Source organism: Heterocephalus glaber, unplaced genomic scaffold (genome assembly GCF_053883595.1).
Source record: "Heterocephalus glaber isolate CG9 unplaced genomic scaffold, H.glaber_assembly_v1.0 deba00001550, whole genome shotgun sequence".
In the NCBI taxonomy this organism is placed as follows: Eukaryota; Metazoa; Chordata; class Mammalia; order Rodentia; family Bathyergidae; genus Heterocephalus; species Heterocephalus glaber.
In genome coordinates, this window is record NW_028258343.1 from 23,509,142 (window position 1) to 23,581,230 (window position 72,089).

The 72,089-nt window shown below is 43.4% G+C and overlaps 1 long non-coding RNA gene across 1 annotated transcript; it reads right to left on the reverse strand.

Annotated features, from left to right (window-relative positions):
* Positions 1–22,270: 22,270 nt before the first annotated feature.
* LOC147824279 (uncharacterized) lies at positions 22,271–26,488 on the reverse strand. Its single transcript, XR_015442597.1, has 4 exons — positions 25,315–26,488; positions 23,780–23,887; positions 23,402–23,600; positions 22,271–22,894 (listed from the first exon to the last, which is right to left on the reverse strand). It is a non-coding gene; the product is annotated as an uncharacterized LOC147824279 (long non-coding RNA).
* Positions 26,489–72,089: the final 45,601 nt, after the last annotated feature.

The following is a 72,089-nucleotide window of genomic DNA, read 5'->3' on the forward strand; positions in this document are numbered from 1 at the left end:
GCAGGACACAGAAAGGCTGAAAGTGGCATCCACGGCGGGGAGAGAGGCCCTTCCATTCCTCCCCTAGATGTCCTAGTTAGTGTTCTAAGTATCTGACAAACAAGCCCCCAAGGATGTGGTAGACACAGACCAGGTGCAACCCACACCCACAAGCCACTTTGAAAACTCTATTATTGTTGCAGAATGGGGACATAGCGACAGAATGGGAAGAGTATAGATTTGCTGGTGACTCCAACATTTTCAACTTCAAGCTCTGTGACCTTGGAAAAGTTGTATGATCTCCCTCGGGCTCAATTGCAGTTCAGGTGAAACAGTGATAAATATTTATCTTCCAAGGTTACTGGAAGAATTGGAAATATTTGTGGCACTATGCCTGTCTCACAATAGGCATAACATAGGCAGCTAGTATTTTTTAACACACCTGTTCCCATTAACTATTGCAGCATAGCAACCTTCATCAACTCAAAACTGAGTAGCTCTAAATCCCTCATTATTTCTCATGAATTTTGTGGCCAGGATTTTGCAAGCAGCTGGGATGAGTGGTGCTGGTTGGCATCTCCCAGGAGGTTTTGATTTGCTGGTCTTGGAGGTCACGGCTCAAATGCTTCCTCGTTGATGTGGCTTGTGCCTGGGTTTGAAGATTTGAACAGCTAGGAATCTGCAGTGAGGCCACGAAAGCAAAGCAGACTGCACAGGTCTTGGGCAAGAAACGATGCTGCAGGTGACTCCCCGCTGCTGTTCCCTCGGGTCCCACTGCCCCAGGCTGTTTCAGGGCACCAACTGAGCACAGTAGAGACACCAGTGCCAGCCACCCCTGAAGATCGAAATGCAAAACGCCCACAGGAAGACTCAGTGAACGCCCCCTCCTCAGCTGGTTGAAACATTCTCAGTTCCATGCCGTGGTCTGAAGCACTCCCTGTCTAATCTTCCCTTCTTCTCTCACCAGCACCAGGTCATCAGCATGGTCTGAAGTCTACCTGCCTAGTGTTTCTCGGACCAAGCCCCTTAACTCCACAGCCATTTTCTCTAGTAAATATCTTGCAGGTCCAATCCAGTCTTGACCTCTGTGTCAAAGAGGACACAAACTAACACAGCCAGTGCTAGAGAAAGAGGTGGTTGCCCTGTTAGGGGTGGGCTCATTACTGCCATCTGGGAAGGACCATCCCCTCTAAAGCAGTAGGAATGACATAAGTGACTCCTCACTTGCAAGTGAGGCAGAGGAGACTGCCCAGCCATGTGACCCAGACTTTAGACAGACACAGGCAAGACACGGCTCCAGGACACAGGAGCTGTCTCATCCTGGCCAACTTTGTTGACACACTGCAGCAACAAGGGAGGCCAAAAGCAGGAATAAGGGCTAAGATGTGTAATGGGTGCCAGGAAATGGGAAGGAAATGTTCACATGGGAGGGGAACTGGGAAGGAGGGAGGGACAAGAAAAAAGTGAAAATAGAAAGAAAATAGGAACAGAGCTTCTGTACGTGGCGGGAGGGGTGGGAAAAAGAGGCAGGAGGTGTCGTGCAGGGTGCAAATTCCCTGTGAGGAGGGTCAGCATTGTGGATGCCTGAGATGTACCAATAAAGGCTTTGCTATTAAAAAAAGAAAGAAACGGGAATAAAAAAGACAATTACAACAAGTAAAGCCTAAGTGTCAGCAACAGGGAGGCTCTTTGGGGAAGCATGGGATGCAGACTTCCGGCTGAGGCCCTGGGAAAGGTCAGCCTCATGGCCACAGCAACGTGCAGTGTGGCACATCAGTGGGTGCAGCTGTCAAAAGCCTCTCCCATTGCAAGCCCCAAGTCCCCTTCACTCAAAAATCCGTAGTGATAACTCTGAGAACCATCTGTCTCACTGTGGAGACACAAGAACTAACTGGAAAATTTGCCTGAAAATGTGGCCATGGTAGATACTTCCATTTAAAAAGAGAGAACGGGGTCAGCGATTTAGCTCAGTGGTTCCGGCACCTGCCTCAGAAGCGCAGGGTCCAGAATTCAATCCCCAGTACCAAACAAATAAAATAAGAAGAGAGAACTGAAGTCACAGAACAGGTGCTGGTTGTGAGTCTAGAGTTTTGTCTCAGCGTATTTATTACTAACCTGTAACTGTTTCACAGATGCCTGCAGAAGATGTGAGGCTCCGGGCAGAAGCAACCAAAGGCACAGAAGGGGGAGCCACCAGCAGACCTGTCTGCTCCCCTGGGCTCCGAGGGCCGTGTGTGTGATGCACCCAGGCAGGCATGACACGGGGCGGGGGGTCTGCACCACAGTGAGAAACTGAGCGGGGGATGCTTCTCCATGCAGGAAGACATGAGCCAGCCTGTTCCTCACCCGGGAGAGACCTTTCCTCACCTTTACAGTTGGCCACTGCGAAGACAGCCCGAGGAGTGGCCCACAGAAACAGACGTCGTCCTTCACGCTTGCCATAGGCCCCAAGATGTGGGGTCCAGAAGCCGACCAGGCTGTGAGCCCCACACAGCTCCCTGGAGTCCAGCAGGTGCCCATCCTGCTCTCTACTCTCTGCAGTTCTCTCTGCCTGAGCTCAGCCTCTCAGCCCCGGGAACTGTCCACTCCCCATGTCCTCTGTCACTGTCATACATAACCAAGGACCCACGTTTGCAACCCAAGACCCCTCAGCCTGCTTTCTGCAGATGAAAGTCTGGAGAAATGATGCAAAGGTCAATTTGCACTTTGTATTTTCTCTCTCTCTCATTTTGTCCCCTATCAGAGGGCCTCACATGGGTCCTCCCTATAAATCCTAAACTTCAAAAGGTTTGTGGCTTTTCTATAAATCCTACTGGGCTTCATCACATTAGACACAATCCTCAGCCACAAACTTCTGCATGAACATCTACACTTTGGGCTCTGGTTACTGTGGGACAACACCATTAAGAGGCTTAGAAGCGTGCTGTGTAACTAAAAAGATCCAGCTGGGTATAGTGGTGCAGGCCTGTAATCCCAGCACTGGAGAAGCTGAGGCGGGAGGGTCGAAAGGGGTTCAAGGCCAGTCTGAACCACATCGTGAGAGCCTGTCTCAAATAAACAAATGAAAAGATGCAGAGAACTTTTTATCGGTCTTAAATTTTTCTAATCTTGAAGGTTCTTGTAACTCTGCTGGGATTTCATCTCAGTGTTTTTGACTTTTTAACTTTGGAAACTGTCCTGAACTCTACATTTGCTGTAACTTCCATTTTAAAGGGGAATAATTTGCACTTTAGTACATCTCTTCCACTCTCATTGAGTGGTATTTTCACATTGTGCCAGGAAATAACCTCGGTTATACACTAGTTCTTATATTTTTCTTTTTCCTCATCCTAATGAAGGCAATAGCTCTGCTACACTTCCCCTCACTGCATAGCCAGGGTCTTCTCTGCCCTTCAGCAATGTTTTTGTCGCTTTCTGTCAACTCCCTGACAGCTTCCTTGCCTGCCTTCTGCTAAAAGCCTCCCAGCCCTTCCAACTCTGACGGTCTGCTCAGGGCCACCCAGGGCCTGGCGATGGATCCCAGGTCTGTTGCCTTATGTTTCCGTTTTTGTCTCAGAGGATCCCTACTTCTAGACAGTAACTTCTGCCCCAGTTGAACTGCAACATAAAAAGGCTCTAAAACTTAACCAGCAAAGTTATTTTCTTGACTGCCATGCCTTTCATTGGTCAGGAATTTGGACAGGGCTCTGCTGGAGGTTTCTGGCTTCGGTTCTCCTCTGTAAGGGCGAGGCCAGGGCACTGTCCACCGTGTAGCCGGGCGGAGACGCAGAGCCCAGCGTGATGCACCCACAGCCATGGCCCTGCATGCGCTCTCCCTGGCGAAAACCACAGTTTAGCCTCGCCTGCCCAGAATGTGCTCGGAACACTCCCCGTTAAGCTCTGGTTGGGAAAATCATCAAACCCGGAGCCCGTCTTGTGCTAAGGTGCTGAATATCCGATGTGGTGTCTGGACGCCGACTGGTGACCGACCGCGAGCCAGCCAGGGGAAGAGCGGGGCGCAGTCCCGCCAGTTTCTGGGGGCTGAGTGCATCCTAAGGCACTGTCATAAGGTCGGAAAGCTGAGCCCAGCCTCGGCAAGCGGGGGCAGCGCTGTGAAAGGAGATGGGCGAGAACTGGATCCCATCCCCGCGGGGGAGGCCAGGCCCGCGGCCGGCGAGGGTGGTGGCCAGCGAGAGCGGCGGTCAGCGAGGTCCTGGCTCCCTGTGCGGAGTCAGGCGTTGCTCTGCCTGGCACCCAAGGGCCCAAAGTGCCGCGCCCGCTTCCTCGCCCAGCCAGGACTCGGGCAGCCTGGGGGCTCCGCAGCTAACGCTCCAGTAAGTAGGACCAGAGCTGCACGGGCTTTCAAAATGCAGCCTCCGGACCCGTTGTCTCTTCTGCTGCATCCTTCTCCTCAACCGCAGGCACCGCGGAAACTCTGAGATTCCGGGGGACAGAGCGAGCGGACCCCAAGGAAGGCCAGGGTCTCAGAAATAAATGCCCGCAGGGTGAGACGCGCTCTTGAAAGCACCTTTGGGAAACACTTTGGCAAAGCGCCTGGCTTGCAGGGCCTTATTTGCTGGGCCAACAAGTTTAACAGTTTTTAAATGTAGACTAATTTTAAATTTCAGTGTTAAGATTGGCCAAGAAGTATAGATATGTAATTTACTCAAATAATGGTTGAGTTATCAAACCTGAAATAAAACTACTTAAAATAAGCTCATGTAAGGTTATTGCTATTATAATAGAACATTTATTCACTTGGATACTTAGAAGAAAAGTGGCAGAATTACAGCTAGTGGAGAGGCAGTTTTACATATTACAAAGCCAGTTTTGTCTCTGCGGAAGCTTGGCAAGATTCTGTTTGGGGTGTGACTATCACATCCCATCCGTCACCGCGGGAAACATTAGCTGCTGCTATTGTTATAAGTGAGGAGCAATAAGACATTGCAGTAGTAATCTGCTCTTCCTCCTCAGTGGCGACCTCGCTAAGGTTCAATGTGATTTTTATTCATCTCTTTTGCCATCCTTCGCACCATTTCTTTTACTGAGAGAGGCTGCTCCGGTCTGTGCCATGTTCCTCAGCTCCGCCGTTCACCCTTACCCACTTCATGTTTCCAACAGATGGTTTCACTTCCTTCTTTATTCTTCACCAGTTAACAGACGGCACCAGCATCAACCAGTTACCCAAGGGAGACACTCGGAATCTTCCTCAACATCTCCACCTCCTTACTACAACCTCTTACACCTGACACCAGACGTCCCCAAGCCTCGTGCAGGCACAGTGTGTGACACTGGAGTAGCCTCCTGGCTGGGCTGAACAGCAGAGCCCCGCCCTGGCTGTGGGTCACACCAACCAACAAGCTTGTAGACTGGACAGAAAAAAATAGAGAAAGGAAGGAAACCTCTTGCTCATGCCTGTATGCCCTGGGATGTTGCTTCTCTGTCGTGCTGCCCTGCCCTGGAGCCAGACAGCTGTGGACTGAAACCTCTACAAACTGAGCTAAAATGGACCTCCTTTACCTTGTGTGTGTCAGCTGTTTTGTCCCAGCAATGAGAAAGTGACTAACACACAATCTGTTTGCCAACCTTACACACTGTACATCTAAAATGCTTCTTCAGTCCGCATGTCCCAAGCTCAGTGCTTCATCTCCTTGCCCTGGTGTCATCTACCTGGGAAATGCTCTTCAATCCTAGGTGTTGCTTCCCTGAGTTTGTTCCAATGAAGGGGTCCATGAAGAAAATTTCCCTTTAGTTAAGAACAGTAGAATTTAAAAGCCCCTTTCTTCATCTCAGAGGTCCTACCCTGTGAGATTCATCCATCTAACTGAGAACAAATGACCCACAAGACCAAATCATCCTGAAGGCTGAAGACTGTGGTTAGTGTGGGGAAGAGGGACAAGACTTGAAACCACCCTTTTACATCTGTTACACCTACTTTTAAAATATTCCTCTAAGTGTAGCAGAAAGCACAGAGAAACTAAATATGATAGAGCTTATGAAACTGAACACCATGGCAGTCATACGTCTACAATTTTTCCCACTACGACCTACTTCTACCATTTTTATAAATACATTCTAATGAATTTTATATACAAATGCATAGCACTCAGTTTTCCCATTTTAATACGGCACCACAATCTTTGCTAATGTTTGTGTTCATGTATGCAAAGGTGATCTCTGGTAATAAATACAGTTAATAAATATAACTTATAATATCACCATGCTGTTTCATGAATCAACAGCCTCAGAGCGATTTTTTAGAGAGCATTCTGGCTGGGCATGGGGTCCATGCCTATAATCCCAAGTACTTTGAAGGCTGGGGCAGGAAGATCACAACTTCAAACCCAGCCATGGTAAGTTACCAGTTGACCAAGACCCAGCTCAGAATAAAAAGGGGTTGGGCTGCAGCTCAGAGTGAGGTCTCTGCATCTAACAGCAGAAGGAATAGAATTCCAACCCCTCGGGTTTAACCCAACCAACCCTTGAGCTTTCAAAGCAGAATTTTTACAATTTGTTCCTATCAGGCTAATTTATTACTCTTTTTCTCTTAGTAATTTTTTAGAGGATGTACTCAACCACAATGTACCTTTCACCATTTCCCAAACACTTGATAAAATGTTTTCATGGCTTCATATTTTCTTACACGGAAGTCTCACCTTATCTGCTGTTTCACTCTCCATGGTTTCAGTTACCTGCAGTGAACTGTGCTCCAAAAGTATTAAGTGGAAAATTCCATAGATGAACACTTCCTAAGGTTTAAATGGCACATTATTCTGAGCAGTGGCAGGAATCTCACCCCAACCCACTCTGCCCTCCCAGGGTGGGAGCCATCCCCTCTCTCTGGCAGCCTACACTGCACACATGGTCACTCCAGTAGCACTCTGTATCCACCTCAGTTCTCAGCTGTACTGCTCAGGCTCATGGGGCTTGTACAATGGGGTCTGAAGCTAACTGCAGTTTCAGGCAATCACTTAAATGTATTCACCTAAATATGCAGAACACTGCACTATTCTGTCTTCCTAAAATCTATCTACTTTACCCCAGTGATTGACATGATCTTACTTACCTACTAGATCTAGCTATAGTATGAAGCCTTTGTTGATGAGCAGGATATAGTTCATTAACTTTACCCTTCTAAGGGTGCTAGATGTTTTCATCATCTACCAGCACAACCTTTAAACCTAGGTCACACAGAATACTAAACACAATGCCCAGAGACAGTCCCTGAGAAATTCTGAACCTAAACTCAAAACCTTCTAGGTCTAGGGAACCTGCTTAAAATATCACCACGTTTTGGGAACTAGTACCTACCCAGCGCATGTTCTCTGGGACCACCCAGCGAAACAGGTTGAGCAACTGCTCAGGGAAGAGGCTGTTAGTGCCCCTACCCATGCTTTGGCAGAAAAAAAAGGAGAGATTTCTGAGACTAGGAGTGAATATACTGATTTACCTGAATAAAGCACAGCACCTTTGAAACAAAACTAAAAAAGAAAAATTAATTTTTACACATATAAAATAATATGTAATGTGCAAAGTATAATACCTAACTAAAATTATATTTACATTTAATTTACATATAAACATACTATAAATACAAATTATCATGCAAAATATATAGAGCTATCCTCAAACTTATCATTTTAATAGCTCTCATTTGGTCATTGAAGCTACTGAAACACAGTATGAATCAGCAATGTGCTCAACATCAAACATGGAATAACTGATAGAACTAGGATTGAAATCGGGCCCTCTGACACCACGTTTTTCATGTTGTCTTCATCACATTGTGCTGTCACCAATGTACAGTACATGGCCATGAACTGGGCAGTAAAACTGGACAGATGTGAATTCATTTTCAAAAGTAGTCAAAGTGTGACAGTGACTGCAGGCACTCCGTGTAATGCAAGACACAGCTTGGGCATCACAGAACAAGGTGATTTAAGCAAGAGACTGACCCCTGAGCAGGAAATGAGTGAGACCAGAAAACCGGTTTCTCCAGCCCCTCATCCGAACCAAGTAAGATTCACCAGTGGGCACCAAGTGGGAAACAGACAGATGCTTTTCAAAAGGAGAAGCAATCACTGGAGCAAATGGCTTATAACCTCTGTGGAGGTTTCCTCAGATATACGGGATACTGGAATTTTTAAGAAAAAGTGATTTAGCCCCACACTGCCCTACAAATTTGATCCAAAAAAAGGCTTGGAATGCAACTCCTGTCAGAGGAAAACATTACATACTAATGTCACATAAAAGACAATAAATAAAGTTTAAGGCAGTACAAAAGCTGACATTGTTCTGCAAAATATGGCTGGATTCAGTGCTATTCTAGTTAGGGTGGTTTTGTGGCTGCACAATTTGAGCAGATGAGATAATAACAATCTCAGAGGGATCAAAAAAAAAGGGAGAAGAGAAAAGGGCCGAGACACAATATGTATACATACCAATTCAACTCGCTGAATGTATTTATGTATCACAAACACATACTAATACAGTTTTAATTGATTTTTTAAAAATTCCTTAGGCATATCAAATACCCAAGGAATTGACCCTACATCAACTGCAGAAGGAAGGAAAGAAACATCCTTTTTTTTTTTGCGTATACATTGTTTAACACTCAACCAAGCATTGTTAAACAATAAAGATATCATGACAAGTGTCATGTGGCAGGATGTAATTGCAGTGTAAACTTGGACGATGTTTAATGCTAGAGTTAATAAAGCATTTTTACACACACTAATAAAACAAAAGAAAGAAGGAAGGAAGGAAAGGGAGAGGGAAGGAAAACAGAGGGAGAGACAGAAAGAGAGACAGGCACACATGAGAAACAGAGAGACAGGGAGAATACTCTGACCTTTTAGTTTAACCCAACCTTAAAGCCAGGATAATAATAATTAAACTGTCAATGCACGTACACAACTACTTGATGAACTAAATAATAAAATGTAGAGTGAAGCAAAAGACAACTCACAGATGATTTAGAAAGCATTAGTGTTACAAGGTTAAATATAGCAAACAAATTACATGAAAAAATAAAAAGAAGAGAAAGCTTTAATGAATGTCAAAATGCTAGAGTCCTCCCACTCTGTATGAACAGAAAGCGCGGAGATCCTCGTACAAGGCGCTACAATGAAGACCAAGATCTCTGCTTGACAACGGCTAGAAGCCACCTGAAAGCCAAGAATTTACTTTCTAGATATTTACAATATTTACTTTCTAGAGTTTTTCTATGAGGAAGATGTCAGTGTCGATTCTATTCCTTGGCATACCTGCTCTAAATATTTTGCACATCAAGAAATCGTTTTAATCTCGTGTAAATAGCCTCAGTTGAAGACCTTGGTGTACATCTCCCCGAGCCAGACTCCGGGAAGGACAGGGGGCAGCCAGGTCACACCAGAAGGGTCAGTCCTGCCCGAGCTCAGAGCTCCGCTCTCTGAGAGGCTGTTCACGGCTGCTCACGTTCGGTTTCGTGACAGAGAGCCGGAGAAGGAGTCTGCAACTGCACGCTTCCAGCCACCCCGGGACTGCAGGGCAGGGGCCGCAGGGCTGTCATGGACGCGCAGGTCCCCGATGTGAGAAGCCACAGTGCTTGCATCCAGTCTGTGGACACCGATTCGGGACTGCTTCTAGTGCCTGATACAATGTAAACACTTTCCACTTAGTTGTTACTCTGTTACTATTGTTAATCTATCTAGTGTTTAGAGAAGAATGACGAGAGGACGCTTGAAAATGTTCAGATTTTAAAAAATTTCTTAGAAGCATTGCTGGCCTGTGGTTGAATGTGGAGACGCTGAACGTGTGGATACCCAAGGCCCGCGTGTGCACGGTAGTATCTCAATGTCACTTAGCGTGTGGCTGAAGGGATCATCTGTCCTCCCACACCCGTTGTCATCTGCTGGCACATTCCATTATCTTTGTGGTCAGATCACGGTGTGAAAATGGTGTGGGACAAGGAGCCAGACGCCAGCTGTCCGGCTCCCAGGAGTCTCCTGGCGGTGCCGCCAGCTCAGAGAGAGACGCCTTCCGCCTCGTTCCCGTGCCGGATGGCACTCACCACTGCCCTGGAACCCTGGCGGAAGTCTCCTAATCAAGGCTTCCTGCGGCCGCAGCACGGACTTCCTGCACCATGCAGCTCGCTGACAGTCCTGTTCCCCGGGTCACCTCTCTGGTGGCTGCTGTGACAGCATGGGGAACCACGTGACAAGGAAGGCCAGTGCTCTGGTCAGTGGAGAGATGGGCTCCAGGGTGCAACGCCTGGCTCAGAGCAGGGCTCCCGTGCCCACTGCGCTCTCTGCCATGCTAGCCTGTCCCTACCACCTGCAAGCTTTTCTTTTTTCATTTTGTTTACTTCCTGAAGGAGGGGAAATTGTATGTCTCATAGAGTTAGCCCAACAGTGAATTTTCTAAAATCCACCTGGAATGCTTAGCATCTTGCCTGAAATAAGTGCTTGATAAAGGTTCATTATTTTTATTAGTATCATTCACAGAAGACTCCAGCTCTCAAAACATACTTAGCCTAAAATTCATCATGATCAGCAAGTATTAACTGTCTACCAGTTATTAAGCACTTTATCAGAGTCAGGGCCTTCTTAGCCGTTTATGTGGGAAACAGATAAAAACTTGCCCTTAGAGTTTCCTCTGGTCTGGTACTGGTTCTGCCTAAGATCATCCTTGAAAACAAAACTCACCAATAGAAGATTTTAAAGAACTTCAGCTGATCCATCACTACTCATGGAGATAAGCTGCGTATTTTCCTGGTTTGAAAGAGGAAATATTTGTGCTTAAAATAACACCTCAAACGGTCCATACATCCTTTCTTCCCTTCTTGCTGATTTTCCTGTGCATGATTCTATGGCACAAAACACTTAAATACCCTCCCGGGACGCAAGAAGTGACCCAAGCTGTAGCATTTCATGTTTGCTGCTTTTCCTGCATTGATATCCGAGTTTTCTGTTTGAAGAAATAATTTACAGGTGTTTAATATTAACATGCTTTTGACAGGTCTCCTACTGTAAGGGTTTCATGGGTTACTGAGCTACAGTTGTTTTCGTTGTCTTTCTCTTTTTGTACAGATAAGTGCACGTCGACACCTGACATCAACAGTCATAATTACTCATCAGTCACTTGACACAGAATGCATCCAGCTGTAATACAGCTCGTCATCCAGTTGTACTTTGGTAGAAATCAGCTGGTCTGATTTGGTCTTTTACTGTCTCTTGTTTCATTATATTATCCGGGTGAATACATTCACTTCTCTGACCAAAGAAAAATAGATTCAGCCACTCACTCCTATTGTCATTGGTTAGTTCTTATTTTTGACAATTACATGGAGAAAGAACACACATACGCCAGAAAGATCATAAAGATGGACAGAAATACAATGAAAACTCAAAATGAGAAGCAAGGCAGCAAGTTCTACAGGAATTCCCAGGATGGCAAGACCTCAAATCATGCCTGAAGGTAACAGTCTGACAACGAGAGGTCTTACGAAACCTCTACTGGCCTTGCTGGAGGAGCGAGCTGGTCAAGAGTCGCAGGCACCTCCCTGAATTAGTTTGACTCAAAAGGAAAACTGTGGAAATGTTCCTGGCATTCGAAGCCCTAGCAGATGGCACACCTATCTATATGCACATTAATGTGAGCAGATATATGCTCGCAGGAAATCAGCCTTGTGAAGTGATGTACTTATAGGAGGCCTTCCAATGTTGTAATGCTCACTTAGACTCATTTCTTTGATAAATAAAACATGGGCTTCTATACTTTTTAAGAAACAGCAACATCTTTTCCTTAAAACTAAAGGTAATGACCTAGAAAGCTTTCAGACTCAAAAATATATCAATTGATGATACAAAATAATAACAAGGAGCATGAAGGAGAAGATGTCTACAACTGTGCTGAGGCCCTCCTTAGCAACACTTGCACAATCATCTGTCTGGAATATTAATTTTCCTCCTCAAATGTTTCTCTAGACCTAGCTCTCTATTCTACCATTCCTCCTCTGATTGTCCACAAATCAGAATCTCCTTCTCCAAAAAGCAGCTTGATGTTTACGCTCGTGTCTTTTCCTGTCCTTTGAGGAGCCGGATCTGCTTACAGACTTCTCACCTAAGGAGCATTCGGGTGTAACTTGGGAGGAATTGAGAATGGGTGCAACGGACCTGGTCTAATCCGACGTGACATAGGCCAGGTGGTTTGTTACAGGCAGATCCCCTCTGCTGTGAGCTCTCGCCCACTACAGGGAGTTTACAGTAAATGATTACATGAATGGGGGAGATGTAAAAACCAGAAGACAGCCACCACAGTGCCGACTTTCTCTTCCCAAAAGGAATATTTTGTATCCCTCCAACCAGGTGGCTCCGAGGGAAGTTACTCGCACACAAATGACAAAACAGTCCTGGTATAGGAGATGGAGTTAACTGGCCCCATCTGGAGAGCTGATGGAGGACAAGAAGCCAAGCTTTGCAGTGTCAGCCATGGGAGCCCAACGGTCTTGAATCCTCTAACTCAGAGGTCAGATGTTTTCTACCGCAAATGCTGACCCACAGGCTCCCAAATGTGTCTGTTAAATGATACAAGAGATTAGAAAGGTAAAGATGGCACAGTCACAGGCCTAGCTTCTCTGCCTGTCACTTGCTGAGACTTGGATGGGTAAGTCCATCCCTGGAATCCGTCGTAGGCAGGCACATGGATAGTTTATTTAGCCCAAGAGCAAATGATGGAAACGTAGGGGCAGGATCCTGAGCAACGAGACAGCTACAGGCTGGGCTGAGCTGGAGCTCCTCGGAGTGGGCATGGGCCAAGCACAGCCTGCAGGAGCCGGGCTGGAAAGACAGCAAGCTCGGGAAGGAGGAAAAGTGGGAAAGGCCCATAGCAACTTCCTAGCTAGAGCATTGGCGCTGCCCTTCACAAACGTGTCCACACATCATGAGTCTAAAATCATGGTAAGGAGGATGAAGATGGTGTCCAAAACTGCCAAGATCCGAATCGGTCTAATTGTTTTAGGGTATAAAACACGGACATTAGTAAAGTGCATTGCTGTTTATTTCGTAATAGATACTTTTATTGTTCCCGCTGTACAGATGAGGAAACCAGTTCTTCAACAGTTTTGTTGCTTTGCCAGAACCACTCAAACAAGAGAGTACAAATGAAACCCAACTCTTCGGAGAGAAAACAAGCAGCTCTTCTGGCTGCGAAACTCACGGGTGCACAGTAAGCTCCTCGTGCCCACGAAAGGAATCTTCTCAATGCAGTCTGGTTTTCTCAAGTTAGAGAGAAGACAGCAGCACCCAGTATCACAGCCTGAGCCTGAGTTTGTTGGTTCTGCAGCCTCACTGTTCAGAATATGCAATGCAGTGAAAGGCACGGCACGATGCCAGGAGACTTCCGGGCCATTCGGCAGCTCAAGCTTTGTCGGATCTCCTGAGTCAGAATCTGTGTTTTAACATGATTCCCGGTGGATTCGGTCAACATTAAGCACCAGCCTACCGCCATCACGGTGCCCCATCTTTGGCCTATTTCTGATTCCCAAGCCTGCGTTTGCCAATGTTTCAGAGACTTGAAGTCAGAGTTGAGTGGGCCAGAGTTCCCGTGCACAGACACGGGAAGACTCGCTCTGTCCCCTGCAGACACCATTGTTGTTGGTCTCTCTAGAGGGAGACCTGAGACCCTGGAAAGCACCGACTTTTAAAGAAAGAAAAGGAGACAGCCTGGGGTACGAACAGCAGCTTACTTCCTCTGGCACTATTCGACCATCACAAAGGGAAGAAGCAAGGCTCTTATACAGGTAGGAACGCAGCTTGGTTATTCTGGCTATCTTCTTTTCTGATTTTAACCTCTGGTGACAAATGACTTTAAGTGACTCATAAAAGCTACAGGCAAATTCACAAGTCCCCTGTTTCTGTTCACCAATCCCGTACATCAAAGAGCACCCCACGGCCCTCTTCTTATCAGATAGTATCAAGAGAGCAGGGAGACTTCAGCCAAAATCAAGCCCACCGGCCCACCACAAACATCACAGATGTGCATAGTGAGTCGTATCTCTCTCACCACCCATAGAGTCACTGGGTCGCGGTTCTCTGAGCCCAGGAAACGGTAAATAAGAAAACTAGGAAAACCTGTTTTTCTCCCATGAAACTTTCACAAGGTCTCTTAAAGTTTTCTGGCATTCTTTTAACAGACTTGTAGAATTTCCCAGAAACGACTTAATTTTCTCAGTTAACAAACTTCTTGTGATCAATTCTTACAACTAGATAGCTGAATTCTACCATTTCCCACAATGGTAATAACTCATTCTCTCCAGGACTGATAGGAGAATGGACAGTAGCTGTGTGATGAACACAGAACTATTAATGCTCTTAGTTCTGGTTCCCCGCTAACTACCACCCTCACTTGCTCACCTGATCTCAGCCCTCAGCTGCATCTTTCTCCAGTCCTGATTCTAGCTCTCACCTCCTGATGCTTCCTGCCTCCTTCCCCATCTTCAAGTGGAATTCCTGCATGGCTCAGTGTGGCCCAGCATTCCCTTCATCGGCAGCTGCATCCCAAGGCAGGGTGGATGCCACAGGTGTGAAAATGCTGGGTGTAGGAGCCTGCACCAGCTTGTTTGCACATATTTGCATTCATTTGCATGCCTGCAGGTGGAGCCTAGCCCGCAGGTTGGCCAAGGACCTTGACTTGCCCTTTGTCTTCCACTGGTCGTTGTGCGGAGGTTTGATTCTTGTCACCTCCCTGAAGGCATGTGACCCAGTGAGTTTTTATACTTCAACCCCTTTAGCTTCTCTTCCTATTTGCTGGTAAGGAATACAGGGGCATGGAGCTCAGCCTCTTGCCTGACAGCAGACAGGGTCTCTGCCCACACAGCACTTGCCCCCGTGGTCAGTGGTATCTGATCCTCTGCTGCCCTCTAAGGACTTCTGCTCACTCTGCCCACTGGCCTGGCTCCATGGCTACTCACACCACCAAGAATCCTTGCTCCCACCATCCAGAGCAGTGCATGGAGCGCACCAGGTCCCACAGCAGAGCCATGAACCTACAGGATGCCTTTGAAGCATCAAATGTCCTCCCATCCTCAAAGTTCCCCTTCCCATACCGCTAACCTGCCTTCTTAGAAACCCACTGAGTGGGCAGCGGGAACTGCACTGGGACAGGAAGGGGCTCACAGGGCTCACAATGTTACACCAACAAAACTCGAGCTGGCGCTGGCTTGACTGAGGACACAAGGCTGAGAAGGGGTGTGAGTGTCTGGCTCAGCTTGTTAGATAATAAATCACTACCAGCAGGCATGGGAGGAGGAGGCAGTGAGGAGACAGAACCCTGGAATTCGGGTTAGGTCTGGGTCACTAGGGACCACACTGGAAGTGTAAGCTTTTCTCTAAGAATACCGAGGATCAGTGCCTGGGTTTAGGTAAGTGTCCTGCAACAAGGTCACACCGGGGAAAGGTCGCAGGAGAGAACTGCAGTGACCAGGTGAGGGAGAGGCCTGTGCTGGGAAGGCAGAAGTGAGAACAGAGAGGCCTGTGGAGCTGGAGTGGCTGGCTCGAGGCTGACAGGTGCAGGAGGAGGTGACGTCCAGAGGACCCGGCTTCTGCTCCAGTGGCCGGCACGTGCCGGGGCAGACTCAGCCGAGGTCAGGATCTCAGCACAAAAATAGAAACCATACAAGGAGAACCATAAACTAAGCTTGGTCAAAATTTAAAATCTCAGTTCTAAGAAAACCACTGCTAAGAAAACCAAAAGGCAAGCCACAGACTGATAGAAAATAGTCACAATGTGTACATCTCAAAAGTGACTCGCTTCCAAGATACATAGCGAACTTTTACAATTCAATGAGACAAACAAGTCAGTGAGAAAACAGATGAATATTTGAACAGATACTTCCTAAAAGGACACATATTTACATATCTGCATACACCAGAGAATGTGCTTAGTATCTCAAATACAAAGTGGTGCAGATTAAAGCCACACTTCGATGACATTGCACAGCCACTAAACAGCAAATCTTAAAAGCTGATGATGATATGGACTTGGAGTGAGTGGAAACGCACACATTTCTCAGGAAATATAAAATGGTACAGCCTCTTCAGAAAACAGGCTTACAGCTTTTTATAAATTAATATAAATATGTCCAACAATTTGCCTGCTAGGTATCCCTTCCCCAAAAATAAGATGTATGCCCACACAAAGAGCTGTAAGCAATGTTCAAAACGACTTTATTCAGAATGACCAAACAGCTCAAGTGGCCTAAGTGAACTGTGGCATATTTATACAGTGAAATCCTACTCACCACTGGAAACAGAATGAATTACTAAGCATCTAAAAGGCACCTGGCTAAGCAGCAGTGGCTGCACAGTGTATGATTTCCCAAAGTGTGAAACTCTTACAATGACCCTCCGCTGGTGAGTTACTGGAAACGGATGAGTGGGTGCCCAGCAGAACTGACAAAGAAGGAGGGATAGAAGGGAACCCTGCGGGCATGGGATGTCTGTCTTGATTGCAGTGATGCTGACACAGTGGTTTAGTTTTGTTAAACCCCATCCATGTTCTCCTAGAGTGTTTTATCAAACAAACAAACCGATGCTGGATAATCCAAAAAGTCATAATCAACAACACATGAAGTCACCAGGCCGGAGACCTCTGGCTTCCTAACCTCGCTGGGCAGAAAAGCTTTTTAATTGAATTCTATAGCTATGCACGAGGACATGTTCTCCACAGTGTCAGGAACAATGAAAATCAACTCTCCAATGTTTTTGTTTAAATTCGTGTGCGATTCAGACCACTGATGTCCCTCTACCTAAAAGAATTGATTCATTCATTCAAGTTGTTACAGAATGTTTGCACTCATTGGGCCTTTATACACATTTCATCCTCAGGAACAAGGAGCAAGGTTGAATCATCACACAAAGTGAGGACAATAACAAATTAAGTGGCAGAAGGAAAAAGTGGCCATGGCAATGATCAGTGTTAACACAGCCCTGAAACGGCTGCTCAGCTCTTTCTAGAACCAGCCTCTACTTGGCATCGCCTTCCTGAGCCTTTCTTTTCCGGCTTGGGACCATCTGTCATCTGGCAGATACGCCATATTCTAAGACATCTATATCCCACTGCCACTTCGCAAACCCTGGGAGTGCAGACTAATTCTAGACAAGGCCTCGGTGGTCTATTTTAATATCTTGTTTTTCTTGAGTTTCATTTAAATCCCTATCACACGAGGGAAACATTCAGAAAATTTCAGTAGCAAATGCAGCATAATTGTCACTGGGAAGTTTTCCTTACCTTATGCAAAAGCTTTTAGTAGCAATTCAACAAATTTTCAAGCCTTGCAAAGGAGAAAACCACGTAATTTCCACCAGTCTATAATGAAGATTCACTGGCAATTCAGCTAATTCAGAAGCCTCATGGATTTTGAGCATCTGAAGTTTTTTCTTCTTAGCTACCTTTCAACTTCAGTCCTGAATATAATAGTGTTTTAATCAGTATGGCCATATTCAGATATTATTCTCCTGTCTTCCAGATTTTATGTATTAGATATGAGAAATAGAAACAAAATTCTATTTCTTGGTCTTTGAAATAGCCAAGAGTATCTAGCTAATTTCCAAATCCATTTTCTCAGTTGAGTAGGGGAGGAAAATGAAATGGAACCAGCTTACTGAGCTGAATAGAGAAAGTTTAGGACTCAGATGAAGAGCTAAATTATCATCTTCAATAGCTCACATCAGCAAGCTCACAGGCAGCCCAGGAAATGCTGTCCTTTAAACCTTCCGATTGAACTCCCACTGAATCTATCACCCCAGGTGTAATCTTCACATCAGACTATTCCTATGAGTCTATTCTGTTTCAGCCAAGTATACCAAGTTATTACCCCCTTGACAAACCACCCAGTCTGCACTTGATGAGTTGAAAGGCTTGATGTAAAGAATAAAATGAAAAGAGCTCTTACATGTGATGAAACCAACTCAGTTTTAAAACAGAAATTTTTTAAAAATAGACCCTAGTGCAGTTCATTGTTTACTCTTCTTCTTGACCTTCTATTTGTAAATAGAAGCTAGAAATCCCACTTTACTCTCTGCCCTAAATGCTGACACTTGGGACTACCACAGGGCATGTGCAGGAGGCTCTCAAAACATAAAATTACCATCTTTCTTGAGCTGTTCCCATCCCTTCCGATTCAGTTTAGACCACGGACTAGAAACCTATCCTTATGCCTAAGAATTAGTGGATCTTCGGGGATAAAACGTTTTGCTATACAAATGATCATCTAAGCAACCATGTGTTGGTGTCCGCTCCCCTGGAAACCAGTTGCAGGTGTGATTTGTCCCCAGGTCCTGGCACACTAAGACCTCACACTGCCAGGAAACAGAAGCTAGCCGAGATCAAGACAGGCCACATGTGAAAATACTATGCTCACTGAGAAAGCACCTTTAAACTAAAAACAAGCACCGTGGAACCCAAGCCAATGCACATTTTAAAAGACATTCTCTGCAGAAAACCACTATTTCCACTGAACCACCACACTGATTGATATTATTGCCAAACTCTTGGCAGAGCTGCAGGGGTGGGCTTTGGTGTCCTCAGCCATGAGAAAAATGAAAAGGAGAATCCTGTCATAGCCCAGCCTGGTCACCTCCGGGCACTCATGCTTTTTCGCCTCTCCCAAAGACCCCACAAAGAGAACAGAAGTTAGGGTAATGCTTCTCCTTACTAAAGAAAACAAGAGTTTTATGAGTATGCACTTTATACCATTCCCCGAAACCTGTATTCAGAATCCTCTTATTAAATATAACAAGCCTCCATGTTGGTTTTCAATGGTGTCACAATTATGCGCACACACACACACACACACACACTCTATACACAACTTTAAGGGAGCTCAGAGGTCCAGAGCACACATTCAGTTCAGTTTAAATCCATGCACAAAAAAGCACTTGGCACATCGAACCGAGTTCGCTTCTGGAAGCAGGTATGAGAAGGCATAAGTTGCATGCACCTCTAAGCTTTTGACTCTGTCTCATCACAAACTAGTGACAAATGACACACAGGGGGCAACCACCTTCCTTACTGTCAGCAATGCATACTAAACTTTCAGGATCCAACTGAGGAGTCCCTGGTCCCAGTGACAGTGAGCCGACGCCAACAAAACCAACAGAGACAAAGCCCAAAGCCCAAAGCCCTCGCTGACTCTAACTTTCCCTTCAGAGTTGGTTTCTGCTGCTGCCATTTCTCACTGCCAGGGTCAATCCACTGGGGAGCCACAAACTCCTCATCACCTTTGTTTGTTTGGTATTGGGGATTGAACTCAGGACCTTGCGCCTGTGAGGCAGGCGCCGGAACCACTGAGCTACATCCCAGGCCCTTGTCATCTTTGATAAAGCTACTTTCCATGACACAGAGGTTTAAGAAAGAAAAATTAAAAAGCTCAAAATTATCCAGACTCAAATGACCAGGTATAAGCTACAGTGTGTTTTTCTGTAGGACTGTGTGGGTGTGTGTGTGTGTGTCTGTGTGGTTTTGCTCCTGTTTTTCTAACTAATGACCAGAACAATAGAACAGTAACTAAATGAACTTTTCAAGATATAATTTCAACTGAAAACATTCTTTTCTTGACTGAGTAGAAACAGGACCAAATTCCGAAGCCATGGCTGATACTATAATTGTTGGACACTGTTTTCTACTTGAGATTTCCATTACTGCACGATGCCATTAAGCACGCAGGAAAAGGATCAAGAAGTGACAGGAAATGAAAATCTTAACGTGGGACATTTTTAAAATTGTGCCCTAGAAAGACAAAGTGGCACTCGTTCAATTTCCTGCCGCCCTGGCCAGCTGCATCCCCTGTCCTGCCCTGAGCTGTGTGCCTCACTGGGGTCTGCCCTGCTCTGTCTTCCTCCCTGGAAGACCACTTCATGATTCAGCCCGGCTCCTCCCACTCCATCCACCCGGCACTTGTAAAGCCTTTCTGGCAGCCCCCGCATTTGACCCATACTGGGAGACAAGAGTCCTCTGAAGCTCGCATGGGACCTGTTCCGGATTGAGCCAGCCCTGAAACTGATGGAGTCCGAGGACCAGGTCAGGACCTCTGCTGCCCAGCACACAGGAGAGGGCTGCACATCCCACACCAGGGCACAGCTGTCTGCCCCTGGCTGTGTCGGTCCACCGCAGCTGGGAGGGCACAGCTGCTCCGTTCTGAGTCACACCCAGGGCTTCTCTATGTTTCCACTCTCATTCCGGGAGCCCCAACTGCGTGCCTCTCTCCTCCTCTTTTATCTTGCATTAAAAGTGCAAGGCTGGGAGCAGGGTCCGCTCTGTCTTGCTGATTAGATCAGACATGTAAATAAACACATCTGCTTGGCCGGGCACTAGCAAAAGCTTAAATAGTAGCTTTGCCTACAAGACACCACTGAGTTCTGCTGAAGAATTATTGCAATTAAGGCTTCTCATGACAAGGTGGCTCTCATAGAGCTAATCAAACCAAACCAGCATGTGGAACAAGACATTGTTCCACAGCCCTCCTTATGCTTATGTGAAAATGCTGTTACTTCACCACAGAAGGTGGGAAATTGCATACAACAGTCCAGTAAATTTGTGCTCTCCAAACAGGACACCACGGAGAAAATTGCAGCCCTTTGAGATAACAGCTCTCTCTAAAGCGGATAAAATCCTTTACAACAATTCTGCATTAGAGAATTCAAGTTGTTGTTATGAATCTCTCTGTTCCCAATTTTTTCTGTCCTTGTTCATAAACTGAATGTCAATAGTAGATAGACATTTTTTATTTGTGAAAAAAATTCCTTAAAGGTTGCCCAGTTTATCGCTTCAGAAAAGACTATTACCCATCTTCATAACTGCTCTTCAGAAAGGGAAATGTAATGGCCTCAGTTTATTTCTCACACATTTTAAAAAGACAACCCAGTCTATGCATCAATAACACCAGCATAATCTGCATTTATACGACACAGTTTGTTCCTTCCCCAAACATTTTGAAACCCTGCAGTCCTGCTTCTCTGTTCCTGTGTCCAGGGCCCCAGCACTGCCATCTGGGCCCCAAAGCAAATCTCTGTCCTGTAGCTGAGCCCCGCCTCGGCCAGCAGGGCGCCACACCAGGCAGCTCAGCAGCCTCTGCCACACTGTGGTTTCTCACAGCACCCAGAGCCCTCTCCCGCACCCTTCTCTCGGGCTTAGCACCCCTCTAAATGCCTGAGGTGCAGATGAGGAAGCAAGATTCCCCAGGCCATTTTCCCTAGGCCCAGCCACACCCACCAGCCCCTCATGGGAGCTGTCACTCCACTTGTTCGCTTTCTCTGCGGTGTTACAACCCTCAGATGCTGCACACACTGTTCCCTCTGACTGCTAAGTCCCACCCCTGACCATCTGGCCAGGCCTAGCGTCTTGGCTGGGTAAAACTATGCTGGAGACAAATGGCAATGTTTATCTTTCCCTTTCAGTACCGCCAGCAGATTCTATATTCACTCCTTGCTGCTCTGAGAGCCCTGCTTGCCCTGAGCTAAGCTGCAAGTCTGCACACCCATCCTTCCTCCCTGGGCTTGCCTTTTCCCACAGACAGGCCCCTCCTGGAGACTTCAGTCTGCCTCCTGGTATACGCACCTGTGAGGCATAAGCGTACCTATCAACCTGATTGGCTTGGGAGCCAGCTAAGAGATTAGCAAAGCAACTTCCGGTGTGCCTAGGTGGGTATGGAGGGGTGACCTTGGGATCTATGTTGGTCCCTCACCCCTTCCGGTCTGGCCCTGCCCTCTGCTCTGCTTCCTAGCCGTCATGAGCTAAGCAGCTTTGCTCCCCCACACCCTTCCACCATGATATTTCTGCCTTGGAGCAGCTGACCATGGACTGAATCCCCTGAAACCAAAAGCAAAAATAAACCCTTCCTCATATAAGTTGTGTGTGCTGCATATTTGGCCCCCCAACCAAACGGTGACTAAACACTTCACTCTCTTATCTTCTTCTCCTTTAGGGAAAATCTCATTTGTTGGCATTTATTCCATTTGTGTTTCTGGGAACCTTCAGTTTTTGACCCCAGGGACCTTGACAGCCTCATTCACAATTCCATTTCCAGTGCTTGAGACAGTGTCTGGAATCTGCTACTTCTCAAGTGTTTAAAAGCATCAGATAGATAAACGAATGCACTGTATGCTTCTCAAGAACTGGAGCAAGATCTCATTTAAGTTTCTGTTCCCAGCCTATAGAAGTAGTGAAATTCAACAATTTTTGGAATCAATGATCAACTCAATAAATTACATGTTCTTCATTTACACTCTAGGAATTTAACCAACTTATAACAAACTTGATTATCATGGAAACTGTATAACCTAGTTTGTCAACGTTTATAAGGGTCACAGACAGGAAAGAATAAAGCATTCAAAATTGAAAGTTTTAAATAAGATTTCTTTTTAACTACAAGTGTCTTGGAAATATTGTACCGTGCCATAAAAAAGTTGCTGTGATGAATGTCCAACAGCCAAATAAAAGCCAATTCACATTCAGCCGTGTTTGTTATCAAGCATGGAAAAATTAAATCATGGGTAATTTAAGTCTTCACTTTAGCTTTGCTTTCCATTGTATTTTCTACTTGTACTTGCATATTTTAAAAAATAATCAGTTAGTCATAGACAACAGTTATGTGCAGAGACCATATTAGGCAGCATGGAGAAATGCAAAAGAAACAGATGGCCCATGAAATATACATAATAAAATCTCCCGCTCTGCTCTGTCTTCTTGGGTAGGATGCATTCAATCTGTAACGCTTTAGATTCTTTTGCATAGGTGTGATGTTTTCCCCTCAGATTAGACTCGATGTTCCTTGGTAACAGATACTTGCCTTTTAGTTAACTCCTTTTATCACCATTAGTGTTGTCTTCCACATCAGTTGATACATTCACTGGTCAGATATTTATTGAGTGCCTGCTGTATGCCAGTTCATCTGCTAGACCTAGAGAGGAAGACAGATGAAGCCCCGGCCTTGACGCGGAGGTGTACGGAATGTGTGTGGAAGGCGGGGATGGAGCAACGATGAAGCAGTGATGAAGGAGCATGAGCAGGCAAGCGGGGGAAGGGCTGCAGGGCCTACACAGAAAGTTTAGGGGCTGGAAATAATGAGGCTGGGGGCATGGCTTTTCAGATGAGTTGATCAGGAGCCTTTAAGTACAAACCCGGGTGGATTGAGGAAAGCGTTGCCAGCACCAGGAGGGAGAAAGTTTGACCAGAGAAACAAATGCCCACAGGTGGTGGAGAGCCTGTGAGTGCCAAGAACTGTAGGAGGCAGGGTGGCTGGAGCTGAGCCAGGCAGGTGAGTGGGAGCTGGGGTTGGAAAGAAGCAGCTCCTTCGAGGCCAGTACAGGCTCTGAGGAGCAGGTGCCATGGGGCGGAACCCGACTTCTCTCAAAGCCACATGACGGAGCTGTCTCTGGGGTGGCGCTAGGGAGGGAGGGTGACCTACCTTGACGGCCAGGCCTGGCAGAGGTCTTCGGGCTCTGGAGTAGGCTCCTAAGCAGGCAAGGAGACCCAGCCGCCTCTTCCTCTCGTCCGCAGCTGCTCAGTGGGCTGAATGGCTCTGCCATCCATGTCCCCATGATGCGCTGCCACCTCACAGGCCCAGAACAACAGGGCCAGTCGGTCGTGAACTGGAGCCTCCGAATCTGTGAACCACAGGAAACCTTTCTTCTCATAAACTGATTATCTTGGGTGTTTCTCATAGTGACAGGAAGCCGGCAAATAGAGCAGTTTAAACTTTACATTCATGTAATGAGAAACTTAGGGGAATTTGGAGCAAGGCAGTGACATAATCTGATTTGTGTATAAAGAATATTATGCTCACCACTCTGGCAAATAAGATAGAGTGCTGCAGAAACAGACGCGGGGAGACCATGTGGGAAGTGTCGCGATGGACCGGGCAGAAGGTACGGCTCCTGGATCAAGGTGGTAACTGCAGGTGGTGAGAAGGGGTCAGATTTTGAACATAATTTGCAGCTACAGCCAGAAGATCGGATGTGCTAATGCTTCCATATGAGTCATGGGAAAATAATTATCAACGATGACTCCTAGGTGATTGCTTTGGAAAGATATGAATAGTGATGTGGTTAGAAGATGTGAAAGACTGAGGACCCTAAGAGGGTGCTCAAGAGCAGATGCACTGTAAATGCTAATTTGGTGACTGAAAAACAGAAACAGGAGCAGACTGATACCATTGCAAGCTCTTTATATAAATGATAACAAGAACAGAGCCTCAAATCCCAGATCTGTAGCTATTTGAAAAGTAGCAACAGTAATAAGCAAGAAGTAGGAGAAAACATGTCGAGATAAATCACCTTTAGAAAGTATAATTGAAATATATTTCAGACAATGATAGGGCTTCAAATTTCAAAAAGTCTGAGAGCTCCTATGTTAATTAAGATTGGTTTGAAGTTGTTTGTTGAGTGATTAGTAATGGTCTTTATCTATTTCTCTCTCATTTATTTAGCATTAGAAAGAATCTCCTGCCTCTCTATATACCCATGATTTCAGCAAAGTTAAAACTGACAGGCTAAATCATCCTTATTAATTGTCATGATGACAATCAGCCCAGAACTTCAACCTGACCTCTATGCAGCACTCAGAAAGGATAAAGATGGGTTGCTACGATATCTTAATAATGTAAATATCCGCTCCATCAAGGCCTGCTTTTGAAATTCATCTCCGAGTGTAATAGTGAAGCAGCAGCCCCTTAATTGGTAAGATTTGATTAATATGTCCTTTCTTACATCACACAGCCCTTTGGAAGTAGGTTAAATTTGTTTCACTTTTCAAGCTGAAGCCGTTTGGGGCTTTCTGATTTCCTTTTATCTCTTCTTCTTTCATCACAATATAACATACTGCATCTCAGTCATGGGCCCTGATCTATCTTTGGTGATACTCCACCTGCTTTAATTCAAGACTTTAGATATTTAGTACAACATTTTTCATGGTGATGTGGTAAAGATCCAAAAATTAGATACTGGGGTAAGAAACATCAGTCCATTTGTGTAGAATTTTTGATAGGAAATAGAGGGAGTTTCCTTTTTTATCAACTAAGATTTGAAATGTTTGCCATTCCACTGATTGCTAAACCCTAAGAATAGCTTACAGTTAGTGAGAGTACAACCGTGATCCTGTGAAGATCTACTGCACGGGTTCATGGTACCAGAGAAGGAATTTTTAGTCACTGATCCAAATACCAAATGCAGTTCTGCACAAAGGCCAATTATAAATCACATGTTAACCTAAAAGCTAGGAAGCCACTTTTTTTTCCCCTGGAACAAAAACCAAGTTAAGTTTCATTGCAGAAAACACCTCTTTTAAGAAAGAGGGGCTGGAAACCAGCAGAGATGTACTGACCTCCAGAACGCTGAACGCAATCTGCCATTTCTGGGTCCTTCTGTCCTCACGGTCACTTGGCCCATGCTGTGCCCTGTGTTTGCGTCCCTTGCCTTTCCCGTGGAAAGTCTGCCTTCCTTTGTGAACCCCTGGCTGACCTCTCAGGTGTACCTTGCATGATCACCTCCATGGGCTGTGGACAGGCTTTGTTTTTATCTGTTAGAATCCCTGTAATCTGTTTACGCTCTTTCCCTATCAAACCCGCATTTCTACTCTGCTGGGATTGTCTCCTCACTGTAGAAAGTCCTCTTGCATGGGGCCTTTTCAAAACATCTCTCACTTGGCTGTGTTCTGAAGCGTCTCCTTAGCCTTGGTCAAAACTCGGCGTGTTTGCCTACAGCAGCCGTGAAATACTGTGCACAGCGAGAAGAGAAGCCGTTGCTCTTAATATCAGATGCACACTGGATGTTGCTTCCTAGTCACAGCACGAACCAGCAGTACTTCCGGTTTGTCCCACAAACTCTAGAAAACAGCTTTCCTGCTCACTCCACCGAGTCAGGCAGCTGCAGTCAGGCTCTGTGCAAACTTCAGGTGGAAGACCCCCGTGCCTGAGCCTGGGCTGCCGCCCCTCGCAGGGCCTTCCTGACGGTACACACTGGTCCTGTGGTACAGCCGGGCCTGCAAAGGGCTGCGACCAGAGCGCCTCTCACTAGGGAGGAGACTTCAGAGTCCCCTTTGGGGGCATGCGTGACTTGGGATGGCTTTCTGAGGTCACGTCGTGCTGCTGAGGTGTGGGAGGAAGGACGACCGCAAGGGCAAACAACAAACACGGTCTACCCCCGGGTCCTGCTGCCCAACGCGAGTCTTCTGTCTGCGCACCACAGTGATGACCAGAGGAAAAGACCTGGACCTCGATGTCCTGTCTCTGCAGAGTCCAGAAACGTCTAGGGCTCCCAGGGCGAATCCAGGATTGTCTATCTTTATGCTCTCAGCAGGCCGCGTCCTTCCCGTGTTTCTGTGCTCTTTATTTTTCCCGTTCTGCGTCACTGATCTGTGGATCGGGGCATGGTTGAATTTCTCTTGTCCGGTGACCTGGAAACTACAGGTTCCGCGAAGGTAATTTGCTGTTCTCTATGTCGGAATACTTCAGTCTCCTTTTCAACCCTGCACCTGAGACCGGAAGCGTGGGTGTGAACGCGCAGTGGGGGCTGAGGGGTCCCTGGGAGGAGGGAGCCGCCCTCCCTCTGGGGCCTGGGGCCTGGCTCCGCCTCCCGTTCCACCCCTCGCTTCTCAGAACCCTGAATTTGGGTGTAGACAAACTTGCGACATTTTTGTTTTAATCCTACATTTTAAGTAAGAATAATTTTGCCACTTCCCTGGTAATCTATTTTATAGCAATTTTTAGACCCTCTATGCTGACATTCTTTCAAACACTGCAGCCAAAGTTTTTTGTTTGTTTTTGGTCTTTTTCTTTTTATAATTCAGCTTCACCTTGAAATTTTAATTTAAACTATCTCTCTGCTGGTTGGAGAGTGCCTTCCCTAATTAAAAACTTCAGAGGAATATAAGAATATTTTATTTTCTACCACACTGTATATCTGAAAATATCAATTACTTGTATTCCCAGATTAAACATTTCAGGGAACTATAAAATTTATTCAAATATATTGCTGAGAGACCAATATGTGCATATTAGAATTATATACCATATATAAAGAGTAATAATGAATTGCTGTTAAGTCATTTCACAGATATTTTTCACCAAAACAGAAATGCCATGGATTATTAAGTGCACTTCTATGTTTTACAAGAAGTAACACACTGCCAATTAAACTGTCATTTGTAAGATGCATCCCAATTAAAATGTGGGAAGAGACGCATTTTAGAGTTTCAATATGGTGTGTTTGTGTAGGTGCACACGTGTGCATCTGTGTATGCAGAGCAGTGCATCCCGTCAACACTCTACTCTTCCCTAGACACACAGCATTCATTCATATGCTGAGGGAAGTATGCAACAAATTATTAGGAGGAAGGAAACTACTGATTGAGTAGTAGAAAAATAATAGAATTAACATTAAGTGCAGGAGAGTCTCCTTTTAAAGATCTTTATAATAAGCAAAACAGTAAAAATAGACGAAAAAGAGAAAAGCCAAGAATACAATATTGTCCATGAGGTAGAATATAATCAAAACAATTTGAAAATGCAAAATAATATTGTGAACAAAATTGAATTGAAATATATTTTAAAACTAATTGAAGCAGGAATAGACTCAAAAGAGTAAAACAGAACATAGTCAGAGAATGTCACTTCTGCCACCCTTTCCATTTCCCTACCCAGCAGTCCTAGACAAAGCTCCAAATTGCTCTTCAAGTGTTGTGTCCAGGAGTCCTCATCCCAGCTCACTGAACCGTTGCTGAGTTCACAGAAAGATGTGGCCCATCCTCCCTCTTCCAGGAGGAAGAGCTCTTCTTCCCTTCAAGCCCTGGTGACAAGCACAGGGCGATGGCCTTGGAGTGACCACTGAAGGTCACCTTCAAGCAGTGTGCACAGGAGTTTTGAAAAGTCAGCTTTTCGTAGTAGTAGAGAAGTTAGTCCAAGAGCTGATGGTGCTTATACTTTTAGCCAGGATATATCTAGAAATCAAGACACCATATACCTGTTTGTGTCTCTATATGGAACTTGGAGTGAACACTGAATATAATGAATCAAAATCCTGAATGAAACATCAAGTAATCAAGTCCAGCTATATAATAAAAATTAATGTTCTTTTTATCTACTCCAGGAATATATGTTATATATAGATGGGAAATTATTAATCAAATTAATATTATAAATAAGTCATATAGGGGAAATCTCAATTTTAATGCATTGAAATAAGACAGTAGACAAACTTTGACAACCATACCTGAGGGAAAATCACATGTGTTAAAATATTTATACTGACAAAATCAGTAACAACCTTTGCATCCAGCCTCACACTGGAAGGCTGCATGTATATTAATTAATGCCAAATAACTGTACTGATGTCAAAGATAATAATTATGTCTACAGATAATGCAAAAATAATTTGAATCAGAGAGCCAAGGCTATTAAGAAAAGTAAATATAATACAACATACTGATATATAAGAAAAATGCAAATGTTTACTACCTAAAATAAATAAGCAGATTGATTAAGAGGTTATTTGAAACAGAAAGTGAACTCATTGAACTGGACAATTAAGCCAAAACATGGATGTATCTTCAAAATTAGAAAATTGCAAGCAAAAATATTTCACATACAATAGACACAAAAATTACAAAAGAATGTAGAGTTGAGTTGACTTTTCAGGAATTATGAGATTTTGTTTAGAAGTAGAGGACCAAAATGAATATATGGAAAACATACATATTGTGGAAGAGAAAGGACCATCTTTAAAACGATAAATTCCCTCCTAAGCTAAACTATAGATTTATTTCCCTTTCAGTCAGAATGCCAATATTTTTTAATGGACTATTAAAAATTATCTTACAGTTCTCTAGTTGTCTAGAAAAATTCCGTGAAAGGGGAAACATGATGAAGGATTGACGCTTCCAGATTCTAAGATGTCATCTAAACGTATCACAATTGAGAAAGTATGGTCCCTTCAAAACAGAGAATGACACAAGTACACAAAAATTTTGTTCAGGATAAAAATGATTTTTCAAGTTGACACAAGAAAATGAACCATTTAACAGATGGAGCTGAGAAAACTGGTGGTCAATATAAGGAAGTCAGAAAGATGCCCGGCCTCGCCCCTTCTTTGCCCTGCCGGCTGGTCTACCCACTGCCTCTCCCCGTCCTGAAACCCATGAACACATGTGTAGAGCCATGGACCTGAGCAGCTTCCCAACACAGTCCATGTATTATTTAGGGTTCTCTATAGGAACAGAGTCAACAGAAAACACACCTGTAATTATGCAGAGGGGTTTACAGGTGGGCTTCCAGGATCCGAGGTGGAAGAGTCCTCATGGCGGTGCCCAGGTCAGAGATGGAAGAACCCACCATGGCCACCTATGCCTTGGAGAGCCGAGGACCCAGGAAGACAGAAACCACAGAACAAGAGGGATCAAGGATGCAGCACCAGTCCAAGGTCAAAGCCCTGGACTGTGGGGTCCGGTGTGAGTCTGCATTACATGGTCCAAGAAACTGGAGACCAATGTCCAGAGAAGACTAACAAGACTGGAGCATCACTTCCTTCTTTCCCCTTTCATCTCTTCCAAGCTAAAGCCCATTGGTCGGTGCCACCCACATCCAAGGTGGGGCTTCTCAGTTGCTGGCCTACATGTCAATCATCCACAGACACGCCCATACCTGTTCTTCCCTTATTAGCTGGGAGTTTCCATTCCATTCAAATTGACACATCGTGATTAACAGTCACAACCCACCCCTGTCAACTTGATGGCAAGATTCATCTCCCTAAACCACACTTGGTCACCAAATGCAAAAGCAAGTTTGTAAGCATACCTAACATACAATATCCTGCTTACAGGTGGACACTTACCCATTCCTCCCCAGGACGGAAGGCAGTCTTATCTTGGGTGATGCTGACTCTTCTGACATCTCATGACTTAAATATTATAATGTAGACTTAATAAGTCTTAAGTGCCAATATTAAGTCAATCAATGTTGTTACAAAGAAAGCAAACAGTGTTATCTGTTTAACATATGTGTATATATGCACAAGCATACTAACAAAATAGGAAAGAAATACGGCAATTAGAATCCTGGGTTCTGTAACTGGTCGTGCAGTCATAGCTGGTAGTAAATCTACCTTCTGCTACCCACCCTGTATTCCCTTGGCCTTCAGCAAGCACCTCATCAGGTCTTGGTTATTTACATGGCAGGGTGACTCACATTTTTATGCCTGAAAATTCTGGGCCATTTGTCATCCTGCTTGGATGGGGCTGTTGTAGTTTCCCATTGACTTTAATAACAGGGCATGGTAATGCTAGGAGAAAATGCCCTGGGGATCTCCTGCATCCAAGTATATTCTTCCTTTCCTCCACTGTTGAGTAATAGTCCAATTTCCCCTTGGTAGCCTGAATCAGTCATCCCTGCCAACACCATAACTCCTTTTTACCTTGTTTACTCACAGGCTTGAGAAGCCCAAGATGACCAGGAGAAAGTCTTAGCTTTACCTTTCAGTTTAATGGAATCATTGCCTCCTGGTAGAAGCCTTCCCCATTGTGGAACTAAGACTTCTAAGCCAGAAGAGCTTAAATTCACAGGAACAGAAGCAAAAGCTTTGCTAGTGGATCACCAGAAGTAACAGTGAGTGGTACCATTCCCACTTCCATCCCTTAATTCTTAGAGCCATGAATCCTGGCTATGTGAGCAACAGTGCCATACAGAAGATGCTGACCCAAAGCATACACAGCCTTCTAGAGAACCTTGCCCAACCCTGCAAGGTACTTCTACCATGATGGCACTGTGATTGCATCTTCAAAAGACCAATCCACCTTTCTAATGATCCAGCTGCTTCTGGGTTGTGGGGAACATGGCAAGACCCACGTATTCTATGAGAGAGAGCTCACTGCCTCACTTCTTTGGCCATGGAGTGCATTCCTTGGTCAGAAGCAATGCAGTGTGGAATACCTTGATGATGAATGAGGCATTCTGTAAGTGTATGGATGGTAGTTTTGTTCTTAATCACACTTGCATTGCTAGACGATACCTAACATCTACATCCTAATTTAGCTCATAGTTTCACAAGATTCAGTACATGGTTGGCGGGCTCAAGGCAGAAACTCATGGTGGAAGGGTGTGGTGGACAAAGCCGTGTAAGTCACGGTGCCTTGGAAGCAGAGCAGGTGAACGGCTCCAGACAGGAGCAGGCGCAAATGTTAGTACCCAACGCCATGCCTCCATGGCCACCGCACACACCCCGGAGTGTGCACCATAATCTGCCAGGTGTCTCTTCATTTGATGGAGTTCACAAGTCGGGATTAATGGTCACACCCTCTTGCAGGAATGTGTGCCCCTTGGGGGCAGGGTGGTAGGAAGCTCTTCTCACCTCTAAATGTACCACCTGCGCAACTGTCCTGCTTCACCAAAGTAGGAGGCACATCTGCCTCGCTGCCACCTTTACACTGCAGGCAGCGGCAACACATCAGGCTCTTTTCCCAGGATTTCCATGTTTCCCTGGGCTTCTTACATTTCCTTCCTCCCTTTAGTGCCAAGAACAGGGGTCTGGGCAAGCAAGTGGCACCATGTACCTTTTCTTCCTCTCTCCTTCGTCCAGAACTGGACTCCTCTCTGTGTGTCAAGCATGGTGCCTGGCGCTATGTATGGGGAAGGAGTGCAAAGTGGACTACCCAGCACCAAACCCCAGCACGCGGGTGTGGCCCTGGCAGCCCCTCTGCTTCCTGAGAGCCCCTGTCCTGTCCTCTGAACTGACATCACCAGAGCGAAACACAACAGCAAACGTTGTTGAATATCACATGTCACCAGGGTGCATCATTGTTCTTTCATGTTTCATCTGTTTCATTTATTTATATCTATATATATATGCATAGACATGGCTGACAGTGACATAAATGTAGATATAGATATAAAAAGAAACACAGAGATATATAAATATCAGCAGAATTAGCTTGGAGATGATACATATTTAAATATTCTTAGATGTTAAGTGTTTCACACTTGCCCAAACACTTATTACAATCATGGATAAATACTAAAGACATATCTAAAGTGAGACCTTTAAAATTTATAGCTGTGTGGGCAATTGAATGCATCAGCCCAGCGATTTCTGCTCCAAAAGTGTGGAGAAGACCATTCAGTCATGCAGGCTTGCCTCATTCATAAGTGACTCGAGCCCAGATCTGAAAAATTCTCTGCGGGGAAGAATCAGACTCTGTCAGAGTTTGGGCAGTCGTGTGCTGCGTTTAGCAAAGCAGAAAGAACCTCAGAATAAGATCCTACCCTGCTCTTCCAAGTCGTAGACCCACTGGGCAGCTAGCAGAGTTCCCTGGTGGCATCCTCCAATTCTTGCCATGTGTTACAATCAAAAACCTCTTCATAAAAGAGAGATGATGGCAATATATGGTGAATATTTAAATTTCTAAAAATATTATAGTAGAAGACATATTCCCCTTAATCGAGGGAGAGTACTTTGAAGGGAAATAGTGGCAGTACGTCTTTTACTGTAATAAGACAGTTTTATTTTTACTTAAACATTCACTTTATTTTATCATACCTCACAATGTAGCATAAAATCGGCATACATGAATCACTCTAAAATGAACATTTGTTTTTTGGGAAAATGCTTATCAATTTAGAATAGTACTAGAAGCATTTCTCTTTTAAAATTGATTGTGTTTGAACAGGGCAGTCCACTGACTACCAATCTTATTTTTCCAGTGATAAGGAAAAAATTATGATTGAGTCACAACACTAACCACAAATTCAAAGCCACGGATATTATGGGCAGCTACTCTAATGAGCAACAGCCGCGAGGTGGCTAATCCTAACTCAGACATCTTGAGAGCCCAGAGCACTGACTTAGCACCGAAACTTCTCTGTTATGTTTCAAGAATCATCATATTTTCTAACTGAATAATCTGATTTCTTGCAGGAAATATAATGGGACCACATCTCAGAATAATGAATGATGTTAGGAATTGGCTCAATCCTTCAGTTTCAAACCTTTAGCCTTAAGTTTCCCAAGGGACATTGTTTAGAAGAAAAAGGGAAAACAAGAAACAACCCAGTATTGTGACTTTCAGAGACTTTGAATTCACAAGCGCTGCAGAGAGTTCCAGCCTGAGCAGATCTCAGCAATGGACACGGAAGACAGAAGTCACTCAGGACAAGGTGCTCCTGAACAGCCAACCCCCAAATTGCTTCAGAGTATAAACCACCCCTGCACCCTAGCCCACTCTTCCCTGACCTCACTGCCTGCAGGTGTGTGAGCAGAAAACTAGGTAGCTTTGGTTGTGCAATTATTCCTTTCCTTCTGGGAAGAGTTACCACTTTGATCTAATTGCTTACCTCCAGGGGCCATTTTATATACCATGTTTCAGTTAAATTCCACCAGTCAAATAAAATGGCAAATTGTGCACATTAATCGCAATAATTCCTGTATTTGATATCACACTTTAACACATCTTCAAATACACTGTGAATTCCCAATCATTCTCCCAAGACTTAGTATCAAGTATAAACAGAAACACTTTCAATGTTTCAAAACAAATGGCTTTAACCTAAAAAGTTATACGTTTACAAAGTGTAGAAGCTTGGAAGGATCTGTTTGTAGGCTGGACACTGAGGAAAGACCCCAATCCCTGCACAGCTGGACCACTGGGGAAACTACTGTCTCTGTACAATTGAAGGCCAGGCCCAGAGGCCACCACGGGACTTCGAGGTCACGAGCATTCTGCTGTAGCTGTGATCTTGGAAATGAGAATGCTGCCACCTGACCTAACTAGTTAGCTCCACATGCTGTAATCCTGCTGGGCAGAAACCCATATCTTCGTCACTTATTTTCTAAAGGAAAAATCCCAAAGCTGCAGGAAGATGGCTTCCACATTAGTTCCCCCTCCCTAATATGAACTAAATACTTCTAAATGTTAAGGGTTTAACTTGCTTCCAAACCTTAGCATCAAAGGAGGCTGGAAAACAGATATTTTTAGCTCTACAGCTGCTGCACAACAAGTAGGCAAAACAGAAAGAGACAGAAGTGGATTTGGAGGATGGGCAAATTAGCGGATCTACCACAGGCAGGTGTTGGCACTGCCATCCATAGATCAAGACAAGAGGTGTGGAAAGTCTTAGAGACTTCCACAAGACACAGTATTACTAAATGGAATGACCAGGAAGAGAACACAGAAGTGTCCATGCCAGAGCCAGGCTATGTCCCCACTTGCCACTCTGTGCTAAGTGATCATAATCAATGATGAAACTAAAAAAGGACAATTAATCACACCCTATGGGGATCTAACATTTCCTAACATTAATTTGCTCATCCATAATTAGCTCAGGCCATAATTATGTTTCAAAGAGAAGGTCAGCTTAAGAAGAATCTCTAGATATTAGCAACCCTTCTCAATAGATATTAAGCAGTTGATAGAATTTGAGGAAATATGAAGCTGGCTTACAAACTGCAAGATTTTTTGTTTCGCAAAAGGACCAAAAAAGGTTCTACCACTCCCAGCCCACAGGTAGGGGCTTCCAGGCCACCGTTCCACCACTGCCAGCCCAGAGGAGGTGAGCCACACAGGTGCCAACAGCACCCTCCTGCCCCCGTAGAAATGAGAAGACATGTAAACAAGTCTCAAAACCAAACTTCCAGGTCACCTACAGCAACCCCAAAGGGAAATGAGAAGGGACACTCTAATACTCAAACACTGGACTCCCTGAACTGGCAACAAAACAGGATGTGGAAAAAAGGAAATCAGAAATAATTTCTCAGATAACAGCAGAGATTGTGCTCCTAGTGCAAGACATGATTAATAAATCTAGAGAGGAGCTGAGGAACATGATAGAATCCCAAAATAGGAAACAAATGGAATCCATAAAACAGATGCAAACAGATTTCCAGGAGATTAAAAACTCCACTGAAAGTCTACACAGAAGAATGAGCCAATGTGAAGACAGAATTTCAGATACAGAAGATAAGATTGCAATCAATGACCAGGAAAAGAAAATTTTAAGGGACAATAAGAAATCAATTCAGCAGGTGCTAGATGATGCAAAGAAGAATAACATAAGACTGATTGGAGTCAATGAAGAAACAGGAGAGAGTGCAGATGATATTAAAAAACTGTTCACAGAAGTAATGGCAGAAAACTTCCCAAGCACAGGAAAAGATTTGACATACAGATACGTGAGGCATATAGGACACCAAATAGCCTTGATTAAAAAAAATGGACACATAGGCATATAATTGTTAAGATTCCAGAAACCCATCAGAAGAACAAAGTTCTACAAGAAGTTAGAGAAAAGAAACAAATCACATACAAAGGAAAGCTCATCAGAATCACAGCAGACTTCTCAATGCAAACCCTCAAGGCAAGAAGAGCTTGGAGAGACATATTCCAAGCCCTAAAGGAAAACAGCTTCCAACTCAGATTGATGTACCATGCAAAACTATCTTTCAAAATTGATGGAGAAATAAGATACTTTCATGGCAAAGAGCACCTTAGGAACTACATGAATACCAAACCAGCACTCAAAAAAATTTTAGAAAATATCCTAGGAACAACGAGGATCACAACCCCAGGAAGCACAGCAGAATGAACCCACTGGGCATGACAAGAAATTAAATGTAAAGGGGAGAATTCAACAAAAAGAAAAAGTCATGACAATGATAAATCAATATGTATCAGTTATAATCATCAATGTTAATGGTCTCAATTCACCAATCAAAAGAAATAGACTGGCAGAATGGGTCAACAAGCAAGATCCAACAATATGCTGCCTACAAGAAACACACTTAATTCAAAAAGAAACTCACAGACTGAAAGTTAAAGGGTGGAAAACAATACTCCATGTGACAGGAATCCAGAAAAAGCAGGAGTAGCTATCCTCTTTGCAGATCAACTGGATTTCAAACCAACACTGATTAAGAGAGACAAAGAAGGACACTACATCTGGGTAAAGGGAACAATCCAAGAGGAAGAGATGACAATCATAAATATCTATGCACCAAACACTAGTGCACCCAACTATATAAAACAAATACTAACGGACATGAAAAGTCATGTATGCACTAACACAATTGTAGTAGGGGACCTCAATAGCCCACTGTCACAAATAGATAGATCAACTGAACAAAAAATGAGTAATGAAATACTAGAACTCAAACCCTTGAACAAATGAACTTAATAGATGTTTACAGAGTGTTCCACCCCACAAAATCAGAATACACATTCTTTTCAGCTGCACATGGGTCATTCTCCAAAATAGACCACATACTCACTCATAGAACATGTTTAAGTAAGTGCAAAGGAATTGAAGTTATTCCCTGTGTATTATCAGACCACAGTGTCATGAAATTGGAGATCCATAGCAAAAGAAACTGGAAAAATTTCATAAACACATGGATATTGAACAACACACTTCTGAATAACCAGTGGGTCACAGCGGAAATTAAAGACGAAATCAGACAGTTCCTTCAATTAAATGGCAATGACAATACAACATATTGGAATATATGGGACACAATGAAAGCAGTCTTACGAGAGAAATTCATAGCAGTGAATACTCATATTAGGAAAACAGAGCAAGCCCAATTAAACAACCTGATGCTGAACCTCAAGCTGCTAGAAAAAGAAAAGCAGGACAAACCCAAAGCTCACACAAGAGAGGAAATTATAAAGATTAGAGCAGAAATCAATGCAATGGAGACTAAGAGAATGATACAAAAAAATCAATGAAGCCAAGAGTTGGTTCTTCGAAAGAATCAACAAAATTGACAAACCCTTAGCCAACCTTATCAGAAAAAGGAAAGAAAAGGCCTAAATCTATGCAATTAGGAATGAAAACGGTGAAGTTACAACACACCCAGCAGAAATACAGAGTATCGTCAATACCTACTTCAAGAACGTGTATGCCAATAAGATTGAAAACACAGAAGAAATAGACAGATTCCTAGATGCATACGAATTACTAAAGTTGAACAAAGAAGACCTAAAAATTCTAAACAACCCAATATCAACCAATGAAATTTAAAATGTAATTAAAAACTTACCAACTAAGAAAAGCCCAGGTCCTGATGACTTCACTGCTGAATTCTACAAGATATTTAGAGAGGAACTACTGCCAGTACTGTTTAAACTCTTCAATGAAATTGAAAGGGAAGCAATGCTCCCAAATTCATTCCTGGAAGCAAGCATCACCTTGATCCCCAGAGCAGAGAAAGACCCAACCAAAAAAGAGAACTATAGGCCAATCTCACTAATGAACATAGATGCAAAAATCCTTAATAAGATACTGGCAAATAGAATGCAGAAGATCATCAAGACCATCATACACCCTGACCAAGTAGGATTCATCCCAGGGATGCAGGGATGGCTCAACATACACAAATTAATCAATGTAATACACTGTATCAATAGAGCCAAGGAGAAAAACCATATGATTATCTCCATAGATGTAGAAAAAGCATTTGACAAAATCCAACATGCATTTATGATAAAAACCCTATGAAAAATTGGAATAGATGGTCCCTACCTCATTCTGATAAAAGCCATCTATGAAAAACCAACAGCCAATATCATACTAAATGGTCAAAAACTGAAATCCTTCACACTAAAATCAGGAACAAGACAAAGATGTCCACTATCACCACTCCTGTTCAATATAGTTTTAGAAACATTAGCCATGGCAATTAGACAAGAGAAAGAAATAAAAGGAATAAAGATAGGAAATGAAGTCAAATTGTCATTATTTGCAGATGACATGATACTGTATATAGAAGACCCCAAGAACGCCACCAAAAGTCTTCTAGACTTAGTACCCAAATTCAGTAGAGTAGCTGAATACAAGGTCAACACACAAAAATTAATAGCTTTCCTCTACACGAACAACAGATGCACTGAGACAGAAATAGGGCAAACAATTCCTTTCACAATAGCATCCAAACAACTGAAATACCTAACAAAAGATATCAAAGACGGCTTCTCTGAAAACTATAGCACTCTGAAAAGAGAGATTGAAGATGATATCAGAAAATAGAAAGACATCCCCTGCTCCTGGGTAGGAAGGATCAACATAGTGAAAATGGTCATGCTTCCAAAACTGCTATATAGATTCAATGCAATTCCAATTGAAATCCCAGCAGCATACTTCACGGACCTTGAGAAAACAATCCAAAAATTCATCTGGAACAAGTAGAGACCCAGAATAGCAAAAGCAATTCTAGGTAACAGAGACATGGCAGGGGGTATCACAACCCCCAACTTGAAACTATACTACAAAGCTACTGTGATAAAAACAGCATGGCACTGGCAAAGAAACAGATCTGAGCACCAGTGGAACAGATTAGAAGATGCAGAAACAACTCCAGATACACTCAGCCATCTCATCTTCGATAAAGGAGCCAAACACCCTCACTGGAGGAAAGATAGCCTCTTTAATAAATGGTGCTGGAAAAGTTGGGTTTCAACTTGCCAAAGATTAAAATTAGACCTATATCTCTCACCATGCACTAAACTAAAATGGAAATGGATTAAAGATCTAAATATTAAAATAGAAACACTGAACCAGATGGAACAGAGGTTGGGTAGAACTCTTGAAGACATCGGTGTAGGAAAAGATTTTATGAACAAAACCTCAATTGCCAGTGAACTAACACAAACAATCAACAAATGGGACCTCTTCTTATTAAAAAGCTTCTGCACAGCAAGAGAAACCACCAGCAGTGTGAAGAGACAACCCACAATGTGGGAAAAAAATCTTCACCTGCTGTTCCTCAGGCAAAGGTCTACTATCTAGAATCTATACAGAACTGAAAAAAATCAGACCTCCCAAATTTAAAGACCCAATCTAAAAATGGGCTTCTGAAATGAACAGATATTTCTCACACAAAGAAGTAGAAATACCAAATAAATATATGAAGAAATGTTCATCATCATTAGTCATTCAAGAGATGCAAATGAAAACAACGCTGAGATTCCACTTCACTCCAGAAAGAATGGCTGCTACCATGAAATCAACCAATAACAAATGCTGGCGGTGCTGTGGGGAAAGAGGAACCCTGCTCCCCTGCTGGTGGGAGTGTAGACTGGTGCAACCACTGTGGAAATCAGTATGGAGACACCTCAAAGAACTAGGACTGGAAGTCCCATTTGACCCAGCTATTCCCCTGCTGGGGATCTTCCCCAAAGAATTAAAAGAATGATACCACAGTGATATATGTGTGCCCATGTTCATAGCACCACAGTTTGTGATAGCTAAAACTTGGAAGCACCCCAATTGCCCATCAGCTGGAGACTGGATAAAGAAAATGTGGTTTTCCTATAAAATGGAGTACTACTCAGCCATAAAAAATGAGAAATTAGAGACACTGATAGCTAAATGGATGCACATTGAAGCGATTCTCTTAAGTGAAATAAATAGGACACACATGTGTAAATACTTAATAGTTTCTCTAGTGTGAGAAAATGAAAGTGTAAATAAGGACTAAAAGGTATAATAGATAATGTGAAATAGAAAGAAAAGGGGCAAAGGGGAAGGGGAAGTGGGAGGGGAAGGGGAAAGGAAAGAAGGAATGGAATTAATATGAGAAAATGGAAAAATGGAAACAAAGTCTTTGTAAATAGGGAGGGTGAAGGGATTGAAGGGAGGGCAGGGGAAGGGGGAAAAATAAGAACCAAGAGAGATTACGTAGAGGTGCAAATTTCCAATGATGAATGTCATTATGTTGTATACCTAAAATATTCCAATATAAGAATTTAAGGGGAGAAAAAAGCACTCAGAGCCTACAGACAAAAGTGGCACTGGAAAAGGAAAATTAATGATCATTTTTGTCCTCATTACCCCCAAAATTGAGACTATTTGCAGACTATTTGAGACTATTTTGTTAAAAAGTAAAAGAAAAATTTACTTGTGTTATCTGAATAAATGTGGAATTGCTATTTGAGCCAAACATAATATATGAATGTAATTTAAATAAATACTGATGCTATTATCTGAGAGAACCTGACCTTAAGGATTTAACTGTAATGCGATTTGATAAAATTTGACTTGCTTATCAGCTTTCTGACACATCTCCTTTTTAGTTATTGGTTCTTTGCATTTATAAAAATGAGTGATTTTTCACATCCTCACATGCGGATCTTAATTTCATCAGATGCACGGTTAGTGCTCAAATTCACCTGAAATTTGCTCTCGGACCGTGGAAGCGGTTTTGCCATCACCCTTCACATCTCAGAGGCAGCACTCAGCACTAACTTTTGTGACTGCCTCTTTTGGGGGGGGGGGGGGACCGGGGATCGAACTCGGGACCTTGAGCTTGCCAGGCAGGTGCCGGAACCACTGAGCTACATCCCTGGCCCTGTGACTACCTCTTTAAAGGGAGGTGTTTTGGAAGAAGTCTCCGGGAGCATTTATAATAAATCCCTGACTTTCTTTTAAGCAAGAAAGAAAAATCCCTTTAAGACAATGCTTTAAGGTAAAATGCTGCCTGACTTCAGATTCGAACTTTCCATTTATTAGGACGAAGTCAGACCCAGGGGTGCTGCGTCAGTCTATGCTGAGAAGTGGAAATGGAGAAGCCGCTTTAGGTAAAGGCTGGAGAACTCCGCGCCTGGGGCCGGGCTGTGGGGGGACCTCCTCTCTTCTGGAAGCACCACCCGCCCCACCCAGAAGGCTACTGATCCCCTAAATGAGGACGGGAAGACAACGGGACACCTGCAGGAGCCTCTGCCTGTCGAATCCCCGTCTATCCGCCCTGTCAGATGCCTCCCTGTGCTATTCCCCTTAATCTGCACACCGCGGCGATAAGCATCAATGATCCCTTATTACAGAGAAGGAAACCAAGGCCCAGAGGAGCTAAAAGTGGGCCCAGCATCACGCACCCCGAAGGAGAGGGACGAGACTCAGTCTCTGATTCGCTGGCTGAGTTTGCCCGCCTTCGTCCCAGCCCAAAGAGGAGACATCCAGGGGCTGGAGTGGGAGCCACTGTCCACTGGCCAAGCTCCACAGAGAAGTCCCAGGCCGGCGATGCAGGTTGGCAGTGGCCACGGACCACGTGGAGTAAAACTGCCGCGGCCCGGAGAAGGCCTGCAAGCTCGGCACGGAGTTAGCTACTCGGGTTCAGCAACCGCCCTGGCAAAGCACAGCTAGTGTGCTCCCATGGGAATGGAGAGACAGCACAGATTCCCACCTCCTCCTTCGAAGAGCTATCGCCAGTTCAAACTTCCACCTTCAGGGAGAGTGCAGGGATGGAGATAGGAGATGCACACTTGTGACTGAAGGGCGGCATCCGAAGTGGCAGTCAGCGCCCTCCTCGCATTTCTACATGTGACTGCGTTTCCCCTGCGAGGACTCACGGGCTGCAGCCCAAGAGCCCAAAAGATACCAAACCCTACACGTGCATGTTCGCCGTACTTAGCTGCTCCGGGGTCTGAGGAAGGAAGGCACTGGGTGTGCCCGAAGGGATTTACTGAACACGGAGCCCCACCCAGGGCGGAGGAGGTCCCAGGCAGCGGCCCGGAGCCTGAAGGGAATGAAGAGGGAGAGCAGAAGGAAGGCTGGCTTCTGTTTCTTCTCACGTTCTCCTGGCTTCCAGCTCGGACCTTCGGGCTCCTCACAGGGACCCCACGGGCTCTACAGCAAGTGCCAGGCTTAGGCTCCGACTGGGTCCCTTGATCTCCAGGGTCCAGACAGCCCCTCTGTGCTCTCCACCCTGACGCTAAGCCAGGGGGAAACCCTCACACACTCCTGTATCTTCCATTAGGTCTGTGCCTAGTGAGCGCTGGCTGACCCAAATGTGCTGGTTTTATCCATCCGTCACACCTATGCTAAAGTTTAATCCACAAATGAGACGTAAGAGATAGAAAAGAATAATAAAATAGAACAATTATAGTGAAAGTTATGTCTTAAAGCATTGTTTTTTGGTGCTGAGGATGAGGATGGAATCCAGGGCCCTGAGGGTGCTGGGCAAGTCCTCCACCACTGAGCTGTAGGTTTTAAATTTCTTCCTATGTCCTTGACCTTCTGTGCTGACACAAGTGGACGCAGGGCAGGGCCTGCCTGCTGTAGACTCAGATGGCGGTTGGTCCTGACAGTGTGTCAGAAGGAGGCTCATTGAGCCACAAGGTTGCTGCTGGGCCACAAGTACCGGAAATCATGGGTGCAAGGGGCCTGGATGTTATGATTTCTATGTGTTATGGAAGTCAGCTCAGTACTGATGCTAAAGGGCCCATTCCTAGCCATTTTTCTCACGCCCAAGAGATTTTTCCTCACCATCTCTCTGTGTCCTTTACTATGTGTCTTAAACACATTGTGCTTTTTATGATTCTTGGCATAGAAATTCATTTCTACCCAAACAGTTGAGCCAATTATTTATTTTACTTTGTTTCTATTTAAGTACATCTGACTGTAAGGCTTTTTGTTATTGAACTGTACATTTTCCCTTTCTGCCATTCCACCAAATGTCTGCCACTTGTAGCTCTGACATTCAAAATCAGATGTGATGTCTAAAGCACTGTAACTGAATTGTGTGGAAGAAACGCTCAGGATTGTGATTATTCTTCATCTAGGTTTTCAGAAAGCATTCAGCTTTCCTCCTGCCACATCACATCATAAATTAATTTTGATTCCACGTACTGCTCGCCTTAATTTCCTTTCCCTTCACTACTCTAATAGGTTTCTAGGCTCATACTCAGATACACAAGCAATGGTGTCTCTCGGGCTTTCAGAGGCTACAACAACGTGCAGCCACCTTCACTGTCAGAATTCTCAAGGACACTTACAAGGCTTCTGGCCATATTTCCTGATTTGCCTGGGGACCAGAAGACCCACAGAGAGAATTTCTGACCTAATAGAGTGGGATGTGGATTGCAAAGAGCGTGTTATAGTCATACAAAAAGGCTGAAAGGTGCATTCTCTACTGGAGAAAGGGGGTTGTCTTTCTGCATGCAGTGGGACAGGCACACTCTAAAGTCACAGCTACTGAATCCACAGCTCCTCTCCCGCCACAGAATTATTCTCCATGCGGCATCCTCCTTCCTCAGAGCGGGTCACACTGGCTCTGTGTTTCCTCAATGCAGAAGCAGCTGCCCCTCCGGAGTTCATAAGGCCAGGCTTGTTCCCGGCTTGCTCAGTCCTGCTCCAATGCTAACTTTGGCCGTGGATGGGACTCAGTGACCTCAGCTCTTGCGATGCTTGCCCGAGGCTCTGGCTCTTGGGGCATCCTGGAGAACTGGTAACACGTCTCCCCTGCTGCCAGTCACTGGTGCCTCAACTTTCTTTGCTTGTTCTGCAACCCCACACATCTCTAGCAAGTACTTTCATTAAATTCTCCACCAGCAGGCCTCTGTCTCTTGCTGGGCTCCTCATTGATGCGGAACTTGGTACCGGAAGCCACTCCTGAATCGATTCCATACGTAGCATTATTTTAGAACATACAGATGGTGGTGGGAGGGGAGGGAGAGTAACCAGTGGAGAGCAGGACTTTGGAAGATGACACGCCTGTGTCATTCGTCATCGTGATGATAAGGATGACAAGCTGTTCCTCATTCTGTTGCCGAACTTGCAAAAATAAAAATATAAGCTCAGTGCCTTGAACTCTTGGCTCAAAGCATAAGGGAGAACAAATCACATCCAGATGTGCTTCTTGCTCTGTGTACCTGCAAGATCAGTGTGGTTGCTGACTGGGTGGAGACCTGACCAGTGGAGAGCAGGTACAGAGACTCAGTCAAGGAGCTCAAGCCAGAATGGAGAGTAGCAGCCCCTCAGGCCCAGTGTGACCCAACCCAGACTAGTTACAGAGATTGGATACATAGGGCACCCGGGAAGAGGTGACACCTTATCCTGCCTGCAGACTGCTCAACAACAGTACCAACATCACTCGCCTGCCAGGAGAACCCACCCTCCTCATGCGCCATGAAGCCCAGCTGCATTCAGTTCTCAGGGCAGGAGAACCCCGAGGTGTCTTCAAGTAAAAGATACACCACGGGAGGTCCGGGACCTGGACAATGTTCATCATTGTGAAATAGGAGTTATAGAAACTTGTTCAGGAAATGGTTCTGAAGGGGTTAAACCAAGAATTTATCACTCTGACAAAACCCACAGAGGAGTCAGCTCTAGCAGCAGAGACCCGGCTCTCAGTGCAACCCGACCCACGGTCCTGATGCTGACCTGCTGAGGCCTCTAGGCCTGAGGAAAACCCCAGAGGCACAGGGGGTCGGAGGTTGGAGTAGATCCAGCCCTGGCCGCACCCCCAGGAGTCACGAGGAGCAGTCTGCTGCCCTCAGTAGTGAGCACTGGTATCCGCAAAGCTGTCTAACTGGATTACGCACTCCCATGGCAGTGGTGGGGCCTCGGCTTGGAGCAGACCAGCTGGCAGCACTTATTTCCGGGGCTGAGCTTGCAACAACCACAATGAACATGAAGGCGGACTGGCAAAGCAAGTTCCTTGACACACGTGGTGTGTGGTAATGGTTAATGTATCTGTGAGGAACCCAGGAAAGAAATGAATTTACAGCCCTCTAAAATATTATCTCGTCTATGTCATCAGACTAATTCTTCCTCTGAGGGTGCTGATCCGAATTAAAACACGGCTGGGATTCATCGCATCTACCAGTTCATACCCCACAGTCTTTTGAAATGGAGGCTCGTTTTTTTAAAAGAATCACCCCAAAGTGTGGACCCTGTAAATTTTCCTCCTGGTCTTCCCCCAGAGAGCCAGGTACCATTAGCAGGGTGAGAATGAATTGGTAAAGAAAAATAACCATTCACTTCTGAGCTATTAGCTATCAGGCCTAATTCAGGGCTAGTCTCTATGGCCACAAAGACAGGAATACATAGTCTTGGCCCATATCTGTGCTTGGTGGGCTATCTGTATCCATTTCTGCTTTTATTTTCCATCTTCCCAATTGGATGCCTGGAATAGTCACACTTATTAACTGGGAATATCTTCCCGTGGTTCTCTGCCCCACAAAATAAATGCATCATGGCTGGCAGAGCCAGACATATCCCTGAAGTTTATCTGTCCAGCAGCAGAGGATACCAAGCAGAACACAAAACCATATTCCTGGAAGAAAATGTAAGTATCAGTGCTCCCATAGAGAACCGAAAGAAGCAGGGTGGGGACCCTTGTGCCCTCTTCCCAGAACTCTCCAATTTGCCTGGTACAAATGTCGTGGATGCTCTGTGATCTTGCTGAAGCACTGTTGGTGCCGCCAAGCTCCGTTGCTGACCCAAGGGAGCAAGGCAGCACAGTGGCAGCTCCGTGGTTTAGCCAGCAGACTCGGCAATGGTTTCATGTTGTTCTGTTTTGTTCCCTACTTGAGTTACCAAAGACAATGAGAAGAAATTCATCTTTACCTAGCTAGTAAGTACAAAGACACACCTTTTGTGGCCGAGATCAAGACTACACTAACATCCCCAACCCACAGTGTAGTCCAAAGTAATCAAAGTAATCATGACTGTGTTGAAATCCCAGACAACATCACTCTGACCCACTCTAGTGATGCACCGTGCTACTTGGCCCTGAAACACAGGAGGGCACAAGCATCTGCCTTCCTAAGACTTGTGTGTTAGTTAGTAGGAGCTAAAACCCACAAGGATTTGGGATCCTGCCAAAGTGCAAGTAGTCTAGGAATTCTTTTGTGTGGAACATCTGCAGATGTTCTACACAGTGAGCATCTTTAACTTCCTACCGTGAGGAAGGCATCCCTTTGGATTTGGGAAGCACCTACTATGGTTATGACATTGCTTTTCCCCATTTCCTGAGTACTCACAAGGACAAACTGTTGGGGGTCATCCAGACCAAGAAAGTGTGAGCAGCAGCCTGGGTGTTAGCACCACCTGGGTTCGAGGAGGAAAGCTGAGTTCCTGCCGTCCACGTGTGGCAGACGTGGCTCCGATGTGAGCACTTTGATGGTCAGCCTTACGCGTCACCACTTCTAACCATGGTTCCTGGTTATTCACGGAAGAGTCAGGTGTTGCTGTGGAGGTATTCAGTAGATCAGGCTAACACTGATAATGTGGGTGGTCTTCATTCAATCGGTGGAAAGGCCTGACAGAAAAGGTGTAAAGTTACCTAAATAAATCTTTTTCTATCACTGTACTTTTTAAACTGACGTACCTTGATTGTGCATTCAACAGATTTACTTTGCTATTTCCACACATGCATCGAGTGTGCACTGACCAAGTCCAGCCTCGCGTTTTCCAGCTTCCCCTCCCCCTAACACCTTTCCCAGCCTCAGGTAAGCGCTGTTCTACTTTCAGGCTGACGTTTGTAGCCTCCACATGAGAGAACACATAGTATTTGTCTTTCTGTGTTTGAATTATTTCCCATAGTGTAATTTTACTCCAGTTCTGTCCAATTTTCCACAAATGAGAAGATTGGTAATAATATATAAAGATATATATGTTATATATAATATATATGAGGATATAATATATATATATTCAACCATGAAGAAGAATGACATATGTGTATATGTATGTGTGTGACATTTTCTTATTTTCTTATCCCCCCATTGTTGATGGGCATCTAGGTTGACTCCATACCTCATCTATTGTGAACAGTGCTGTGTCATACATGGGCACACAGGTACTTCCTTGGTATGCTGTTTTCATTTCCTCTGGGATAGTTGGATCATATGGTGGAACTATTTCCAGTTTCTGAGAAACCTCTGACCATTCTCCATAATACCTGTACTAATTTACATGCCCACCAACATATAAGAGTTTCATTTTCTCCACATTCTCACCAGCACTTGTTGGTTGGTTGTTTGGCCGGTTGGCTTTTTAGGTATCAGTCATTCTAACTGAGGTGAGGTGGCATCTCATTACAGTTCTGACATGTATTTCCCTGGGGGCTAATGACACTGAGTGTGTTTTCATATATCTGCTATCATTTGCATTAATTCACTTAGGAAATGCCTGTCTATTTCAGTAAGGTTACTTGGTTTGCTGCTGCTGCTGTTAAACATTCATTCAGTCCCTTGTACATTCTGCACAATGACCCTCTGCCAGATGAGTCCTTCGCAAACACTGCCACATACACCGTAGGCTGAGTCTGCTCTGCTGATTGTTCCCTTTGCTGTGCAGAAGACTTGTAGTTTGATTCTATTTGTCTAGTTTTGGTTTTGTTTTCTATGCTTTTGGGGTCTGATCCAGAAAATCATGGCCAGTAACCATGTCTTGAAGTATTTTTCCTTTGCTTCTTCTAACAGTTTCAGGTATTATCGGTAGGTCTTTGACCATTTGGAGTTGACTTGGTACAGGATGGAGATGGTGCCTGGTTTCAGTCTTCTGAGGTGGCAATCCCGCCTCCCCAGCCCTACTTGTCAGATGTGTGTCCTTCGCACTGTGGAAAGAATCAGGGCCATGGATGTACACTGATTTCTGGGATCTCGGTCCTGCTTCATGCCAGCCCATGCTGTTAGGGTCATTATGGCTCTGCAGTATGCTTTGGAATCTGATAATAAGAGGGTTTGGGCTCAAGATCACTCACCTTGGGATCTTCTGTGCTTCCGTGTAATTTAGGATTGTTTTTTCTAGTTCTGTGAACAATGACTTTGGTATTTTGATGGCAACTGCATTGAATCTTTGGCCATAAGGACATTTTAACAATATTCATTCTTCCAATCTATGAACATTGGAGGTCTTTCCTGTATGTGTGTGTGTGTTCGTGTGCGTGCGCATGTGTGCTTTTGGGTGTACTTTTCCACTGGTGTCTTATAAATTCTGACTCAAAGCCACAGCATCCATTTCTGCCTGGAGTTCCCAGCCTGCAGACTCACCCTACAGATTCTGGCCGTGACATTCCATAGTCAGATAGGCAGATGGACGCACCGATCTTACTGTTGGCGTGGCGTGGCGTGTCAGCCCGCTGCAGCACTCACTGATGTAGGGACAAACTGCTGAGGTGAGTTTTCCAGGACTCCCAGGAAAGTGGGACTATTTTTAGGCCTCATCACTGCCTCAGAGGTAGGGCTATTTCCTTTAGGACAGATGTTAATCCACGCTCTAAGATGAAATATATGTGGAGCCTGAGAGAGATCTGAAAGGTGTGGTCTCTGTGTCTCTAAATTCTGCATTGCAGTTTAGCACATTATTTGTGCAGCTTGCATTTGTTTTCCATGAAGTCCACTGCTGTGCTGAGCCACAAAGACAAAAATTATGCTTTTGGCCTTATGACACAAGTTGTTCTTCCTTTAGCTGAGATGATTTCTTTATATCTGGTGCCCCTGTGAGTCCTCGTGGAGCCTGCTGAGTTGGGCAGTAAGAAACCCTAAATAGAAGTATATAGCCTCCTGTCTTGACACCACAACCCTGGTGTCGCTGATGCAATGTTCACACCAGGAGAACTGACCAAGTATCTCTGGAGCTTCAGAGAAAAGGCTTGAATCTACTGAAAAAGCATTCAGGGACAGTATCTTAGTTACTTTTCTTGTTACTGAGACAAAATGCCTGACACCCAGAGTTAAAGAAGGAAAGGTTTACTTCATCTCACAGTTTATAGAGATTCCAGTCCATAGTCTGCTGGCTCCAAGGCAGGGTGCCAAGGCAGAGGGGCATTGCAGGGGAGACACAGTCCATGGCAGAGCAGGAAGCACCAAGCAGCAGCAGCAGCCTGCCTCCCCTCTCTCCCTTTATATTCCATCCAGGCTCTAAACCTGTCCCTTGATGCCACCCATACCCAGGGTAGGGCTTCCATTATCCACACCCAGAACTATGCTAATTCAATTTAGTTGGGCATTTCTGACTCAGGGTGCCACAATCAATTACCTATCACAGACAGTGATAGAGAAAGGGGAGGGAGGAAGAGGAAGAGGAGGAGGAGGAGGAAAAGGAAGTGGAGGAGAGGAGGGGAAGAAGGAAAGAGAGGAGAGGAGAGGGAGAAATCACCCTTAACTGCTCAAAACAAAAGTCATCTAAATTTATTTGAGTACAGCAAAAATATTTGAGAACATAAAACAACTTAAAAAGTAGAGTAAGTCCAGAATAAGCTTTCATTGAGAAGAACAGCCACAGCATTCATTTCAAATGCTTCTCAACTCTGAATAACAGATGGAACTTCTTAGAGAGAAAAGTATTAGACAATCTAATATTACTTCAATTATCTTCCTGGTATCTCCTATGTATATACTAACATTAAAATTAGTTTTAAAGTCCTTATGAATATAGGTCCTACACAGTTGAAATACCAAGACAATTTAACAAGCTAAATATAGCAAAATTATAAAACTAATGAAATTGTAATTTAAAACATTAAATTAGCATTACAGTATCCCAAGTTACTTCTTCACCTGGTTTCTTAATTTTAAAGCAAATCAAGGTCAGTTTCAAGGAAAAAATACATATGTTTTATAGATGCTTTAAAACACAACGGACCACTATTTGGGTTTTTGTCGATGTCAATAATTCTTGTTATTAACAATTCCTTTAAACACTGATGAATTATTTGGATCAACCAATGAATTTAATAAAACACTACAATGTACAAAAATCAATGGTGCATCTTTGAAATCATTCAGCAAAAATGTTATCCTGTGGATTTAATATGTTAATGACTGTTAAGGAACTTTGGCAACTTGTTAAATCAACGTAATACAGGAAACTTAAGCAGATGGGGTATGAGTCATCCTGAGTTAGACAAACACAGAGCACAGGTGGGTGCTACCTAATGCGAGGATCATGTGACAAGGAGCAGAGTCAGGACCAGACCAGCCCTCCACACAGGCTGCCTCTGTGCTCGTGGCTGATGGTGGTGTGAACCGCAGCGCTGTTGGCTCTGGGACAGCCCTTCCTCTCCTCCCTTCTCTCCTCTCCCCGCTCCCTCTCCTCCCCCTCCTTCCCTGCCTCCCTGTCCCTAACTCTGACTGTCTCACTCACTTCTGTATTTTCCCTTGTCTGTCTCTTTGCCTTTATCATATTTTGCTGTTTTTTTCCTCTGTCCACCATGCTATAAAGTCTTGTTTCTGCTTCTCTCTTGGTGTCTCTACTGTGTCTCCCCCTGTTACCCAAATTTACCTCCCCATTCACACAGGAGTCAGTTACTGTGCTAACAGAGAGTTCTTGTGTCAAAATTCCAAATTTCTAGGAGAGAGAATCTGATTAGCCAAACTTAGACCACTGATTTCAAGCAGTAGCTGGTTTTCATGAGCATCATCTTGATGGAGGACATCACCAGTGGCTGCTGGGAGAAGTGTGTCTATTTACCTGTCTCCTAAGCAACCAAAGTATCAGTTTTTCCTAACAACTATTCATTAGAGCACTGGAAATCCCCAGTTTATTTTGACTTTAAAAATAGTGTCCCAAAACCAATCCAGAAAATTATACTGCAGGACAAAAGCAAAAGGCATTTAAAATACATGACCGAGCTCCTGACATGTCCTAGAAAGAAGTGGATGGTCCAAGCCACGGGGACTGCTGTCACATTCTTCAGCACACACTCGGAACACTGGTGCAGCCCAGACATCGGGACCTGGGCTGGGGCTCAGCCCCACAGGGGAATTGCTGTCCCCAAACCTCGTTTTCTGAGGGAGGGGCAAGGGTAGGACTGGCTACCCCTCAAAGATCAAGCAGGACACTGTAGAACTCTTCCCAGATGATGGTCTGCTATAGTGCTGTTACTTACATGCACCAGGAGAGCTGTGAAGACTTTCCATACTAAATCTTTTAAAGCAAAATCATGTCCTTATCAAGAGTTAATGTTTGTTAGACATAGCCAGGATGGGTATAACGTTTATGCACAGGTATAACATCGCGGCTAAATTTTGTATGTTGGTTTTCTATATTACAACTTTACTGAATTCATTTGTTGTTTCTCATCATTTTTTGCTGGAATCTTTGGATTTTCTATACATAAGATCACATCATCTACAAATAGTAGCAATTTAATTTCCCCCTTTCCTAATTAGATGCCACTTTTTTTTCTCCTGCATAGTCACCATGGCTAGGACTTCTTGTAATATGCTGAGTGACAGTGGTGAATATTGGCATCCTCATCTTGTTCCATATCTTAGAGAGAATGTTTCAGATTTCCTCAATTCCTTATGATGTTAGCCCTGGACATGTCATATATGGCCTTTACTATGCCTTCTATGCATAATTTTTTCAGAGTTCTTATCATGGAAGGATGCTAAATTTTATCAAATGCCTTTTCTGTGTTTGTATATATTAAATAAACATTCTTTTCCTACAGGGAGGATTCCCACTTGGTGATGGTGATTAGTCTTTTTAATATGCCGTTGGATCTGTTTACTAGGATTTATTGAGAAATTTTATACATATTTTCATCAAGGACATTGGCTAATAGCTTTCTTTTTTTGTTTTGTTCTTGTTTGTTTTTTGATATCAGAACAATGTTGACCTCAAAAAAAAATTATCTGAAAGAGAATGTAGAAAACAACTCCTTCTGTAATTGCCACAAAAAATAAAAAGAAAACCTAGGAATATTTTTAACCAAACAAAAGAAAGATCTCAATCATGAAATATTTTTTAAATTGATAAAAGTAATTTTAAAAAGCACAAAAAATGCAGGCACCATACTTTCATAGATTAGAAGAATTAACATTATTAAAATGCACATAGGACTGAAAGCAACCTACTGATTTAATCCACTCTTAATTAAAATAGCAATGACAATCTTCACAGAAATAGAAAAATTCCTAAAATTTGTACAAAATCACACACACACACACACACAATCCGAAATAGCCCAAACAATCCTGAGCAAAAAGGAAAAGGGTAGATACCATTACACTACCTGACTTCAAAATGTACTACAAAGCAATTATAATCCAAACATCATGTACTAGCATAAGAACAATTATACATACAAATGGAACAGAAGATAGTGCCTAGAAGTCAACACATGCATCTACCTCCAACTCATCTTTGATGAATTGCTAAGAACATGCACTGGAAAAAGAACAATATTTTTGATAAATGGTGCTGGGAAAATTAGATACTCATATGCAGAATGAAACTAGACCCGTATCTCTCATCACGTACAAAAATAAAGCAAAAATGGATGAAATATTTAAATGTAAGATGTGATATTCTGAAACTAGTAGAGAAACACTTCAAAATGTTATTAAAAGCATGAATTTGTGACAAGAAACAAAAATAGACAAATAAATTACATTATACTGGTCTGCTTTCCCATGCTGAGAATAAATGCCCTACACCCGCAATTTAAAGAAGGAGAGAATGCTTTATTGCGTTCATGGCTTCAGGAGATTCAGTCCATGGCATACTGGCTCTGAGGAAAAAACAAAACAAACAAAACATGGTGGCAGAAGGGTGTGGTGGATCAAAGCTGCTCACTGCATGGGAAGAAACCAGCAAGGAAGAGGCCAAGGACCATGGATAGTCCCAAAGTCACATCTCCAGGGCCCCTGACACGTGCACTCCCATAATGTACTCACTGATCCATTCTGTGTCTCTTAATCCATTTGAGTTGAAAATCATAATTAATCATCACAGTCCACCTCTTGTCAACTTGACACCTAACTGTGTCTCCTTAAACCATATTTAAACTCCAAATAAAACAATAACAACTTAATGATTCTACCTAACATGACACAACTGTCCTGCATAAAACTAAAAATGTACTGATTCTCTCCAAAGTCTCAGCAGTCCCATTATTACTCGAGTGTCAGTCTAAAGTCTCTCAGACAAGGTAGACTCTTAGCTGTGAATGTCAGTGAAATTAAAAATACAAATTCTTAACCCCATGATACAATGGCACAGAGTCAATATCAGCATTCTAAAAGGGAGGGGTGGGTAGTAGAAATAACTATTTTGGACTACAGTAAGTCCAAAACCTAGCAGAGCACACATTAGGACCTGTAGCCACACATGGAATCATAGTGAGCTAGTGAGCTCCAAGACCCTGGGCAGCCTCATCTCTGTGCCTTTGTTGGTTGCAGCCCTCATGGGATCTCTTGGGCTGGCCCCATTCATGGCTTACAGCTTTCTTCAGCACATGTTCCTGGCATCTCCAACTTGCAGTATCCACTGCACCTTCAGCTCCATTTACACACCTTCACTTACCTCCTTCTCAGGGGCCCATTGCCTGGCCTCCCAGGGCTTCCTTTGAAATCAGGGTGGAAGCCTCTGTGACTCCATAACTCTTGCATTCTGGATGCCTGAAAATTAGCACTACATGAATGATACCAAGGTCTGTCACCAGGTCAAGCAATAGCCAGGGCTCCTTGGGCCATGGCTGCAGTGACCTCTGGGTGCCCAAGTGGCTGAGCATGATGAAATGAATTCCAGGAGAGCAACTCCCAGGTGCCCATTCTTGAGGGGGGCCATTCTCAAATGAAAAAGTTATACTTTTGCACCATCACCCTTCAATGGGTGAGGTCTTGCCGATTCCTGATATCCTCAAGGTATTTTTCATCTTATCCCAGTTCAAAGTACTTAGTTTCTTCTTAATGGAATTAATCTCTTCCACAACCACACCTCCTTTGGCCACAACTTTACACATGGGTCTTTTCAAAACAAAATTCAAGTTTTTTAAATCTTTCTGCTCTCTCCTTAGTTCCCAATTCTTCTTATGCATCTGGCTAAAGACAACCATTGGTATTCCTCCCATGACTGAATGCAGGGCTGCCTTGAATTTTCCTCTGCCAAATCCATTAGTCGCCACCCTTAAACTCACCCTCCCAGAGTCTCACGACATGGGCAAGCTGTAGACAGAATTTCTGCCACAGTGTGACATTCAGCCATGAAAACAAAATCATGTCATTTCTGACACCATGGTTAAAACTGGAGGTCGTTGTATTAAGTGAGGTAAGCAGACAGGCACCACATGCTCTCACTCACGTGAGCATATAAAAGAGTCAATTACACAGAAGTGGAAAACTGAGTGTTGATTATGACAGGCTGGGAAGAGCAGGGGGAAGAAAGTGTGGAGAATGTTTGACAGATGGGGACTAAGATATAGTCAGGAGTAAGAAGTCCTCATGTGCTGCAGTACAGTAGGGTGATTATGGGGAGCACTAATAAACCACACATTTCATGAAGCCACAAAGACTCTTGGAAGTGTTTATCATGAAGAAATGACAGGAGTTTGAAGAGAAAGATATGTTTAGGGTGGTGTAAAACTCACACGATGTATTCACGTATTCAAAATCCACATCACTTCACTATTATGTACAATTCTATGCATTGGTTTACATTTTTTATGGTATTAAAATATGTAGGAACAGCATAAAGTTAAGCTCTATCAAGACCCCTGAAAATCTGGAAATTATAGCTGCAGCTATACCAATGAAGTAAATCCTCCTGGAAAGGCTGATCTGATTTGCTCTAAGATGAGAAAAGTTCAAATAAATAAGTTAATCTGTAACATAAATGCATAAGCTTGAGAGGAGGAGAAGGGAGCAAGGTTGGCAGAAGGTGCAGAGAGCTCAGGTCTTGGGCTTCATGTTCACCAAGGTGCCCGAGCTGTGGAGGTTCACGGTGCTCAGTAACTGGAGCTTCTGGAAGGTTCCAAGAGAGGACGCTGTGATGAAAGCATCGAGTCGAGCAGTAATAAAGGGCATATGCTGCCTGGTGGAGGGGGAGGGACTGTAACTCTGCCCTCCTCCCACCTCTGGAAGCAGGCCTGCTTAGCCCGGCTCTGCACACCACATGACGTCTGCCCTCAGCACATGCCCTGGCACTCCACCTGCCAAGCAGACTTCGCATGTCGGCCTGGCCTCCACGGGCAAGACCCACCTGTCCTGAACACTGCTGGAGGCAGGTTCTGGCTGCAAGCCAGCTCTCAGCCACGCAGGCCACGAGAGGCCCTGGCTGCACTTCACATCTCCTGCCTGGAGAAATCGCACCTCTGCTCCCAATACCAGGCACATCTGAATGAGCCCCACATGTGCACAGGGATAAAAGTGTCCAAGTGGCTCCTTGGGAGGCAGAAGAGAGAGAGGTGATGAGAAGGAAGGAAGCAGTAATGAGAAAGGCCCATCGGGGCACTGCAGGGCGGGCCTGATGAGAAGACAGGGCCTCGCCTCGGGGGTGATGCCGGGGAATAAGAACCAAGACGGAAAGAGGCCACGGAGAGCAGGCACATCAGGAGCACTTTAGAAACTGAAAGAGGAAGGGCTGACGGTCAGAAAAAATTAAAGAAAGAAAGGGGGGTACAAGCCAAGCCGGGGAGCTCTGGAGAGGACTAGGAGAGCTGTGCTCCCTCCATGCTCCCAGCAGCCTCCAACCAGCTACCGCTGAAATCACATTAGTCTGCCAATCAGCAAACCGAAGTGACTGACAGCATTGGAAACCGCCATGGCGGCCCAGAACAAGCTGCTGAGTGATGCTGAATTTAGGGTTCTCCTTTGCCAATCAATACAAAATCAAAATAATTGTTCCTTTAAAGTTACAAAATGATATAATTTACTTGTATTTGGAAAGTTCCTACTAGCTGGACTATGTGGTTCTAAGTCAATTAATAGGCTGCCTTGCACACAGGACTGATGATTAGCCAACTAGCCCTAAAGCTTCACTCTAGCAAATGATTCATTGATCTTGCAGCACAACAAGCCACGAGGATATTAAAGGAATTAATAATCTCACGGTGATATAAGACGAGAGACTTCCTGAGCCTTCTCAGCCTTAAGCAGCAACACAATAGCTGGCTTCCAATTCTCCATAGGCTCGCTGGGAAAACTACTCCTAGCCTGTGACCTCGTCTTTTTCTGACAAAGGAAAATGTGAACACAAAAGAATGATAAAATAGTCTCAATACCCTTATATATAGTTAGCTATATTATTTATTTCTTACCTGCAATTAATTGCTGTTTAAAATGGATTATATCCCTGGATTATACTCTCAATGTTGCAAGTGTGCTACCAATGTATCTACAGGAGATGGGATGGGAGAACTGTTTATTTTGCTACTACATCACTGATATGACCCTGCTGACACTGAAGAATCTCTAAAAACCTTAGTCACCAAAGAGCCACATTTCTCAGCAAGCTCAGGTGAAACTGTTCTACAAAATCATTCACAGTTTTTACAAGGTCCTTCCTCAGTCTTTTTAAATTTTATTTCTTTTGCACAATTTTCTAGTATAGGAGATAGAAACTCCTAGAAGAATCCTGCAGTGCATGAAGATGAATGGAATTTTGCAGATGAATAGTTCTTCTCTCCTAGACAGCTGTCCGGGTAACTGAGCGGTGGAGGCACAGCCCAGCATCCTGCCACGGAGTGGACACTCAGGAAAGTGTCCAGAGAGGCCACCGGCCACGCCAGGCAGGCACACACCACTGCTCTTGGCTGTCATGTGGGGCTCCCATTTGTTCCCCTCAATCATTTTGGTCAGAAACATCAGAGGGAAGATTGTGTTTTCTAGATGATTAGTTTGCTACTGAATACTCCGTAGTCATAAGGAATGCTCGTTATAGAAAATACGGAACATGAAGATAAGTGAATACAATAAACTCACCAACTAGACAAAATCGACAGTAATTTTTGGCTTAGTTTTCCTACAAAATTCTTTTTGTTATTCATATTTTCAAATAAATATGTTGTTACATTCTGTGGTAATCTGTTTTATTCACTTACTAATATAACAAAAAGATATTCCATGTTAATATAATTTCTGTACTTTATTGTTATGTTTTGCAATATATATATATATATATATTTATATGAACAAGCATACATCATGTTGTTTGGCAGAATTTTTTTACAAAAAAGAGCGGAACACTAGCATTCTAGGATTTTGAGGGCATAGGCCACCCCAGATACATTACCAGTCCACTAAGAGCAAAGACTATTTATTAAGCAGAAATTTACAGAGACCTTCGTCCGCCTCAGCCCCAGGGCGGAGGCATCTGCTCCTGCACCATCCTCTGTGCTGCCGGTAACGGAACCCGAGGAGGCTGAAGTCCGGGGAGCCCTGGGCCGCGCCAAGTCCCGCTGCATGGCTGGTCCCGGTGGAAGGGCCGTGGCTCAAAGGAAGCGAGGCGGGGCCAGGCCAGGCCTCTTCTGGAGACCTCGCCCGGCGAAGATTCGCCTCCCTCGGGACCTGGGCGCCTCCTCCAGGTTCCACCTGTCGGACCCTCGCCTCAGCACCAACACCTGTGACCCCGCCCCACACGTGGACCTGGGCCGAGCGCGTCCCACACCGCAGAGGTCTGGTCGGGAGCTCTGCCTCCTTCTCACTGAAGGACTCGTGCAGATTTACACACTTCTGGATGGATCATGCAATCAGCGATCGTGCCGGGGACCATACAGCCCCTGCTTTGTTATCACAGGGCCATTGCCCTCACTGTCACTGCTCAACGACTGCCCAGCAGCTTTCTTTTATCTCATTTTCATTTATCGTGAGTGGATAAACTGGATCTCCAAAGTCTTTAATGCATATGTATTAAATAAGAACAAACCAATGAAGGGAGTATTTGAATCAGAAATATTATCCCATGGTTTTATCTATCACTTTTACCTACATAAAATTACACAGTATTTATAAAAAAGCATAGGTAAGTATTAAATATTTATGCTATTACAGAAAAGGAAATCAAGATGTAGAGAAATGAAATAACTTACTACCTGTTAACTTCAAAATTGTAGAGTAAGGCCTCAAACCCAATTCTTTTCATTACAAAATGATTCTAAAGACTTTGTTGAAAATTTCAGGATTTTTCCTGCTTCTAGCTGAAGAGTTATAATCCAGAACAAAGGTTACAAAAGCATGCTTCGTGGGACACCAACTACCCAAGGTGCTATCCAATTGAAAGGGGAAACACGAGGTCAAACAAATAGATTGCAGGACTTGTTGAGGTTGCAAGATGTTACTGTGCTTCATAAATGTCACCAAGCAGCACTTCTGACCCCCGAAGGTGACACTATGTGACAGCAGCCCTCTTCCCACACTGCTCCGCCTTAAGCAGATCCAGCCCCGGGGAAGGGACATTCCTCAGTCACCTTCAGCAATGTTAATCAAACACAGAGTAAAATATGAATTCGGGGAGACCTTATTGTTTGTTGATAATAGGTTGCTACTGTCTTTTGATCATAGAGAATAGCACTTTGGATAAAGCGGATAGAGAGATCTTTCAGGAGTGGCTACAGAATACATCTATAACCTACTGTTAACATTTAGTCAATAAAAGTGTACATTCCCAGAACACACACACATACTTGTATGATCTGCTATATTTTTTCTTAAATGAAAGATCTCCTTCTGGATTTGAAACAAAGTTATACACCATGGCAGATCACAACACTGTTCTACTAAAAGCTTCCACTGAGATTTCATGCTCCATCCTGAGAGCTGAGTGGTCTCTTGTAACATGAAACATCGTATTCATGATTTATTAATGACAAGATTAAAGAATCCCGAAAGTAATTCAATAGTTTACATCTTCATAAATTTCAAATGACAATTAATTTTAAAATAGCTCAATCCATTTGAAGGTTGTTAATATACTTTAACAAAATAACACTATTTTAGAAAAAATACGAATGTCATTATGTAGCACATGCGTTCAACGATCCTCCTCAGGAGAGTGGCTTCCCGACCTGCCTTCTCAGTGTGCTGCCACACAGTGTCCCCAGTTACTGTGAGTTCTCATCTGTGATAAGATGGCGTCAGACATGGGCTGTTCTTAAGCCTGCTGATGACTCATCACCATGTCTGTCCTCTTGTTCAGTGGCCTTCCAAAAGGGAGAGCTTCCATACCAGCTCCAAGGTTGTTACCAGTCATCTGAGGGTTCTTGCTCAATTCATATAGAAATCCCAAACTGTCAAAGTACAACTCTGTTAGTGTTAACACCCCTGGGCTTTGAAGGCCACAACTGTGAGCTTTTTTGGTGCTAACAGCCCTCCTTGCTGCTCACTGGGAAGCCTTGGGAAATCTCCCAGGAACCAGAGATGGCGGCCCCCTGCTTTTCTCTACTGTTCTCTATCATCTGCTGCTCACCACCTTCAGTCTCACCAGTCCTAGCTGCTCACAGCCTCCAGCACCAGAGGTCTTTGGTGTTATTGGCTGCTAGTGTACCAGCTCAGTGTACTCAAGATAGAAATCATGGAGAGGCAAGAATATACCACCCGGAAGAATGCTGTATTGGATCTTATGCTGCAGCAAAAGAGGAACAGCACCCGGGCTGAACTCACTAGAGCAATGAGGATGCTGCTTATGAAGGGACAATGGTGGCCCGGGCATGTACAGTGTCTAGTGATGAGTAAAGGCCTGAACCTGGCAGGCTGCAAAGCAGGATCATCCGAAGAGGCCACAGGGTGTTGTCCTCTGGGACAGGTTGCAGCAGAAGCCAAAGCAAACGACTCCCAGAGTGGCTATGGTGTGGCCAGTGCTGGTGGGCTGGCTGCAAGGTGATCTGAGGCAGCCATGGAATTAACATGCATGTCGGGAAACATCAGGCTGTGCCTCCTGTCTCAGTAGAAATCCTAGTCTGGGTAACATCCTGCCATCAAGGCCTATGAGTAGAAATGTTGCTAAGCATTTCACATGTATCATCTTACTACTGAAAATAGCTCAACAAAGTGAATACATTAAAATTACTTCCCATTTTACAGATAATAAAATTTACTCTAGGAGAGATTGTTTCCCGAGGAGGGAGACCTAGGACTGGAAACCAAGCTGCCTTTTACTTAATTCCCTCTCTCTGTGATTCTCATGTTTAGTTGCTTATATATTATAATATCCTGGTCTTCCACCTGGAATCATTACAATACTGTTAGAAGGTTTAAAAGGATAAATGTGTTCTCAATAAGAGTCTACAATTTTACCTGAGCAAGCTTCTTAAGACCACTAAACATCCTTCATTGATTTGACCTTTGACCAACTCCAGTCTTCAGTTGGAAATCAAAAGAGCATGGCATCTCATGATTTCTGCTTCTCCTTTGATAGCTTTGCTGTCTCATCGTGGCCTTTACAAATAGAACTGAAATTTGATTAACTGCAGCCCAAGCTAAATCCCAAATAAAAGTCAATGGGGCGTATATGGGTAGCAAAGTAAGCCAGTTCTAATACCCAAAATAGTCTTCCCACAAACCTGTAGATAGTCAGTTTGCAATTTGCATAAACTGATTTTAATTCAGAAATTGATAAAAGAGGGACTGCATCATGTGACCAATTAGGCTTTAGTACAGTTGACATTGTAAGCAGTTTGACTGAAGGAGTCCAGAAGGTCAGCTTTCAAAAAGCCAAACTTTTTTTACTAAATATTTGCCACTTCCACCATTATGCCACATGGCTCAGGCTCCCATTGGGTTAGCATGCTAGAGACTGAAAATGCCTTAATGTGAATGTACGTTACCTGGAGACCAAATAACCATTATTCTAGTGCCATAATAGTATGCAAAACCCTAGAGAAGTAAAATAAAACAGGTATCAGGCAAATGCCTGATTCTGAAAGATTGACCCAAGAGTGAAGCTGTCTAAAATCCAAAAGCACCAGAGCTATGGAGCTTAGTTCCAGAAGGCAGCATTATTTTCTTAGGTACTGAGAGAGTAAAACGAGGAGAGTGTTGAGATAGAACATTGGGACCAAGACCATGACAAACTCGCTTACTACCAATAAGGCTCTGTTTATTTCCCTTAATCTATGCACATTAGTGCCTATTAAAAATGTGAAACATTTTCTGGCATTTGAAGCTGAGGCCCCACAAGTAGGAAAGTTTCCTTCCCAGCCAGCATAAGGAAAGGTCATGACGGAATATTACATAAAGTCAGTATTATTTTACACACTTGGAGCTTCTGTCCAAGGAGAATTACAAAGAGAAATGCCTGATTTCCTTGTATCATCTTATCGACAAGACTGCTCGCCTCGCGATGAATTGTGCTCACTCATCTGCAGCATGCTGGTAAGGGGCTCTGCAGGATTAACAAAAAAAGAAAAAGTGTATTACAGATATTACTGCCTTAACAACACATAGGGTCCTATTTACAGAAGTAATTAAATTGAAATTCAAAATAATCTGAAGGTATTACTTCATTATAACATTCCTTCCCAAACATCCACTTAGCATTTTCATTTTAATCTCAACCATAATGCCCCAAAATGAGGTTATGTATCAATGCTTGATTACAATTCAATTCTAAAAGGAAGTCACTCATATCATTGAAAAAGGAATGAATGTAGTTCTGCTAGAAATGTTTTTAATATTTTCTCCTACATTATAGAGTGAGCCTAAAGCAAAACAACAAAGGCATATATATGCTAGACTTCACCTAATTTTCAATGTCATGAAGAACTTCTTTGTTGAATAAGTTTTCAGAATCTAGAAAGTTTTCTCAATTTGATGTGATATTTACAATGTAACAGATACAGACAAAATATTATAGTAAACTTACTCAGCATTAACATGTCCTCCATCAGTATTTAAGTCTAGACAATAAATAAAACAATAATTTGTGGTGTTTGCAACTTTCATGGTGTAGACATTTTCATCACGGCCAATTTCGAACTACCCACAGAGGACTAGGAAAAGCAGCAGGTCACTGAATAGTATTTCCATCCAACTGAAAGCAGGTGTAGATGAGACCAGCAGCACAGGCAGTAGTAAGATCAAATGAATAGTTAGAAAGAACAAGTCTTGTTGATTTGAGTATATGACCTTGGTTTCAAACATACTGTCCAATTATGATTATATCATTTATTTTTTAATTAGTCCTTAATAATCTCTTAGTGTGTTTGGTTGGTATAATAAAATGCCATAAACTGAGCGGCTCACAAATAACAAAAGTAGTTCATATTTCAATTCCAAGACCAAGGGCCTGACAGACAGAGTCACCTACTGGGTCATATAGGAATTTCTTGCTGGGTCCTTAACCCAGTGGGAGGGCTGGGGCCTCTCAGACCTCTTTCAAGGGCACCAATCCCTCAATGAGACTCCCAAAGGCCCTGCCTCCTAACAGCATACCCTTGGGATCAGATCACAACGTGTTAAAGGGAACACAACCATTCAGGACACGCCACCTAGGAATACTCCTCCTCCCCCTGGAGGTGGAGCCCACAGTTCCCTTACTATTGCAGCTGCATAGTTACATCCGGCTTCATGTGCGTGTGGAGAGAAAAGACAGGACATTTTGAAGCCAAAATATAGGAAGCATTTTCTCTGACAAGAGAAAAATGACACCATTTTGAAGGTATCAGGCAAATGACAGAGGACTTCTGACTCTGTGAGGCTTGGTGTTTCACCCTAAAACGATACCAATTCTAAGAAACATCAGACTGACTGGAAACACTTCTCTTTCTTTCTTTCTTTCGTCTTTCTTTTTCTTTCTTTCTTTTCTTTCTTTCTTTCTCATTTCTTTCCTTTTTATTTTTGGTTTTTGTCTTTTAATACCTACCTCTAATTTTTTCATTTCTAACCTCTGATTCCTCACCCCTCCCTGGGCCTTCAACTCTGTGCTTTCCTCTCGTGGCTGCTCCACCCTCTGAGCTCCCAAACTGCGGCTTGCGGGTCTTGGGGCAGAGGCCTCCACATGAAGTGGAAAGAAAATTAAACGAGGTGGGGGGGCTTCAGTACAGGTAAGAAGTGTTTCACATACTAATGAATGTGTAACTACCTGCCCCCCAGAAAGCCCCGGGATAATCTCTTAGACAATATGCATTCTTTCTGCAATTTATTTATTACACAGTGAAGAAGGGGAAGGTATTCTTTCTAAAGTATTTTTCTTAGGAACTTAGAGCATAAGCTCTGCCACTGACAAGGTGGCATTTTTAGATTAAGCCAGGGGAAATCTTGTCTGATTTACAAACAACAGTCTAAGAATAACAGCCTTCCTCGAGTCTGTGATCGGCACCATTATTACAGACTGTTATAATCTTACCTCGCTGTCTGACGAAGCTATCCATTCAGCACCTAAGCCCACGTCAAAGGCCAGGCAGAGTGTGCTTGTTCGCAGGAAAATGCTTTTAAAAATACGGTCTCGTTGCTCAGACAGAAGCAAGGGTGTGCCTGTCGAGATGCAAGGTGCTCATGCTATCAGGTGACACAAAGTGGAGTCGGACAGAAATGCCGGCCGGGCAGGTGTTTAATCTTCGAGGTGTGAGGCGTTACATTCTGTCACTCTCCCTGGCAGATAGCAGACTCAAAGAGCAAAGCTATCTGAAACATACAGGGGAAGAGACACTGAGGTCCCCTGACGTCTGTGACGGCAAAGCACTTCGGCTTCCACATCCAGTCTTTAATGAAACAGCTGAAATTCCTCGTTTGGAAATAAAGGAAGCTAAGAGATTTCACAAAAGTGCAGCTTCACTTCAGTGTGTGCCTGAGACCTCTCATCTCCACACAGACCCTGGGGATTCTTAGACGTTACTCCACACTGGCTTCTAAAAGGGCCTGTACTTAATTAGTAATAATTTAACACGGAGAACTAATAAATCCCACAAACCCTTTCATATTACATTTTTTCACCATGAGAGAAAGAAAAATAATGCAGCAAAATGGCCATATTTTCAAAACACTAAGGAAAGTGGACAGCCCTTCTCCAATATGGCAGAAGCTGAAGGTCATAAACACCTGCTGCTGAACCAGCACAGGTATCTCAGCACTAAGAATGGCCACAAACGCACACTGTGGCAGCAGATAAGAGACTTCTCAAATTGTCCTGAGCCTCCAAATCCACAAATGTGATGCAGGTCAATGGTCACCCCAGGAAATGCAAGCTCCTTGCCAGGATGGCCTTCCAGGAAGGCCGCATGGATGGCTTTCAGGGCCTGGGTGTGTCAGGAGAACCCCACCATGCTCACCAACGGGGGCTTCCATGTGCTGCCCCACCCTCTGGACCACCACCTCCTGTCATGGCGTTCCAAGTGCTCCACGCCAGGGGCACCCAAAAAGCATCCAAGGAAGCCTGTGCTTGTTCAGCAGGCCTCTTGCATTCACCCAAGATGCAGAACTGGAACGAACATGAGATCACCCAATCCCAATCTCACCCAATGACAGAATTCCTTCGAGGGCTCCTTGGGCAAAGATGACCTTGCTTTGACCTCAGTCTCTTGTACAGTTGAGAACATGGGGTTAAAACCATGGCTCAGGTTCTGGCCACTAAGTTTTTGGGAGACATGTCTTCCCTTGAGCTGAGAGCTGATTCTCTATGGTTAATACCTAGAGATTGTGGCTAGCCCTAAGGAGAGCAAGACATTGAGATCCTGAACCAAGCCTTCTTACAGCTTTTACGTTTAGAGCATTTTCAGCATTGACATCAAGAATATCCACACTCAATGTTTAAAACCTACACATGGACACAGCAAATTATCAGTCTCTTATTATAATAATGCTCAATTAATCTTGATGTCTTAAATATTATCAATGGAGAGTCTATGATTACATTTCTAAATCCTTTCAGTGAAGCCCAGGATGATTTAATTGAAACTAAAACAACTTTTTGTCAACAGAGATCAGTACACTTTATTGATTCCTCCTGTTTTACACACTTTAATTCTTCTTTTTCAGTTGGAAACTCATTTTCTTGCTCTTGAATATGGAAGAAAATTGGTGAACAGAGATCTATCCATCACCCCAGCTAATTCAGCACCTAGGTCTGAAACAGCAGGCTCTCTTTCTCGCCTGCTTTCTCCCTGCTGTCTGTGGCAATCTTTTGCACCATTTTCTGCTTATTTTAGCTTTAGTTTTGATTTCTCCCAGAATTCTCTGTCATTCTTTAACACACATGTGGTATTGCTTTCCTCATTCCAACTTTTGAGTCCTTTAAACCCTAAATTCCCCACAGCATTTTCTATGACACATCACTGATGTCTTTGTTTAACTTCTCTTTATATTTTCCCTAAGAATAGTGATTTCACTGATTCTTATACCTAGGAAACAATCGCCAGTGAAAAGTGTCTGATATTTTGAGATTCCTGCCCCCGTTCCTCAGCTTTTGGAGTCCAGCTTCTATAAAATCTAGAGATATGTCTGGCGAGGAGTCATATTTCTTTACTTCCCTTTTATGCATCCTAAAACCTGCTCCTCCACGTTTCCTGTCATTCACACAACTGCGAATACGCTTCGTTCCTTCCAGGCACTCGGGGTGTCGGGGCACCATGTCACAATATGATGGAACTAAGGGTGTGAGGGGGGAATCACACTTTTACACAGGCGTTTGAATTAAGAAATGAAGTCAAACTGTTCCGACAGACAGTAAATCTAATCTGGCTGATTGGTTTGATACGATGACAGGCTTCACCAAACAAGCAAATAAAGTGACATTTTCCATAAATCAGATAATTCGGTAGTTCTGAGATTTTAAAAATAGTATATTTAAAGTGCACAAAAGCAAGTATTTAATCAAAACTACTATGTTTATTAATAAATCTGTATCAAAACTAATAATAATTATTATTGAGTACTGCTCAGAAAAACCTTTCTGGTACATTTCCCAAAAATGTGGAAAGCAAATAACTCTAATGACAGGGTGATAAACACTTTTACAAGTTAAGATCAAGATTGAAATAGACTTTAAAAAATTGTCAGCTGATAGTTTATTAAAAGTACTTTAATGATAATGCACTTTAAGAATTTTTAACACATAACTTGGAAGGAGTTGAAAGAATTTAGTGACATTGCTATACTAAAATTCTTTCCAATTCTATCTACTTATTTAGGACAGTTTTCTTGGGGCTTATATTAATACAAGATATAAAAAAGTGAAGATTAATTGAGGATGAATCTTGCCTCAATTTAATAATAATTAATATAGATCCAGGAACAAATAAGCTATTCTTTTTATTGAGATTCATTTTCATATGTTTTGCTTTTTATCTTTAATAAGGTTCAGAAAGTATATTTTGCTATTTTGATTAATTGGGTATTAATAAGAACAGTCATGAAATTCAATCTAGTAGAAATTTTTTAATACTTAGAACCTTATAGCCCAAATTAAAAACAATTAAAGTCTAATTTATAAAATTTTTGTGTCAAAGAAATATGTTAGTAATTAATAAAAAAGCTTTCAGAAATATACAAGTACTTTACATTAGGGCAAAGGTTTATGGGGGAAAAGAAATATAAAGGAAATGTAAGTCCAAAGAAGAAAAAAAAGACATAAATTTTTCCAACAGTTTTATATAAGAGTTTGTTTGCTCACATATTTTTAAACACATGTTGTTGCAGTGATCTTGAATTACAGAATTTAAAAACAGACGGAAAATTAAAATTTAACTGCTAAACTGTTCTTCACATTTATTTGCTATACTTCACCAAATAGTTTTGGACAATGTTCTATTTCCTCAGCATTAAGTTGACTTCTAAATTTTTCCAGTCTATATTTACATGATTATCAAAGATGTAATTTCTGCACAATATAAATATTCACACTCAGTGTCGTTTAATTCACTGCTTTATAAAACATAGCCAGTGAGGGTCCCAGCATGGGTGGTGGCCATGTGAGACCACCACCCTAATCGTCCCCCAGCGGGTATGTTCCAGGCTCAAGAGGAAACTTAAAGCCAGTTAGATTTGAACCCTAAATGCAGTTTTCTGTATACATATACTGGTAAAGTTTAGTTATTGAATTAGAAACAGTGAGGGAGTAACAATAGCTAATGGTAAAATGGAACAATTTTAGCAATGTACCATAAACACCGTATATAAATGTGATCTCTCAAAATATCACCCCCTGGTAATGCTATAAGATAGTGCGCTGACCACGTGGTAGATGATGCGAGGTGCATTGTGCAAAGTGTGAATTGCTCCCAAGACTCGTGGACGAGGGTTCGTGCCCCAGTGGGCAGCAGTGGAGCCCAGAGAGTTAATGCATCATGAGGATCCTCCTCTGCTGATGAGCTCATAGCGGAACGGGCTAAGGAGGCAGGCCTACTTGAAGGAAGTGGGTCACTGGGGGCAAGGCTTTGAGCCATATGCTCCATCCTTAGCCTTTTCCTCGGTTGGTCCATCCTCCCTTTCTCTGCTTTTAGCCACCATGAGTTGGCCAGCTGTGCTCCACAAGGCCTTGTGCCATGATGTTCTGCACTGGAGCAAGCTAACCATGGTGTGAAACCATGAGCCAAAGTAAACCCTTCTTCCCCTTAAGTAGTTTTCTAGGGTCGCAGCGACTGCAATCTGATGAACACAGAGTGGATGGTGTAGGCTCTGTGACACAGCGTTAGGCTGCTACTAAATATCTGATGGCTCATCCGAAGAGGACCATGGAGCCATGATGATGCTAACTGACTGCAGGGGACTGAAACTACAGAAAGCAAACCCAAGGATAAGGGAGAACTGCTAGACATTCTATTGCCAGCTCCCTATGCATTGTTTTACATATATCAAATTTTAAATATTTCCAGTTTCTTCAGGACTGCCACACTAGTCGGTTTGCTAGTTTTAAATTTTTATTTAAATATTTTCTTCTCTAACTTAGAGGTTTATTCAACATATATTTAGATGTATGGGCCAGGGATTTAGCTCAGTGATTCTGCTGCCTGCCTCACAAGCGCAAGGTCCCAAGTTCGATCCTCAGTACCAAAAAAACAAAAATCATACATTCAGATGTAGGATATTATCCACATGACAAGGTGACACTATACTGTGACAGCTTCAGTGCAATGTTTACCTGCTCTGAATTACACAGCGGTTTGTGAGCCAGCTAGCCCTGGACCCCAGATGGAACTGAAGACTGATTCTTTCAGTCCTGGGCTCTGAAGACAGTGCTGGCCCTCCCACCTTTTCCCCCATGTTTCAGCCTGCCAGCTTTCATTAGGATGGACCATTGCTTTCCCATTGTCAAAGACGATAACATTTATATTCTTTTGTATGACTAAGATTGTCTCATGTTTAATGGAACTAAAATTAAATTTCCATTCTAAAGATTGAAAATCATTAATGTGATCATTATGTAAATATTATTCACAACAGAACTATGAACAGTATCTGGACAAATAGAAAAAGGAATTTTATTATTCTGAAAGCCACGCTTCTTGGTGGAGAATATTGAAGGTTCATGGTTAAATGAGTTATTTATTTTAAACTCTCAGTTGTTCAACTGACTTCATATTTTCTAGGGTGGCTTTGTTATTAGAGTGTTTGTTTTCCCATGAGAGTCTAATGTTCACTTTCCTCCTCATATTTATATTCTGGTTGACAAAAGAAATGTCTGCCTCCTTGGCCAAATACCTAAGTCATCCAGTTCTTAGTCAGTGGCTCGTGTTGGACAGAATATACTTCCTTCTTGAAAACAAGCTTCTTGGAGACCTGCTGCTATACTCTCTACCCTTAATGCATGGTTCCCATACTGACAGAGCTTTTTCCGTCTTCAAGTTTAATCCCATGTTTTCCTGGTTTCCCTGGGGTCTTCTTTCTTAGTTTCCATTTGCACTTTGCTAGAGTATGTTCCTCAGTACATTTGGTAAAGTTTATTACAGATAAAATTCTTAACTGTTTGACTATGTTCTCCTTTTGCCCCCCACATGCTGGGATAATATTTCTAGGTTCCAAATAAATTTATTCAGAATTTTAAATTTTTGCTTCATAGTTTCTAATGAATATTTTTAGGGAGAAGTCAAACAACAACCGCATTCTCATCTCTTTTATTTTCCCTGGAACATTTGAAGTTTTCTGTTTGTTTTGATCCTTAACCTTCATTTAGATAGATCTAAAATGGGTGCAGTGTCATTCGTTATAGTTGGTCTTTAATTAATGCACATTTTCTTTGACTCTGGGATATCTTCCTCTAATATATTTTAGATTATGTCCTTCAACCCCATTCCCTTCCTATAAATTCTATTACAGAAATGTTTAATCTCCCAGATTCCTGTCCTTAATCCCCTCTTTATTTGTCTATTTTCTCATCCATTTCCAAAGTTCATCTTCCAGCCCTTATAGTACCTATTTTGTTGTACTAATCATATATTGTTTTTAATTTTGCTTTCTGTCCTGGGTGTGGAACCCAGAACCTCACACATGCTGGGCAAGTGTTCTACCAGTGAACTATACCCCCAGCCCTTGATCCTATCTTTAACTTATAAGTAAATAGAGTAAATTCTTACTTTTCTAGAACATCCTTTTACATAGCAGCCTGTTCTAATTCTGTGAATAAGCTATTTATAAAATACTCCAAATGGACAAATTAGAACTTTTTTTAAGTTCTTTTTTTATTGAAAAATATTAACCATTCATTTATCTCTTTATCTTTATCTCTTTAATGATTTCGGTTTTACTCAGATATTTGTGTATCATCAATTGATCCCTTCTACTTATGAATCAAAGATAACACAGGATTCAAACATTGACTCCACACCATTTGTATGGTTCCACCCTTTTAAGAGACTTTTCCCTGCACTTAAAAATCAGCTATTTGTAGAGTTTTGAAGGCCCTAAGTTATTATGCTGGACTCCACAGGGTGGAGATGGGAACCCGAAAATCGCATACTGAACGTGCGATTCATGTTTGTTTTGATTGTAAACTGGAGCGCACTGAAGAACTGAGACACAGAGAATCAAGATGTGAAAAAATGTAGGAGAATTTTCACAAAGTCTAACTGATGGCGGAGTGCAGAGACTGATGACTGCAGTAGTCCTGAGGATGGAGAGGAGACAACTTGGTGGGTGGGGTTTCAAAGCTCCGAGGCGTGTTTGGGACAATGGGGGACATGGTGGGCAGAGGAGTCCTGCTCACCCACTGTGCGCCAGTGGCCGGTCAGGCAAATCAGCTCCAGGGACAAACAAAGATGCACACTGACTGCGGTACTTCCAAACACAGGTTTCCATAACGTGCTGAGTCTGAAACTGTGTCCTTCACACCCTTCACAAATGACAGATAGAATCCTCACTGCAGAATAAATGAACAGGGCAGTACACAGCATTTACTTGCACTGCTGACATCAACTGTAGAGACAAAGCACTCACCACTAAACTCTGAATGTAAACACTAAGGTAATAGAGAAAGTATAGAATCTGGATGGTAATTTTTTTAAATCCACCTAATACGGTTCAACAACTGAGAAAGTATTTACAACCTGATACAGTGACTGCCCTTGAACAATATACTCTATTTCTCCATTACCCTTAGTTTAATGTACTCCTAAACTTTTGTTTTGGTTTTCTTAACTGACACATGTTGACATCTAGTGGAATTAAAACAAAGGAGAACAAGCTTGTCATGCACTCCTAGAGAGTAAGTCCACCCCTTCCCCAGGAAGTAAGTCCTTCCTGGTTAACATTCTCAACTGGACATTAATCGCAGTAGCTCTAAAACTGAAAGGGACAATTAGAACTAATGGCACTGTAACTAGATTAAACATCCCTTGGCAATAGTCTATGAAGGAAATACGAACAAGCCAACCCCTAGAGGCCCATCTAAAAATAGAGATAATCATAGATGGGATGGAACCAATAGCACAATTTAAGTCACCTTCTTGGTTCATCAAGAAAATTTCTTTAGTGTAATTCCACTATTTTTCTTCTCTTTGCTGAAAATATCATGCACCATCCTTCACGAGCATGGTGAGTAGTGAAAAACACCTCTAGATCGGAAATCCCAATCTGCTCCAGGCCCACGGAAACCCTGCCCTCCCTGGATTGTACTGCCTTCCAGCTGGTCCTGTGTATCCGAAAACTGTGACACTGGGTACTTCAGCCTTCATCAGTGCTATCTCTGCCTTTGGGAATGTTTACCCACATCAGACCCTAACCTCACAGGACTTGTACATCCATGCAGACGACACATTTGTCTACGCATATTCATTGAGCAAAGGCACTGCTGGCACACATCCTCCTCTGCTTCAGGATCCTTTGACTGGACTCCGCACAAAGCTTTTATCTCACTCAACCTGCTGCTGAGTACGTGAACACAAAGAACCCAGGAACACAAATTATAGCTGTGCACCATATTTAATCAGCCATATGAAACTAAAACGTAGCACAACTATTTCCCGGACACCCTTACTCTCCTTCTTACCTAACTCTCCTGCCATTCCTGATCACAAGCTCACCTTGAACACTGCTAGTTAAGGCATTGCTATGATCCTAGAGAGTTTTGCTGCCATTCATGGCCCTGGCTGCGATCTAACCCTGTTGTCATGTCACACGTGTCCACTGACGTAGCTGAGGTTCAGTCACTTCTCTTTTCCATAAAATTGTAAAGTGCCCATTCTTAGTAATCAACAAGACAGATTTAATTTCATAACTTATAGATATGAGTGTTATCTTAGAAATGAAGGAAATTTTAGTAATATGGATTAAGGAGTTTCCTATATTGCTGCAGACATCTAACATATTTGGGATTTTTCACCCTCATAATCCTTCCCCTCCTCCCTCTTCTTGATACCCTCTTCATCGCTGATAGTCCACTGATTAGTTTCTATCACATCCCTTTATATATGGGTAGTATATTAGAGTATATGACATATGCAGCCTTCATACATAGCAATAAGAGAAACACATGATGTGTGACATTTAACTTTCAGACTCTGGTGTATCTCAATTAACAGGATGATCTCCAGTTCCATGCATTTTCCTGGACATGGTATGACCATGCTTTTCTCTATGGCTGAATAAAGTTCCATGGCATGTGCGCACCACAGGCTCTGTCCATCCCGCTTCTCTTGGCTCTCCAAAGCTTAGGGGATAAGAGTTGTGTGCAGCACTCGTAAGGTCTCAGGCATCTCTATAGTGTGTTGTCTTTTACTCTTTGGTGTCATAGAGCTAGATCAAATGCTACCTGTAGTTTTCACTTTTTGAGGAACCTCCATTCTGATTTCCATAGCTATTATATTAGTCAAATAAATCTTTTTGTATATTACTGATTTTATTTGTTCAGCCAGTTCAAATATGGATTACACTTTCTGCTTAAGCAAGCTGGAAATGTCTGGTGGATGGACAAAGTGGACGATTTATTTTTGATGCCTAGTAAAGGGCTATCTATGTAACAGGTGCTGAGCCTGTGGAAAAGGTAAGCTTAGAGGTAGGGAAAATTTAAAGGTATGGTTCGAGGTGAATATGCAATTAAAGTCTGGAGGTAAAAACCAAAGCTAAAGTTATGACTGATAAAGTTAAGACATGTGGAGGAATTAATTGTATTAAGACGGGGCTGCTTTCAACGTTCTGTGGTCACCTTTTTCTGGTTAATGTTTAAGTTGTTTTAATCAGGATATACGTCCCTCCCAAAGTACTCTCCCGTGACCTTTGTAAATGTAGGTCCAATCTGACAACAACAGATCTGA